Raw genomic sequence first — 64,132 nt, 5'->3', positions numbered from 1 at the left:
CCTATTTAGAGCAGTCACTTCCTCGTCAACATCCTGCTCTGTGGCAAAATTCTCCATCTCATTCCGTTCGGTCTCATTATTGGGGCAGGTTGTCAAGTTGGGTCAGAGAACAGGAGTGACTGAGGATCAGCAGCTCCCTCCCCTTCCACTGCTCTCCTCCTCCTCCTCTCCACCTCTCCTGGGGAGTTATTTGCTTATGCTCGATGCTGAGGAGGAGCCGTGTTAGTGGGCGGGGGATGGGGGTCGCAGAGGCAGAGAATATCGGTGTACAGTTTTAATGAGTGCTGGGACAGAACAGTCATCTACTTATCTGTCACTCAAGTTGCTTTAATCACTCCCCTCCCCCAATGAGTGATGGCGAGATGAGAGGCGGCGTAAGGCCTGGGAGGAGACGAAAGGTTGCAAAGCTGCATTTGTGTGTCTGTGTAAATCTAAAGAATGACATTAGATCTGTTGCAGATATAAAATATAGTTTCTTTGATTCATTTCTGTTTCTTTTTGTGCACACGTTTTTAAATATCTTGAGTTTTTTTTTTTTGTCCAAATCCATAAAGCTGATGGCCTAGCTTCATTGTTAAACTGGGAGAAAAGCAGGCGGGGCCTCGGTTTAGTTGCAGTGTACAATCTGACATTTATTGTGAGTTTGTGGGCTAATTAGCATTCCCCATGTGCACGCCTTCTGTGAATGCGTTATTAATAAAACATACAGCAAAATCTTCAAGCGCGGGCTGAGCCATTATTAAAATTGATTTATCACTCTGTATTCATATATACCTGTGCCAAACTCATTTGCATGAACTCAAATGTTTATTTTATTTATTTATTTACCTTTTCATGATATGACAATGTTGCTCACAAAAGAACTGACGCAAAAAGAAAGAAAAGCTAATGGGTGGACAACAAGTTTGTGAATGTTAGGACTGTGGTTTGATTAGCTTTGTGTGAACTGTGTGCTGTTCTTTTTGTGCTGGAGCATCATCATCATCATCATCATCAGCTGCAGACTGTGGCTCAGTGCTGGGTGTGCTCTGAGGTTACGTGTAGGGATAAAAGCTGTTGAACTGACAGCTGTGTTCTGTTATGGCAGGTGTGTTGGAGATGTACATGCATGAGCGCCTGCAGCCGCAGCAGCAGCACAAGTCTGTAGGTCAGGATGTGTGTGTTAAAGAGTGCTTAGCAGCTGCTCTATGTGTGCTTTCGCCTGTTAAAGTTAAGGTGAGTTTCAGTGTGTAGGTTCATTTTCCATCATGTGCATTGGATGTGATCATTAGACATGATCGCACTGCTGCATTTGCCAAAATATCCAATCGTGAAAGATGTTCTATAAACAATTGTTATAGGGGAAAAGCTCAAGGGTTGCAAAAAAAGTAAAAATTACAAACTAGATTCAGTTGTTGATATCTCAGTCTTGCCAAACCCATAAAGTAATTGGAACTCCAAAATGTTTGCAGGGGTTCAGCTTTTCGTCATAAACTCCCTATTCTATAAGCCTGCAGTTTTTCATTAGCAATTCCTTAAAAGTGCCTTTAATGACACAAAAATTGGTAACAAAATGAAGACATTTTGAAGTGGGAACCCCTTAAAGCAGACACGGGCAACATGTGTCCCTCGATCTAATGAACCAAAGCATAAGCATTAAAAATACAAAGCCGGAAAATACAGTAAAAGACAAAAAAAAAAAAAAACACAGAAAATACTCCAATAACACACAAAACTACTACAAACATGAACTAAACAGTAATACACAAAATTACTACAAATAACACAAAACAACAACAAAAATGCTCAAAATGACTCAACAAAATGTATACAATTACAAAAAATAACAAAAGTACAAAGAAATACAAGAAAGACATAAAAGATAACCCACAGTACTAACAAACAAGCAAAACGACAACAGAAATACACAAACATTTGTCCAAAAAAAACATACATTTTAAAGAAAAAGACAGAGCAGAAATGCACAAAATGCAATGATAACAACCAAGACAATAACAAACAAACACAAAATGAGAAAAACATGCAAAATTACTATAAAAACTCTTTGTTCTTCCCTGTGTTAATGCTCTGATTGGTCATTATTCTGAATGCTGACATGAATGTTAATAATGTGGCCCTTCAGTCAAAACAAACAGATTTTTGTGGCCCCTGCTCTGATAGAAGCTGCCCATATCTGTTGTAAGATCCATGTTATTTTTGTCTTGGATATTGCTGGTACCTTACAAACCGTTTAAATATCACCAATTATATGTGGAAGTGCAAACTAGGGCACAATAATGTTGAAATTTCTCTTTTTTTCCCCCCCACTAGAAATATGTAGCCCACTTGAGATCAAACTGCTTTGTCATTTGCCCCTAATAAAAAATGAGTTTGACACCCCTGCCTTCAGGCTGTGTACTCCAATTTCCTCCTTCAATCAGGAAACATGATGGTGTTAGGAGCATGGTGTGTGTTTGTGACTCTAAATCTGTGTGTTAACCCAGCGATGGACTCGGGGTCTGCAACCTCAATCAGGATCAGCAGATTTAGAAGATGGGAGATGATGATGATGATGTGTTCTCATAGAAACAAACATACACATACGGAGCAGTCTGCAGCCGCTTTGAACCTAACCTAGTTTCTTTAATCTTCAAAAACATGAATGGTTTGTGATCCCAAAGCTGTTGTAGAAAAATCATAGCTTTAAAGAGGAACTAAAGCCTGAGGTTTTGCCTGAGGATGTGCGTCTCGGCTGGAAATTCCCCCCCAACAAAATCCTTGATTATGGGTGAAGCTCCTGGAGCAGATAAGACACATCCAGTCTATACTATAAAATCTACGTTATGCTAACGACCTACTCAATATTCACTATACGTCTACACTCACAATTTTCTCAATCCAACCGACTCACCACAGATTGCAGGGTCCACATGTGCTAGTCTTCATAGGAGGGGCGGGGCCAACAGTGGTGGTTTGTGATGTAAGAAGCCACCATTCTCAGCCAATAGGAAAATGTGACTACGATAGCAGTGTTTTAACCCATAGAGAACCGTCACTTTTACATTTTTACAACAAATTACACCAATACGCCCTAATACCATTGGTTTAAGCAGAAAAACAAGGGGTTTGGGGGTTTAGTTACTCTTTAAAGATTACTTTCCATTTCATCAACACTTCGCGTGGGGGAAATAAACTGATACTGTAAAAATATACACAGCTTTATGCATTGCTGGTAAAGTCTAATCTGTAATCAATTTCTTATCCTCACAGATGTTTACAGCAAACAAGATACCACTGTTGCTGCAGAGGGTCTAAATTGTGTTAAAATTATTTCACTTTTAGTGAATTGTAAATATACAGGTAACAGAGTCAAATTGCAGAACAAATGTACAAATTTAAGATGATCTTACAACACCATGAAACAAAGCAATTATGAAGTATTTGGCAGCCCTTTTCAATGCTGGAAATAAGAGGGTTTGTAATATTTAGAATTGTCATTACATTTGCACAACTTTACAGACCAATAGTGAATATTAAAGTTAGCTGACAAGAAAACTTAGAGATAAAAACAACACATGACTGAAGTTAAAATATGATTCTAACTGGTAGAGAGTCTACTGCAGTGTAGAAGCAGCACAGATATATTTGACCAAATGGCTTTCTTCGTTGAGGCCGTCATTATCGGTGACAAAGTTATAGTCCAAGATAGAGTGGGTGACACATATGTGCATACAATAACACCTCAAAGACAAAGATGAAATATGAGTGCATATTGATCATCAGGGCTAGAGAGGACAAAGTGTCATCCGCACAATGAATGTAAGAGGAACAACAACACTTCATGGAGAAATGGTTACGTTTGATTGTGGCAGACATCAAATCATGGAGGATTTTATGTGCTCCTCTATGGAGCACGTTATGGAAGGTAATAAAAGGGAGTGAGTTGTTGCCATAGTAACTTTGGCCTACACAAGAGTTGATGCTTCAAGTGACTCAGGTGAAAATAGAAAGCCACTCTCAATCCTTACTGCTGCATTTTTAACCACACTTTACTTTCCTCTCATACTGTATATAACACAAGCTCCTTACTGCTCAAAGAAATAAAGGGAACACTCAATGTAACTCTGAGTCACACATAACCCTGGTTGGGAATCACTGGTATAAAATACTCAAAGGCTTTTTGGTTATTAGTGTCTGAAGCCTGTGGGAAATCTGGTGATCGTCATTTTCCTTGAGCATGAATTATTTATCTAATGCATTTCAAAGATGCTTTTGCCTACATTTTGTTAGTTTTTTGTGAATTATTATCATGCATCTTTCATATGCATATGAAACAGGATATGTCGTGGACGCACGAGGGAGAAGCCAGATGCTCTGTCTCTCCCAGCTGAAAGTGGAGGATGTGGAGGACATCTATTTGCTAGGAGTCATGATCTTTGGCCTGCTGATGATGGGGGTATGTGTCTGTGCATGTGCCTTTCTGATGGATCGTAAGCTGAGGCGACTCTCAGAGGATACGAAGGTTCTCAGAGAGAAGAAGAACTTCACGTTTGGAGAGTTGGAGGAACGTAAACAACGACTAGAAAAGAAAGCTCGTGGAAACACGGGGGAAAAAGACTGTGATGAGGAGTAACAACAGGAACAATGACTGCAGACAAGAACACATCACAAAAAAAAAAAAAAAAAAAAAAAAAAAAAGGGAAGAAACGAGGTTGGATGTAAAATTATCTGTGTTCAAATTAGGGGACGGATCTAGATAAGCATAATGCTTTTTTCCGTCGCCCTTTCCGGCATGAAAAAAAAAAAAAAAAAAAAAAAAAAAAACAATGATGTGAATTTGCTCTGAATGTCAAATGAATTTCTGTGAATGCAACCATGTCGGAAATGAACTGAATAAATAAATAAAAATAAAAATAAAATATTTTGAAATTAGGCTAGGAAAAAGCATATTGTGCATTTTTTTTTTTATTATAATGAATAAAATGTATATTTACAAGCTTTCTTTCTTTAAGAAATGTAGGATTTTTTTAATTTAATATTAAAATTTAAAAAAAAAATTTTTTTTTAACTTAGGTAATTGTTTTTTGTAGAATTGCCTTTTTATATCACAAGAATTCATGTGGAGAGAATAAAAATAATAACAACAACAACAACAACAACAACAATAATAATAATAATAATAATAATAATAATAATAATAATAATAATAATAATAATAATAATAATAATAATAAATCACCTTAACATGTATTCATATTGCATCTAAACTGATTGAAAATTTGCGGATTTTTTTTTGTTTTTGTTTTGTTTTATAAATAAAATGGAAACTTTTTGGTTTTGTTTTTGTTGTTTTTAGAAAATCTATTAAAAAGATTTCTGTTTTAATTTTTTTTAAATTATTTATCACAGGCTGCTGACATTAAACACCATCATTTCCTGGTTAAGATTCACTCCAATTCACCTTATTTAGCTTCATTGTTTGAATTGTATATTTCTAAACCCTTACATATTCATGTCTAAAAAAAAAAAAATGTATTTTAAATTAAAAATACGTTTTTTCTATCATATTTAGAAATGTTTTTTTCCCCCCCAAACAGTACTATTCTTTCAATACTTAGACTGTTGGTTATAAATAACAATTACGTGGCTTCCGGCTTTGTTTAGCTAATCAAAACAAATAAAAGAGACAGAGGCGCATAGTGATGACGTGTGTTTGACTTTAGTCGCGGGTGTAAGTCGTCAGAGGGCCGTTGGTCTACAGAAGGCTCAGAACAAACATCTTTAACATCTACAAGCCTTCTTAAATATGTTAGCTTTACACGACGACGAGTCCTCAGAGGAAGGAGTGGCCGCTCAGTCCAAACTGGAAAGCTTCTTGTTCAGTAAGAATCATTTTAAGGCTTTTTTTTTTTTTTTTTTTTTAATTCTCGCTGCTGCGCGGGGCTCGACACACGTGGGTCGGCACGAGCTGTTCACCACAGCGCGGGAATAAAACTGCTGCCTTTGGATTTTATGAAATGTGTAATTGTGTGTTTGTTGTCTCCTTGTCCAGGTTGTGAGCTTTCCTCCAAAGTTCCTTTCTTCACTTTCCAGGGTGATGAAGAGGAAGAGTTGGAGCACTTCCTGGAGCTCAGAACAGTATGTACTATTAGAGCAGAAGGTTTTAGTAGAATATCAGCTCTGGTCCAAAAAAAGAGGACACCTGGGCATACTCAATAAGTACTTAGCATTTTCTTAAATATTCCTTGTAGCGGCAAAATACAATATAGTAGAACATTTAGTCAGTTAGTTTAGTGTGAATATATGTATATATTCTCTTTTTCTTGCCACATGTCTTCCCTCTTTCTCTCTGTATTGTGTACATGCCCATGTGTGTATATATCTTCTATTTGTTATTATGCTGTTTAATTTTATATATCTTGCTGAAACTGTTCAAAATTCCCCGTTGTGGGATTAATAAAGGTTATCTCTATAAGTAAGTTGATATCCTCTGTAAGGTTTGAAACTAATAACTCGTCATGCACATTTTTTATGCTTAAAATTATTTGTCCTTGGGAAAAAATCTCTCAATTATTGAAACAGTTTTAGAAATATTGCCTCCAAAAAAACTCAAACTTATAAAACATTAAACAATCACCAATATATTTATGGCCGTGGCTATTCATACTCAGTGCCAATCATTGGCCAGTTTAGGTGAAAAGATAGGTACACCACGTGACTTAAAGTATCGTCAGATTTCTTTTAGCTCATATTTTTTTTTAGCTACCCCGCTAACCCTTTTATTTTAGCCCTAACCCAGGGAATACTGTAAAAATTTTATTTTTGTCGTATATGTATTTTTAAAGGGGGAATTTGCCATGTTTAATATGTTAAAATGAAAAAATATATATGACAAAAGTGGGATTTGAACCCACGTTTTAAGCCACTCGGCCATCCTGGCACGGTGAAAAAACCCAGACACATTATGCTTATGTAGAAAAGGTCCGGAAAACGTTTCCGTAACAATAGCCACTTCGTATATTTATACGTCAGTGAGTACCGGTGATATATAATCATCAAAATATACACAGTTTGTTGTGCCATCATCCTATCTTGGCTCTCTGCTTTATTCTGTCCATTGCCTGTGGAGACTGGCAGGTGTTAAGTTAACCAGTTCATAGTTTGTTCAAGTGAGGGGTGTGTCCACTCGCCATGTATATAAACAATAAGAAATAAAAGCAAATGGCATTTTGTAGCATGTTTCATTTATTTATTTATTTCAATCATTGTGTCAGCAAACGGCGTCAACATAAACATGCCAGAGTTGTTACAGTAGATAAAAGGACAAACTGAAAATAATAGATGAACATTTTCAAGTGGTGTCACACACACACACACAGTATGGTGTATACACTGCACAAACATAAAAGGCAGTGGCTATCCGTACGGTTGTCGTATCAATATATCGACATTCTTACCGTACGCAGCGCCCCTCCCTCATTGGTCAGTTTAGGTCACTTGACTAAAGCTAAACCTAACAGTAAAAATTGTTACGATATAGGGTTAAAGCCTAACCCTAAGACGCTACGTACGTGTAGTTTGGTAAACGTACCAATAGCACTGGGGGTTGTCCATACGGCAACCGTATGAATGGACACTTTTAACACAAAAATATACTTACCAACCAAGCATGTTTACCTTCCTATATGTTTCTTCTGCCATTGCTCCTTCATTGTCATATCCCTCTGAACATCAAAGGAGGTGTTGTTATCCAGAAGAGACTTCCTGTTTACTTTTTAAAAAAAAATAAAATCCATCGAATAAAGCAGTATTTCTAATGGCTTCTGTCACGTGTGTGTAAAAGTAACGTCTTCTCTGTGACACGTTCAGGGTCAATGTCAACCTTGACATTTCCATGAATTTTTTAAAAAAATATGAAAAATGTTCATTATTTTAATGATGTCATTCCTGACCTTTTTCTGCACCTCCTGCAGGTTTGTCTCGGTGAAGGAGCCAAAGAGGAGAACAATGTTGTGGAGGTGACGGCCATGAACCACCAAGGAAAGACTGTTTCAGTTCCCATTGCCAACCTACACATCAGCTGTCTGCCTATGGTAGGTTTATTTTTACACACATGAGCACTGTAGCTGGAGTGAAGCGTTTTCTCTGTCAATAACTTTGCTTTAACGTATCAATAACTCAGGTGAGTTTGGGAGAGTTTGAACTGAAAGCCCCAGTGACCATTCGTCTCAAGGCTGGGAGCGGCCCAGTAACTGTCAGCGGGCTGCACCTCGTTGGTAAGACTTCATCTTCACTTTGGCGCATCTATTAAAATGTGTATTTTCATGTAAGAATGTAGGTTTGTTGAATTAAAAAAAAAAAAAGTGTCCCTAGCTAAAAAGTATAAACCATTATTTCAGTCTATATTCGTTAACTTTCTTTCACGATGACTTTTTTTACACATTCTTCTGTAATTTTCTGGCTGAATTCTGACGATGCAGAGTAGGGCAGCACAATTAATCACATTTTTATTGTTAGCCTTTGGTACATTTTAAATTCTTGGGTTATTTTTTTACAATTATGTTTTTAGTAGAATTGTTATTTAAAGCTTATATTTTGCACTGTAAACTGTACACATATTGTTTGTTTAAAAGTGGTGTAATGAAACAGATTTAAACATGATGAATAGTTGTGATTACAATATTGATCAAAATAATCGTGAATATCATTTTGGCCATAATCATGCAGCACTAATGCAGAGTAGGGGTGTGCAATGCCATGAATCTGATGATAGGATAAGATTCACGATTTGCATGTCACGGTGCGATATGTTCCAATACTAAAAAATGTGATATGCATTGTGATATCAATGATTACAAATTTCACCTTTACAAGTACAAAATGGTATGAAATGCACATTTTTTTTTAAACTTGCGAGATAGATAGATTAAAGGGATTGTGTGGGAAGAATGATCACTTCTGTGTAACTCACATGTGAAATTCAAGGCCTGGGGACCAAATCTAGAAGAAAGTTAAAAAGACGGGGGAAAAAACAAATTACTGTCTAAATTACCAAATATTTCAGTTGTAGATATCTAAATTAATTGAAACTCCACAATATTTTGAGGATAACAATTTTTCACATGACTAATCATTTTAAATCTCAAATTGTTCAAAGAACTCAAATAAATAAAAATTGGTTTCAAAATCAATGAAATTTCAAAGAAAAAATCTGTCACTTATTGCCAGAATATCGTTGGTGCCTTACGTACTTTATGTATTATTTATACAGTGTGTAAAGTGCAAACCTGGGCACATTAATGATGAAGTTTGCTTATTTTCCCCAACTATAATCTGTGGCCCTCTTAAAATCAAAATACACTTCAATCTGTGTGTGTGGTTGACTCAGAAAATGGTTTTATATTTACCTTTTAGGTCAAGGGGAACTATAGTCTTGTTAATATTTCCACATTTGATTTATGACTACTTTATTATATTTACAGCCTCAGAGGTTGAGGACTCTGATCTGTCTGATGACGATGAGGAAGAGGAGGAGGAAGAAGATGAAGACATTTCTGCCATCAAACCAGCCAAGAAGAAGCAGACGCAGTAGACTGATGGGATGGGAAAGTGTTTTTGATGCTACATTCACTGACGTGTTTTCTATCTGATGGACATGTTCTCTCATTTTCTACAAGAACACTTGAAGGCAGCGTTTGGCAGCAGCTAAAACAAGTCTTTGAAGAGACTGATGTTCTCACTACTTCAGTTTCAAGTTCAACACAGTATCTTGTAAAAAAAAAAAAAAAAAAGTGCCATGAGTGCTGCCAAAAGTGTTTTTTTATCCCAGGTTATGAACTTTCAGAGCAACACACTTGTTGTAACATATGAATAACAGTGATTCACACTGAGTGTAACAAAGTGATAAATGTTCATGAAAACAAGTTATTAAATGCAGTGTTTCAGACATTAAAGTCATTATTCCCTGTGCATGCATTAATAAAACAATCATTAATTCTAATTGATCCTGTTAAAATTAATAGCAGTAAATATGTTAATTCAAGTGTTCAATATTTGTCAAAAAAATGATCAAGTTCCACAGTGTTAGAAAAATACAATATATTTTTTCCATTCATATTATATGAAGTTTTTCAGTACCATGTGCTGAAAAACAGCCCCACACCAGGGGCGGGGCTGGGAGGGCGGTCCGGTGTCACAGTCTGAGTTTACCTCCGTGCTGAGATTTTAATCCAATAAACAAAAAGCGTTTATTGAAAATAAATTTTTTTTTTTTAGCAAAAAATAATTTTTCAGTAGTGCACATGCGCATATACAATCTTCATACGATGTGAACTCATTATGTGACACCTGTCCCAGAGGGGCCCGGTGTGACGGTTTGAGTTTACCTCCATACTGAGATTATAACCCTAACCATAACATAATCCAACAAATAAAACACATTTCTGTTCACTTTGAAAACAAAAATTATTTTTTTAGCAAAAATTCATTTTTCGGTAGTGCGCAATCTCAATACGATGTAAACTCAGACCATGACACTAGATAGGAGTGGGGCAGAAATACACGAAAACCTTCATTAACAGGAGTACAGCAGCCCGCCTACCTGCCTATATCAACTCTAAACATCTAGAGACTGAATGCTTTTAGAGTTTATTTTTGTATATACACTAGTTTTTTTCTATTAGATATGTATAAATGTCGGGCCAGGAGCACACATCTGATAAACACTCATTTTCGGTAATGCTGCATGGGGCCCACAATCATTCACCTGTATTTTGAGTGAGTTTCCTTAAATAAGCAGCTGCGTGTGACAAGCTTTCTACATACTACCAACTATTTATGAGCGATTTACAGCAGTTCATTCATTGGCATTTTTCAAGCATCACACATGTAAACAACATGGTTTCTGCACCGAGTATGCGCGAGCACGTCAGTCACGTGTCTCGTTTGTCCACAAATGAGTGTCCACAGAGAATGACAGAGCAATAATGGACATACAGAGCATCGTGGACGAGTTCACGGAGCGCAAGTGAGTAGGTCTATAGTATTTCATATTCACATAGTGTTTGTGAACGTGTCAGTTTTACTGAACTTTATAGCTTCTGACACAGGCTCTGAGTTGAAATTAAAGTGGGTTTCAAAATGGCCGCGGTCACTATTTGTGGCGCTGAACTGCCTTGAATTTGTGTTGTTTTATTATTAGTGACCATGGAGCCTAATAATGTTGTTGTTCTCTTGTTCTGTTATACTTCATGTGTCCGTTTGATGGACTTCAGAATGACATAGTCGCTCTCTGTGCTGTTGCGGGCATGTGTATGTTGTAAAATGCTGTTATCGTGAGCTTTATTATTTGGGTTTAAAGGGCCCGGTCATTGGCCCCGCCCCCAGCCCGGCTCTGACGTTCCCACCTCCGAACTTCACTGTTGCCATGGTGTTTATTGAGCGACACGGTGTATAATTATGGCATCCAAAGAGTTATATTTTGGCCTCATGTGATCAGACTACATTCTCCCAGTGTTTCACAGGCTTGTCCGAATGTTTTAAAACTTTAAATGAGCTTGAACTTGGGTTTTTCTTCAGCCATGGATAGCCTGTTCTAGGCCATCAGTTTTGGACTGAACCAGCTGATATGAATTAGCAGCACTGATGAGGGGCAGGACTGCTTTCTAATTACTGGGTGATTTCACCTGGTGTCTTGTCTTTCCATGTTTTGATTGCACCTCCCTTTCTTCATTCCCCGTGTCATTTCATATTATATAGGTTTTTACCAACATCTTTTTGTGTCAATAGCACCTCTAGAAACATATTTACTGAGAAAAATAGTGATGTTTTCCAATACTTATTTTATCTGCAGTATATTAGTCTTGAAATGATGAAAGTGCATATCAGTTTAACACCCAAATGACAAAGGATTGTTCAGTTTAGATGGTAGAGGTTTATTCCCTATGTGTGGAGTTTTGGCCACTATAAGCAGAACTTTAGAAATAGAATACTACTCCTCTAGAAGCAGAAAGACAACCTCCTGCATCATGTAGCACACCTTCACTCATTTATTTACATTCTGCTGCGATACCTTGATACTTGTTTTTCTATTTTATTTATAAAGGGGATTAACAGGGTACTAGGAGTGTGACAATATCTCAATACGGCAATATATGGCAATATTTGCGCGCACTAGGTATCGATTTAAAAAATAATTTTTTTTTGATTTAAGATTTATTTCATTAGTTACAAAACCTTTCCTGCTTTTTCACTAAAATGCGCAGGTAGGTCTTCACAGAAATTTTGTCACTGTTTGTTGAAGGAACCAAAATATTGTTTACTGGAATATTGCACTATACTGGTGTCACTGGTTAGAAATAACTATTGGAGATACTTGTTTGTTTACATTGGTATGTTGACACTTATTTACGGAAATGTTGCACTAAAATAGTGTCACTGTTCAAAGGACACTTTTTCAATTTATTGTCTTTCAGAAATCTAAAATGAAAACTGTATTTTTTTTCACTTAATCCTTTTTTTGCTATGTCATAGATTATCATAGATTGATTTTTGACTAATATATTGATAATCACAGTATTGTCATATCGTGAGATAATCATTATTGTGAGCTTTGTATCGCGTATCGTGAGGTACCCACCTCTACTGGGTACCTAACTTCATTTTGTACCTGTTCACATGAGCACAAATTACTATTAAAAATCCTTGAATCGTAACTGCAAAAATGTTGTTTAAAAAATAAAATAAAAAATTCTCAAAACAATTGAATTCGAATATTAAATATATTTTATGCCATTAAAAAAAAAAGAAGAAATTCAACTTTTGAATATACCAGGCTTTTATGGTTAGCAGTGGCATAGCAAAAACTTTGTAATATACTTTTCTTAGTCAGTTTAGCTTTACCTAAAAATACTAAAGATTTATAATTAAATACAACAAAGAATGAACTAAACTTTAAAAAAAACTATTAAAACATAGGTAAAAGCAGCTTTGAAAGTCACTAGATATATATAAATGCAAATGTCTTATGGAATAAAAACACCATGCATGATTAATAAAAAACCCCACAATCCATCACAGGCTTCAGACATTAATAAACCAAATGAGTTCTGGTATTGTGATTATGTTGGATTGAATCAGACAGAAATCTAACAGTGAACTACAAAAAACACATTTATCTAAATATAAAACATTTTCCATGACAAGGCACTGAATCAGTTATAAATAAGTTATTGCTGCCTTTATTGTATTACTTACTGAAGGTTGGCCATCGCTGCACTTTGTCCCATCAATCAATAAGTGAATAAATCATAAACCTGAACTTGTAATAATGCTCAGCCACACTGTAAAAAAATAAATGCAAACAAATAGAGAAGAAAAACAAGTACAAAGCAGTGTGATTTAATACGATTTATTAATTTTCATTTGTCTTACATACAAATATTACAATGGTCAACTCACTAGAACAACTTTTACCAACCCAAAAACTGATAATGTACAATAGAAGCCCTTTTCATTACAGGCCAATTCCTATTCAAAAAGCTGATTATAGCTTCCAAACAAACCTTATTAAACAAGGCTGCTACTATTGGAGCAGAGAAACTATCAGCATAATCAAACACATACAAAAGAGTAACACTTGAGTGACAGCACTAAACACACTGTTCAAATACAACAGTATTATGCTGCTCATAGTGGTGCGATGCATGCTTATCCCTCTATGTAACATTAGATGAGATTTTTCTAACGCTCAATACAGCAAATCAAAAAACACCAAATGCACATCATGAATGTACACGCTTTAAAAAATAAAAATAAAATAAAAGTCACATTGGCCGGTAGCTACTGAGGACAAACTGATGATCCTCATGTAACCAATAAACACTCATATCTACAGTCAAAGTGCTATTCTGTTTTACATCAACTAGAAATAAAAAAATACAGAAAAAAAAAAAAAATGGGGAAATGCTATGGAATGTTCAACATTCCATGGTTCTCTGCTCCCATGTGTCATCACAACAGCGTGAACACCAAAGCTGCTTGGGAGACATTTGGTGACCTCGGCTGAGGCTACATTCATTGTATGAGGTGATGTAACACTGAGGGGTGAAAACAGGTGATCCAGGCTTAGGTTGGAGGTTAATGCTTCTCAATATTTCTTCAAATAATAATAAAAAAAAACCCAACACTAGAAATGTTCAGCAGAAGAAAATGTTTTGGTCCCATGTGTTGTTGCTATTAGTGCTCATTTCTGTCTATGTCAAGAACTGTGAATAACAACAAAAACTTCAGCAGCAAAACTTATACTTTTAACATCATAAGAAGACTCGTTTTTGCAACTTAAATGTTCTTTAGGAAAGGCTTATGTTTATGTGCCACAACTTAGACTTCAATTTAATGAGCAACTACACGATCACAACCTCTCACCGTGTTGTGTTGACTAACTCGTTTGAAAAACAGGATGTGTCTAAATTAAGCTCAGGATTGGAAGGCAATGAACCAAAAGGCATTCATTACAAAGCAAATAAAGAAAAGGCAGAAAATCATTGTTGTAAACCTTTAGTTTTTCTAGTGCCTCAACATTAAATGATAGATCTCCCACTATAGGCGTAGTTACGGGCTGGTAGCCATGCTGTACCAAGGGCCTCACAGACCTCTAAATCAGCCGAAATGTGTAAACTCAGCAGTGGTGATTGAAACACACCACTAAGGAAGGCCTCAAACTCTCAAGTCTGCAAAAAAAAAAAAACTAGTTTTGAAGAAAAATCTTGACGATGATGATGAAAGGCAAACTCATTGTAGCAGATGTGTCTCATTCATGTCCAAACCTGAGAAATGGACCACCCCTCCTTTCACACACAGACGCACTGCATCAGAGCAGCCTTTGATGAATTATTATGTAATAATAGCTACGAGATTAAATTAGAATGTAGTGCGTGAACTTCCTTTGAGACGTATTTGTGCAGCAGGAGCCTGAGATGGATGCTGGAATGCACCGTGGACTACAGCTCCCTGCTTCCATGGGACTGCACGTGGACTTTGTACAATACTGTGCTTCTCAACACAACTGCTTGAAAAAATGGATTCTGGGGCGAGCCCCGACGTGTGTGGCAGTATAAAATCTCGTAACAAATACGCTAAAGTTGTGACGACTCACTCCATAGGATGAATATTCACAAGCTGCGTCCCATTATAACAACATTTTTGGGGAAACCGTCCATTGTGGCCACTTCGAAGCATCCCAGCTTACCGTAGAAATCCAACATTCGCTTATCGGTTTGACGGACCTTACAGAAAGCTCCGTGGGAGCCTGCAGAAAAAAACAAAACCAAGTTAAACTAAATAACTCTTAGAACACATGTCAAACTCAAGGCCCGCGGGCCAAATCTGGGCCTTTAGAGCATCCAGTTTGGGCTGCAGAAGTGTAAATTGCCAAATAATTCAGTTGTAGATATCTCAAATTCACCAATTTAATGAAACTCTACAATATTTAGGAGCTTGCGTTCCCCCCCTTTATTCATATCACATGAATGCAGTCATTTTTGTAGTGATCTTGTGTATTTTTCTCTCATTTTGTTGTTGTTTATCTGTTCTTTTTATTAATCAGTATATTTTTCTCGTATTTTTGGTGTGTTTGTTGTTGTTTTGTGAGTTACTAGTAATATTTAGTGTGATTATCATGTTTAACTAAAAATAAACCTCCATATTTTTAATGCTTTCAGTTGTTAACTTTCCTCTCATAAGTAAACCCCTGTAGTAACGTACCCCCATTTTAGAAACACTGTTGACTAAATGAAGATTTAAGGCTTAAAAAGGTTACTAACCGTTGGCTTTCAGGGAAGACAATAAACATCCCATCATGCTTTTTGCCACACTGGGATCAGTGACCTTTGCATGGATGTCGACCTTGATGAGAGATGGGAAGTTGGAGAGAAAAGAGTCTGGGAGACCCTCTTCCTCTTCGTGAAAACTCAGCATCATCTTCTACACAAAAAAAACCAGAAGTTTTACAAAACATGGCACAAAAACAAGACCCATTGAGGTAGTGGAGTGTTGGGATGATACCTCGGCCTCTGTGAGGTCCTTGTCACAGTCAGGTTTGTTATATTTCTCCTGCATGAAGGGAATCCAGCTCAGCTCACATTTCTTGATGAAAGGTTTAACGTCCACGGTTCCGACGGCGTAACCACAGATCCCTTCATCATCCTCCAGCACGAAACCATAGTCTGAACTCAAGGAGAGCAGACCTCCCACTAACCTGGAAACCAACAAAAGGCTCACATCAGCCATGAGGACTTTCAGTGGGAAGAATACATACTGTGCGGTGCATATATGTGTATATATATATATATATATATACACACACACACACACACACACGCAAGCACAGTTTGTGTTTTACCGGTCTCCTATGAGGTCTGGATCATCTTCAGGGAATGGTGCGTCCTCCATTCCTTCACAGTACATTTCTTTGCAGATTTTATAAACTGAAGCCTACAAAACAAACCAATACAGATGTTTATTGTAACAAGTGACCGCTAATGCGTCAGTGGCTCTGAAAACCAGCAATTTGTCATTAAAATACTGCATTTGACATGAAAAACTTAAAGCACTAGGGATCAAAGCCACAATTTCAAACTCAAAAAGAAGAATTATATATATGTACTGTATTGACTAGACTTAAAACTCAACTCAAGTCTTATTTCTCTTCACATTAAAACTGAAATAAGATCAATATTAATAATCTTACCTCATCTTTGGCAAAGTACGGCCTTATTGTATAGATTTTGGACGTTGGCATTGAAGGTGGAGGTTGGTAGAATAGATCGTTTGCCCCATCGATTGGCAACAATCTCTGTGGGCATCAAAACAAACAGGTTCAGGCTCACTGGGAGCAGGAGGTGGTTTTTTTTTTTTCCAGCTTTGGCTGACGGCCTCACTGCACATTTGCCGAGTGGAACCACTGTCAGACCAAAAGGAACCGCCACAAAACCATTTGACGTACACAATGGACAAATGCATTTCTAAACAGGAGTTCCTTGTTAATCTGACAATGGACAACAAGAGCAAAGAGAGTGTTTTTTCTTTTTTTTTTTGCTTTTGCCAAAGAAACCAACAATCTCATACATGAATCCTTTTTTTTATTTTTTTTTTTTTTAAAGATACGATACATCCAGGGTTGGGCTTTGGTCTGACTGAGGCTTTACTGGCTGAAGGAGATGCTTCTTTCCCTTCTGTGAGGCATCGCAAGATTTCGCTGCGCAGGACCCTCCTGTTGAGAAAAATAATGATGCTGGCGCAGAAAGACAAGAGAGAACTCCAGGAGAAAAAAAAGCCCAATGAGACTAATTTAATTTCAGCTGCTTGGGTGACTCAACAGCATTTCACTTGCTGCTGTGAGTCTCTTTCACAAACAATGTTATAGGTAACATGGGCGCATTTTATCATGGAGTTTTCCCCAATGATGAGTCGCGTGCGTGCGTTCTCGCTTGCGCTGCGATGCTTATGCGTGCGCTTGCAAAGGGCTGGCTTGGGTAATTTGTGCTTTTCCTGCAAAGAAATGAGATGTTTAAGAAAATAAAACCTAGCCATGCTCGCTTGCGCCGCGTGCGCCGGGGAAAGCAGCATCTCCTTTGGCCGTTGCTGAAAGAAATTAAAATGAATCAATCAAAAAAGGCAGCAACCTCAGATTCAGTGGTCTTCCAATCCCCCCACATAAAGACCAGGTTTTTAGAGTAAAAACTAAAAACTGTTAACTATTTGGCATCTGTATGTGATGCAGTCAATCAGCTCACCTTTGACAGACCAAAAACCCTTTATACCATCACAAATATTACGCACATATCCTCGTCTCTCACAGAACGTTTTTTTTTCTCCATTTGATCAGTGCATTAGATACCTGGAACTCTCCTGCTAGACCTCCCCTAAAGGCCCAGGGCTCTTGGTCTCCTCTAAGGAATTGTGCTGAGGACTGACTACGACACCCTGTTAGGAGCAGAGCCAAGCGGACATTGTTACCACAAGTTGGGGCTCTCGGACACAGATGAAGGGAATGGGGAGGGGGAGGGATGGAAATAAAAGAGGGTCATATGTATCTAATACCATTAATTTAATTAATTTAGTTTTAATCATTAGAAAATAATATAAAATGGTCCTCTTTTAGAATGGATACATTATGATCAGAGGACATCTTTCGCAGCAAAATGGGGCTCAAGCACCTAAAGCTTAAATATTAGAAGCAATCAGGTGCAACAATAGAAAACTAAAGAATCGGTGTCAATACGTGCTATACCTCTTTTAAAAAATTTTTTTTTTTTAGCTTTATTTGGTGGTTTTTAGTAAGCGTATACCTGTGTGGAACGCTGACTGCCTTATTATTGCAATGACCATCAGAACCGACACCCACGGCATCCATGGACAAAAGTACGGTAAGCTTTAGCTGCTGTCACCCCACTGATCTCAGCAGCCCCGTGTGAAGTCACATTCTCAACATATCTGCCGTGTCACATGACGAGAGAGCACGAGTCAATGGAAACCAGGTGGACAGAGATACTGGAAACACATCTCTGAGTAGAAAGCCATTCAGCTTTGCCTTTAGCCACAATCAAAACAAAAGCAACGAGGAACTGCTGCACAACAGTGATGACGCAGGGGCTAGGGTCTACATTGGAGTGTTTGCTGCAAAATAAAGGCTAACCTGGGTTGAGATGCAGCCCCTGTCATGTGACCAGACAAATGCAGCGCGCGTGCAGGTCAGCAAAAACTGCCTGACATTAAAAAGTCATTGTGAAGTTTTAAAACCAGTCTTTGAAGAGTTGACGCAAAACAGCACACAAATGCACCCACGGGGAGGAACTCTTAACCTGACCTTTTTCAAAGGTTTCCTTTTCATTTCTAAGATCAACTTACGTTTTTATACATTTTCAAAAAATTACACAAACACTACAGCCAATGTGGATGCGAGTACACTGATGGCAAGTAGGAAAAGTCACATGTAGTTACACTTTGAGTTAAGGACAAGGGTGGAGTCCCTTAAGTAGGTGCATCAGGCTGCTCTGAGTCATTTCTATGGGCCTACTGATGGAAACAAAAAACAAGTTAGAGGGGACGCTGCCAAAGAGAAATTTGGAAGTTAACACTTAATTCAAATCGCTGCGCAAAATGTGACTTCATCCGTATGGCGCCTTCCATTCCACTAAATACATTTCTCTATTTATTAATTTGGTTCCAGAGAAAAAAATAAAATGATTGTAAACTCTTTTGAAACATGAACAAAGGGGAAAGGACAACGCCTGCACTGAGCATACATCGGCCACTGTCGATCCAAAAGCAGTAGAAACTTGTACTGTGGATTCTTCCATCTGTACATAGTGAAGGGAGAAAACAGTAGAAAATAGTTATTAGTAAGTGCTCTCAGTTCAATAACTGGGGAGCTGGTGACTAATTGCCGACTGCACAGCTTTAAGGGAAGAATAAAACTAAATTCGGGGACTGTTGCCAGAAAATTCCCAAAGAGCATCAGCCAAAGTTGAGACATTTCTTGGATGGAATCAGATTAACTTTGTTTAGCGCTGCTGCTGCAGCTGCTTTTCGGTGGCTCTAATATCCTGTGGATTTATTGATGTGGTTTTTCCAGTGTGGGTTTGCTGCCTGCTGTGTTCTGTGGGCCCAAAGCCTGGGCTTTACCATGTAGGCCAGACAGGACAGAAACCTGTGAATGAAACTGGGTTACAGGGAGTAACCTCCAGGCCATGCTGGTGCTTAAGACTTTTTTTTTCAATTTTTTTAAAGAACACAATCCAAAACAAGATGGATGTGTTATTACAAAGGGAATCAAACCGTGTCACAGCACTGAATAGATGAAAGTTGAAGCAGAAGAAGAAGTAGAGAGAGCATGAGACAAAGAGACAGATAGAAGATCGCACTGTGATACAGATTGAGCAAATGATACTGAGGTTAAAATCCCCAACTGCCTCATTTCAGAGAAACTTCACTGAGGCAACAACACTGCATTATAATGATGTTCCGCATGCGTCACATTCTTTGTTTGTCATTATTGCACCAGAATGGCCTTCAACAATGAATCAGTCAACTTGTTCTCCAAGTTCGCGTGCGCGCTAGGGCATGGAGGAAGAGGAGGAGGAGGGGTAGGGGGGATGAGGACTTCCATGGTGCTCATCCCCACAAACTGAGAAATGGAAGCAAGAGTGTGTGGGTGTGTGTGTGGGTGCGCAGCAGTGAGGGTTACTGGATACACAGCAAGCAGCAGGAACCCTGCTGGGGTGTTGTCCACGCAGGCGCAGTTTAGACAAACACCATCAAATGCACCACTTTCACATTACAGATGATAATGGTGTTGAGCTCGCAGTGCAAGTGGCATTCAGTCAGTCCCAGCTCCAAAAGAAATAAAAAAACAAAAACAAGCCAACATGTGTGTGGCGAAAGCAAAGATCAAATATATAGATCTGTGCTCAGTTTATAACACTACACTGGTAAGTGTTTGGGATTTAGCTCATGACTTCCAGTTTACAAGAAGATGCAACAATGATCCAGACAGCATTAAATGTCTGGTAAGGTTCCATCATCATTTTTGTTAGGCAGGGTTTAAAATGTGTAAAACTAATTACTTTGGCCCGATTGGACAAAATCCATGCATCCTAATTATCTCTTTAAATAATCCTGGTCTTTGTTTTGTGATTTGGCGCTTGATTATTGTGCTGCTTCTCTATCTGGACAAGCTCCGATGGTGCTCCTCATACATACCTAGCCACTGGACAAAGGACTTGACCATAGACATGATGCTCTTGATGTCCCAGATGTAGGGGTAGAGGTCGTAGAGGATGGTGCGGTTTGCTGTATTGGAGAGCCGTGTGAACATCTGGATGACTGAGCAGCACATCTCCTCGAACTTCTCTGCCCTCAGCTGCCATTCAGCCACCTGCAGAAAACACGGAACACAGGAGGCAAAATGACTGATGACCTCAGGGATAGTAAAACAGTCGTATTTCCTGGAATTAGTCCACGAAAGTCAAGAAAACATCAAAGCGATCAGCAGATGCCTCTAACGAAGACTGGCAGTTACAGTTGAAACATATCAGGAATTCAAAGTGGATTTGCTGGGGAACAGTTGTCAGAATAAATGAAACCTTAACACATTATTTAAAAAAAAAAAAAGTCTTGCTGACATTATAACGTGGAAGTCAAAGAAACATCAAAGCAATCAGCAGACGCCTCTGATGAAGACTGGCAATTGACAATCAAAACATGTCAGGAGATCAAAGTGGATTTCCTGAGGAACAGTCGTCTGACTAAATAACATTATCTTGCTGGAATTAGCCAACTTCAGTGTTTTTAAAAGATCATTAGCTTTATTATTACTCGATAACCTTTCAGTCAGATTATCCTTTAACACAAAGGTTATTAATTTACTCAACATGGTACTGTCCTCTCCATTTGCTATGGAAAGTGCCCCACCCAATGGTCAGAGCATGTATTGCATATCCACCATTTTGTTTTAGCAGCCTGAGAATTGCATAGAATCTAAATTTAAAACAACCAACCTTTTCATTCTCCTTCCTCTTGCAGTTGACACTAACGACGCTGCTGTTGGCCCTGAGCCAGTTGAATTCCTTGAGCATTTGCACGGCTTTGGACCCGTGTTCATAAGGCAGGTAGAAGAGCTCTGCTAACAGGATCAGGTCTTCAATAGTCAGAGCCTCTGCAGTAAACAATGGCTTCTCATCGGGCCCAGGCACAAACACATCAGGCTGTAACCGAAGCATAAAAAAAAAGGTGATGTTAAAGAGAAGTTGGCTTTTTCATACGGATCGAAGGAAAAATTGGGAGAAGAACCTGTTTGAGTTGATCGTCTGTCTGCATGGGGGCGATGTCGCTCCCAGAATCCTCTTGGATTGACTCCTCTGGGGATTTGGACTCTGTTGGACTTTCCTTGTCTGTGTCCATTGGCTTCAGGTCTTCTGCCAGTTTGTCGGCTAAGACCGGACCAACGTCCTTCTCCTCTGGGTCAGCTTCAGGTTCTGCCTCGTCCGGCTTCTCAACCACCATCTCCATAGGTTCCTCATCGGAATCCTTCTTTTCCACATCCACCTATCAACATATAAACAAACAAAATAAAAGTAGTAGGCTTGACTCCTGGATGAAGCACACCGTGCTGTTCATTATTCGAAGATAGGGAGATTGACCTCACCTCTTCAACATCCTGGGGTGTTTTTTCCATCGGGTGTGAGAGTGGGTCCAAGCAGAGGCGAGGCAGGGCTGGAGACATGATGGGCTGCTGGAACACAGTCGTGACCATTGTGGAGGAGCAAAGAGAAGGAGCGGCCATTGACGATACGTTGAGAACTGTGCTTTTGGCTCCGCTCTGAGGCACCTGTCGGCCTGAATAGACAACATCTCACTGCATTGTGTACTTAAAATAAAAACATTTCAGCTTAGATGATTGGCCTTACTGTTGTATTGATGAGGCACTCCAAACTCTCCAAGCCATTCAGTCAAAGCGAGTTTGAGAGCAAGCTGTGGACTGTAGAGCATGTCTGTTTCAAGCTCCTCATCACTGCCTTCATTCTCCAACTTGATTTGAATTGAAACTGTGCTGTCTTCACCATCAGCTGATTGGAAAAAACAAAACAAAATCAGATGAACACCAGGAAATATTACTAATTTTACTCATTAAATATATACTATAGAATTCAGACATATTGACTTACTCATGACCACATCTTTCCGCACCCCATTCATGTTAGACTTATACCAGGTGGCCAGAGTGTGGATGGCTACAAAGTTGGACTCGAACTCGCAGTTGGGATTGGTGAGTACTCCTTTCAGTCTTGGGATGAGCTCTGTGGAGCGGCCTTTGTACGGACCCAGGAAAAGTCTCTTCTGGTCATAATCGTTAGCGTGAATGTTGTCCCAGATGACGGGAGACCTTCGAAGAATCTTTGTCACCTCCTCAATAGACTCCACTGTGATGTCTTTAGACACCACTTTAGGACCTACAGTGGTAGTAACAGAACATTAGCTTAGCACTGGTTACACTGAAAGGAGGGAGTGGGTAACTAAAGGTAGGTGGAAGAAAAACTTGCCTGTCCAAAGTGCATCAATGCCAGGTAGTAGCTTTTCTCCAACTATGTGCAGGTACGGGGACTGGGAGACGTTTGGGTAACAAAATGTCCCGCAGTACTCTAAGGAGTAGAATAAATACAGTGTACAATAAACTTTGAATATTGAAGGTAAAAGACAAATAATCCAAACACATTTTCATATCTAATAGGGGTGTTGAAAAAAATCAATTCGCCAATATATCGCGATATTACGTCGTGCAATTCCCGGGTCAATTCAAAATGCATCCATATTGATTGTTTATTTACCTTTATTTAACCAAGAAAGTCTTTTCCACTGCAGGAGACATTGTAAATGCACAAAGAAGCGCTGAAACCTGGTCATGTTGACCAACTTGTGTTTTTTCAATAAAATCTAAAAAGAAAGTACTAACTTTCTGCATTTATTTGTTGTTCTAGGCATATACCTCAGTTAAGTTGCACTAAAGTCAAAGTTGGTTTAAAAGCCACAGGCAGATTGTATGTTACTTTTTTCATTTTAAGTTGTTGGCACATGGCATGTTAAAGCCAATGTTTTGAGTGAAAACTATGCCAATAAAATATATTTCATACATAATGTTCTCATGAAGGTGTACACATTTACAGATTAGTTGTTTAAGTAATATATATACATATATATATATTTTTTATTTTATTTATTTTTTAAATTGCAATAATCGCCTTACACTTTAATACTGGTATATATCGTATCGTATCATGACCCAGGCAATACACACCCCTACTATTTAATGACATACCTGTAGGACAGAAGAGAAAGGTTTCAGGCTCGCCCAGATACTGGAAGATTTCATTCGTAATAGAAACCTGAGCGTGGGCAAAAGAGCTGAAAACTTCTTTATCAGCAGGGCACATGTTGTGGTCGATATCGTCAAAAAGTAAGGCAAAGGATTTACAGCCAAAGTGAGAAACCTGAGAGTGAAATAAGCAAGAAGAGAAGCTTGGGTCACTGTGTCTCATCGCATTGTTCATGTTGCTGTTAATATAATAATGTAGAAATTATGCTGTACCTGGTCAAGTTTCCTCTTCAGAGCAGTAACTTCTTTCTGATTGGAAAAGGTGATGTCCAAACCAGGGGAGATCGCATAAATAAACTCTATCCCATGCTCTTTAGCAGCACTGACTAAAGTCATAAGTTGCTCTGAGAAAGAAAAACAAAAGGTTGACACAAAATACATAAACAGTAGGACAGAATATTGAAGGTTGTGCGTTCATTCTGAGCGTTATCTTTAAGACTTCTAATATTATATGTACTTTACGAGTATCAAAACCAAATACCTGCTTCTTCGACTGAATACAGCTCTCTCCAGAACATTCTGTGTTTGTAGTCGTCTTTAGGTGCATAAAGGTATGTATTCAGTCCCCATTTCTGCTGCCTGTGGAAAGTAGTTAAACAAACAACTCAGCATTATGGTCTGACCTAAACAAACCCAGGAGATAAATGTTACAACTTGCCTTCTGAACAATTCTTTCCTTTGCTCCATTGTCCATGGACGACCGTAAAATCCTGCATAAGGATAAAAACAAAACACTCTTTTTTTCCATGTCAAACCACTCTGAAAATTTGGAAAAAATATGATTATTCCTTTTCTTTGAAATCAAGTAAGTAGGAATTGATTTTTTTTTTTTTTTTAAGCTACAGATGATCTTACAAAAGACCATTTTATAAAGAGATGTCACGGTCAGTGAAAACATATTTTTGTTAGGATTGTAATGATGAACTTTATAAAACACCAATATAAACAAAAAAGAAAAGAAAAAAGAATCAAATAAATAAAACATTTCCATATATGAAGTAACATATTGATACTGAAACATATCAATAGCCCCCGAAACTATTGATACAGAAACGTATGTTTTCCGGATCTTTTCTACATAAGCGTAATGTGCAAACAAAACATTTTTTACCACTATAGTTGTTTTCAGACTTTTTCGCGTTCCGTCCTTGTGGGTTACCGTAGCGCAATGTGAGCCAGCCCCCTCTTTGTTTACCCTTTGAGTAGGTTATGTGTGTGCCACAGGCATGCTTAATTTAAGTGCATTGAAAAAAATATATATATATATTTCATTTTAAAATATTTAACACGGCAAAATCCAACTTTAAAAATACATATGAGGGAAAAAATATCTTTCCTGGGTTAGGGTTAAAATAAAATGGTTAGCGGGGTAAAATAAATATGAACTAAAATAAAAACCGACTTTAAGTCACGTGGTGCACCAATCACGTCACCTAAACTGGCCAATGAGGGGCGCTGCGTATGACATACGTTTCTGTATGAATAGCCACGGCCTTCCATACACTGCGTTTTTCTACTTAAAAACCCTTAATTTAATGAGACGAAGCTATGCAAAGACACTGAAGCTTCAATGTAACAGTGAACAGGAGGTGGGGTACACCATGGCCAGGCCTCCAATCCAGGACAGGGTTTAACACACACTGACTGGATTAGTATAAATACTAATTAATTATTAACTACTATAAATAAGGATTTCTTGCCTTCATCTGGATTTTCATGTACAAAAAGTAACTAACATTAAAAATAATCCTGCATCAAACAATCAATTACTTGTTACTTAAGCGCAATAGATTTTTATTTTTGCATGTGTACATACAGATTATGCACAATAAACAAGATTAAATAAACACATTCTAACAAGCCGCATTGCAGCAGATTTTCGTCACCTTGTCTGGTTAGACACGGATAACCATTGAATATGTTATAGCAAACATACATAGATGTATGTGGGTGCACAACAATACCTTCAACAACACCACTGATGAATTTTCTTAACCCCGTGGTTTCGACTCCAATCCCGGACTCTTCCACCAGGCCCGGGGCCTCGACACAAGCCTCCCCGGAGACCGGGCTGGGGCTCGGTTCGCCCTCCACAAGCGGGGTCTCCAGCGTCTTATCTTTCTGAACCATTGTGAGAAGATTCCGACCTGTTCTGTGACAGACCAGCGACGATGCAAAGAAAGAATAAATACGTGTTTGGATCCACTGAGCAGCGTCCGGCAAGAATATAGAGTCACCGCCTGTTCGGTTTCCGCTACTTAATAAACGAATCCGTGCAATTCTAATGAACCAAACTGTCTAGTTATCAAAGAGAAAACAGAACCCGTCAGGTATCTAAGATCATCGTTTGTCTTGATTGGAAAAGACGAAAATCTGTCGTTTCGGGTTGATCATTTCCCTTCTCCGTTTTAACCCAGTTATAGTTGTTTCTTCCTGTTTACACTCAGTGCGCATGCTCAGAGGACCAGCTCAAACCGGTTTAGACCGGATTTACGTGACAAAGCATGGCGGGGACGTCAACGAGTTTATTTATTATGGTGCAGTACTAAAAAAAAAAAAAAAAAAAAAAAAAAAAAAAATCAACTTTTAAACGTGACACGAACTGAAGAGTGATACTTTAAAACATGTACAGCAAATGAAACATTGAGTTAAAAAAGATTGTGTCTATTCCACATCTGATGGTCATATTAAAGCTGCACTATGTAATTTTCTTGGGTCAAAAATCCATAATCATCTTATGTTGTATTGCATATTGTAATCCAAAGTGTTCTGAGTGGACAGTGAATCTCTGCTTCTTCCACTAGCCCTGTAAATTATCTTTAAATACAGGAACGTGACGCTGGACTTTAGCCAATCAGAGATCTTTCTACCAACAGGGCGATCCCATGAGCTGTTTTAAGCATTATTATTGGCTGGTTGAGCTGCTTGTCAAAAGTCTATGCATGGACAGTCCCATGGCACTATATTGAAGCTGAAGTCTCTAACGCGGCTTTTAACACGACATTTTAGAATTGATGAAGCAATCACTGTGGATTGAGCCTTTGATCACGCAGAACAGTTGGCTGGGTTAGAGGCAGCCTGTGGACACACCAGAGCCAATCATTCTGTGGGCAGCAGGGTCGCCCAGGGGCAGCCTGTCCCGGGTGAAGGCACCGTCCACGTGTGTGTGTGTCGGCAGAGCGCAAACACTCCTCTGGAGTGGCTTCAGTTTTTGCTTGCTTTGAGTAAACCGTGTGTGTGTTACATTCAGAAATAAATTTGCATTATGCATTAAGTGTTTACAATTTTAGTTTAAAGAGGATTTAACTTTTATTCTGAATGAAAGAGGAATTAAAGCTCCCATATAAACCTCCCACTTTTTTATATCAAGACATACTTCCTATAGGCACTGCACTAGTCTACATACATTTCATTGGAACGGCACCAAACAAAATTTTCAGCATCATCGCCTTGCCCAAATTTGCAGATTTGCGATTCATCACTGAATATGACTTTCATCTTGTCATCGATTGCTTTTCCTTAGCCCATTGTAACCTTGTTCTTTTCTGTTTAGGTGTTAATGATGGCTTCCGTTTAGCTTTTCTGTATGTGACTCCCAATACCTTAGGTTTCTTACAGTTCAGTCACAGACGTTGACTCCAGTTTCCACCCATTTGTTTGGCTGTGCATTTTTTGTTTTCAAAACCTATTGCTTTAAGTTTTCTGTCTTAACGCTTTGATGTTTTCCTTGGTCTACCAGTACGCTTGCCTTTTACAACCTTATGTTGTTTGTACTTGGTCCAGATTTTAGACACATCTGACTGTGAACAACATCTTTTGCAACATTCCGTGATGATTTACCTTCTTTAAGAAGTTTGATAATCCTCTCCTTTGTTTCAACTAACATCTCTTGTGTTGAGCCATGATTCATGTCAATCTGCTTTGTGCAACAGCTCTCCAAGGTGTGAGCACTCCTTAAGTGCAGATTGACAAACAGATTTAATCTGATGCAGGTGTTAGTTTTGGAAATGGAAATTTATTGGGTGATTCCATATTGTTTTCCCTATTCATGATCTAAGAAAGCAATTGTTGGCCACTATTTTCTTTTTTCTTGATTTCCTTCAGTGTTTCTTAAAACCAGAACTTTGCCATTTTAAATGACTTTAGTTTTGTGACATGTCTGCAATCTACTGAATGAACATCCTCAGACTGGTGATTCCATCATTTTTTGCAAGGTTTTCAGATATTTTCACGCAGCAGGTTGAGTATGTGTGAAAGAGAATGAAAGGTAGGGTACAGGTCAGGATGACATCTCTAAGAGTGATAATTACACATGACAAATACTCGACTCCTACACTATGGTCTGAAGATATTACTTCAACCTGGCACAGTAAAGCAGGAGCTGAGGTTTCCCGAGATGTGAAAATAATGGGAGAGAATGTAAAATAAGATATCAGTGGAACAGCTGGAAGACAGGGAACCTACTGAGAGGATTTAAAGATGAGCAGGCAAGTGATGGTAAAAGTAATGGGTAACTGTTCCTGCAAGACTAAGAGGTTAAAAAGTTGGTGTTTCTACCGTTTCTGGTGCAAACTGGAAGAAAGTTTGTAGAACTACTGCAAACACTCCCAACTAGGCAAGTTCATACAGCCTCTTTACATTTACTGGAAATAGACACTACATGGGAATTATAAGTCCTTGGGAAGAAAGAAAAAAAAAAAAAAACACCTGATTTTACTTAAATATTTTTAATTAGTTTTAAATCCAGAATGGTAGACTTGTTTGTGGCTTTACTGCGTGTTAAAATGACCAAGAAACATGTGAATGGCTTTAAGCAGATTTACACACTCCATCCAGCATGAGTTTACCCTTTTTATTTGTAAAACATGTGTATTTTACATGCAATAATAACATTGCAATAATTAGGTAATTTCACACATTTAAAAAAATCCTTTTCATACAATTCAGATCATTTTACATTTAAATATATATTTTTTAAAAACAAAACATTTCATTCCTGTAGTCCATTTGTAAACCTTAATTATAAATCTTCACTTCAACAAAAAGTGTTAGCATGGACCAAAATTCATGCAACAACCAAATGTAGACAATGTTGCAGGTCAGGAGCCTTATATTGGCTCTGAGGTAAACATCAGTCGCTTCCTCCTGCAGGCATTCGGCTACCTCTTCAGATTCTGCTGGGCCTGCTTCAGTAAAGTGTCAAAGTCTAGTGAATTAATCTTGGGTTTTGCTGAAAATGGATCATATTCTCTATTTGAATCTGAAAAAAAGAGAAAGGACAGTTGAAGATGCAATCAAATAAGGCTATTATGTGCGTGTCATTCTGGCACAATGTTTAAAATTAGAAAAACCCCATCTTATAACAAAACAAAAAAAAAAAAAAACAAACACGATGAGCAAAGCTTCGAGTTGCTGTATTGTCAATACATTCTAAATCAAACAGCCCAAGGGTCTGTACAACTTTAAATGCACTTGTTAAGTCATCCGTACCTAAGTCAGCATAGCTGGTCTGACAAAACTGTCGCCTTCCCCCAAAACAGAGATCAAATGGCAGCTCATCAGGGTTCCGCAGCTTGGATCCATTCTCAATGGCGTTGAAGGCATCATTTGTGTTGTAGTAGGTTACAAAGCCATAATTGTCCCTGTGACAGACAGCACAATATCCTGAGGTTATATTTTGTTCTGAAGATAAAGGGAAGCTTTGTCATTCCTTATATTTTAGATGTAACTTGTATTTAAAAAAGCAATCTGGGAGTGTCGCCAGGAGGCTCCAGTTATGAACAAGTTTGAATTTGATCTAGCACTGTAGCTTGGCCTTGAAGGTCATGGATGAGACCAATGAGGTTCAAATACAGTGCATCACTCAATTTGTACAATAAAAATTTTATATTTTGGTGTTACCCATGATTTCGAAAGTGCAGGGTGCACTCTTCAATCTCGCCAAAAAAAGAGAAGCGCTCCCCAAGTTCTTTTTGGGTCATCGTTCCCCGAATTCGACCAACGTAAACAATTCGGCGCTCCTCCTGAAAAAGTGCAGAAGAATCAGACTGATTGTTTCTCTAAACGGTGTTTTCTCACATGTGGTCTTACTTACAATTGCTTTCTCTTTCCGTCTTTTTGCCTCCTCCATACTGGGCTTCTTACTTTGACTATAACATGGCCTATACGTAGGACTGAATAGAAGACAAACATTTAGTTTTGGCAACGACTGGTTGAAGTGGTTCAAATGCAAAATGAATGTTTTAGGCAGTACCTGTACAACCCTCTGCTTCTATTCCACTGAGCTGATCTCTGAGGGGATCCAGATGGCGACCTGGAGCGACTCCAGGAGCCAGAACGAGAGGAGGAATAGGAGTACTTTCTTCTCCTCGGTGGAGAGGGCGACATAGAGTGGGAAGACCAGGAGGAAGAACGGGACGAAGAGCTGGACCTACTTTCTGAGTGACGAGAGCGATATCTATAGATAGAAAGCAGTGTTAGAAATTTTGAAACCAAGTTTATTGTAATCAAGCAGCTAATCAGACTGACACAAACCTCTTCTTTCTTGGAGAAATGGATCTTGACCGAGACCTAGAAGAACACCAGTCTGAATCTGAACATGAAGACGCTGTGCTGGGACTGTGATGCGGTCTCTTTCTTGAGCGGCCTCTATTTGGTGAAGGAGAACGAGATTGAGAAGAATCCCGTTGACGGTATGTCCTTCCAGAATGAATTTTCATTGAGTATTTAGTAGATTCAATCTCCTTGTGGATAGGTGATGCATCTGGGGTATCTAGAAGGATTTTCTCTTCTTCATTGATCCTGGGCTGTAGGGGTTCCATAAATGGAACAACTTTAGTTGTAGCTGAAACCACTGGATTTGTGCTGGGCTGCACAGAAGACACTGGACCAGCAGCATGGGTCCTTGTATTGGTTTCAGTTTGTTGCATGATGGGTTTTATAGTAATGGAAGAGTTCCGTTTTACATTCCACCGTTGATACAGCTCAGCACTTTTGTTTGGTAAACAGTAGTCATGATCCCTGCATGCCAAGCTGGGGTCTACAGGTGCAGCTGCAGCAGGTTTACTACAGGGCCAGGATGAGGGCAGGGGTCGGGCTTCTATCGGAATAACTTTTGAGGTGTTGCACTTTGAGGTCCCAATGGCTTTGCTTTTGCCAAGAGGCACAGGTTTCCACAACTGCTGTGGAGGAGTGGCCGGAGGAGTCAAAGCTGAAAAGAAAGTGCATCAAAATTACAAAATGTTTTAAGGCTTTCTGGTCATTGGTAAAAATGTGGCATCAAAATATTTTCCTTAATTCAAACAGTGTTTATTACCTGGAGTACTACAGAGGTCAGCAGCTCGAAGGCGTTCCACCACAGTTTTCTCTGGAACCAATTCAACACTGCACAGCACATGAAAAGGTGTTACATTGATAGTGGTATTCGTTTTATCCCAGTCCGACAAAGACTAACCCAAACAGTAGAATTTGCGGTAGGTCTTGGCAATTGGGTGGATTTTAATCACCACACACGTCTATTTTTCAAGATACTATTAATCACTCCAGAGCAGCTTTGGGGGCTGTAGGGTAACTCACCTTGAGTTTCCTACAGCAGCTGCTCTACCAGAGACCTCCGACACACATTGCTCCACTTTAGCTGAAGGAAAAACAGTGAAAAGGCGTCAGCATATGGGCCAACAGAACAACCACAGATCTTATGACTGGATAAAATATATCTCTTAAGCACAATAATCTATCAAATAAATAACATTTGTTCAAGCCCCATACAGTTAGTACACAGTATGATAGTGTAGCAGTGGCTGATTGTTTAAATAGTGCACAAATTGTAATCCTTGTTAGGTTATGCGCTTTGCTTATTATGCTCCAACAATAACAGGAGGATGAGAGTTGAATAGATCTGTGGACAGGGCAGAATTCCAGCAGCTGCTATGACAAAAGAACAAAACACTTTGTCTGCATCAGTTCCCTTTAAGAGGAAAATCCTATTCACAAACACGTTGAAGACTCTCAGGTTACTCCATCCAGAATAACCAGATAAGCTTTAAGTTTAAATCAATTATTGTTTCTGAAAGTCTTTAGGATGCCACATTATTTTAAAGAAGATCCAGCTAAAAAAAAAAAAAAAAAAAAAAAAAAAAAAAAAGATTAGGAGCCCAATATCTCAGCTAAAACAAGTTCTATACAGTGTCACTTTAGGTCTACCAGCGCATGTGTGAAATATTATGCTGTTATGTTTTGCTTTGTTACATGCCAAAAACCTAAAATGATAAAGTTCTAAAATCAGCTACTTGAATGCTCCTGCTTCACTGAGCTACTGCCCTGCACATCTATACAACCAAAACAAGAGTACACTATAGGGACTACAGAGACACATATCGATTGGTTATTACCTTGGGTCTCTTCAAACTGTTCCAGTAAGCTCGTCAGATCAGCAGCTTCAATTCCTTTGGAAAAAGATGTGACGAGTGAGGAAAAAAATACTCATAATAGAGCGCTAATAGTTTTACTATTTTAGTATCAAGTCTTCCCTTAAATAAAAGAAAAAAAAGTGGCAAACATCGGGTTTTTCTTTGAACAAGCCAATATTTAAAAATAAAAAAATTGTAGTAAAATCTAATCTAGCAATGTTATGAACTTCAAGGACATGCTTCTTCAAATGAGGCTCAGTCAACATTACAATTGCAAACACTGAATGCAGCAAATTAAGTGTTATTGATGGTTCAAATAAAAACATTTCGCATTAAAACGATGCTGACAATCAGATAATTCATGAAATTGAGTGAAATGTGATGCATTCAAAACTCACCAATTTCACTAGTGAACGATTCGATCAGCACCTGAGTGGGACTCTTTACTTTTTGGGGTCCCACTACTGTAGCTGGTTCCTTTGTGGTTTTTTCTTCTGTCTTCTGAGAGTTCACCAGATCAGCAGCCGTAGATGTTAACATTGGGGTAACACTATTGCTTGGTTGAAAGGACTTGCTGTCAGTTGTGACATTGGTATGTGTCAAGTTGACAGCAGTGACCTTTGGCACCATAAGTGGAACATCAGTGATGTTTTTAGGGGAACACACAGAAGATACCATCCTGCTTTTTGTGCACTCTGAGGATGCAGGTTTAGAGACTTTATCCTTCACTTTTTCTTGTACAAGCCGAAGACTGTGCGTCTCATCTGCAGATGATGAAATTTTAGAGGTTGATTTTAAACAACCTACAGATGGCGCTAACTGCTGGGCATTAGTGTTCAATGGTGCGTCTGAATTCTTCACTGCAGTAGACCGAGTTTCAGGTGTCTGTTCAGGTACGCTGGTAAGGGATTTCTTGGATTGGGTAACAGCTGAAACCCTGCTGGAGGACGCGACCATGTAGGCTGGTGGTGCCAGCAGAGCCTCGGGGGTGGGCGGAGCTCCCGGACCCCTCGGTTGCCAGGCGGGCTTTACCTCGTCCACCTCCTTTGCTGCCTGGGGACTGATGCGTCGGGGATCCCTTGGCATGGGGTTTGGCAGACAGGGGATTTGGGGGAGTTCCTTGGGCAGCTCTGGAAGGCTTGGCCATTTGGTACTTGAGGTGGCTTGTTTCTCCAGAGGAGCAGGTTTCTTCTGCTGTCGAAGTCTCCTGTATTCCGCCAGACTGAGTGATTTGGGTTTAGATTCTGTGATTACAGGGGCAGCAGTAGGGAGGGGGACATCACCTACAGGTGTTTCATGTGTGCTGACCAAATCCATGTCCCCAGGTTGGTATTTAGAAATTGGTGTGGCAGCAAAAACCGTGGAAACAGTTGGTGCCTTAGTTTGGACTTTCTGAGAACAAACTTCTGAGGGTAAAATATTTGTACTCTGGACTGCTTCCTGTGTTAACTGAACAGTGGCAACTGGTTTCTTTATTGCAGGCAACTGTGTAGTAGTCATTTCTACAGGAGTTTGAAATAAACAATGGGTATCTTTCTTTGGCTTCACACTTGACGGCAATACTTCTTTTGTCTTGGTGACTTTATTCTTAATTTTGAGGAGCATGTTATCAGTCCTTTCATATGGTTTTTGTGCCATTTTTCTTGCACTCCTGAGGACTCTCTTCTCCACAATCTCAGATTGGGGTTCAATTTTGCATTTCTTCTTCTTCTTCTTCTTCTTCTTTTTCCTCCGAGAGGGGCTTTTACTTCTGATCTCTTCCTTTTGTTTATTCATTTCATCTTTCAAATCCTGACATTGACTTTGTGTCACTGTGCCATTAGTTTTAGCTGGAGCCTTGTTCAGTAATTCATCATCATCGTCAACAATAATATGGTCAGATGTATCACAATCATCGTTAGGAGAATCTTTTTCCATGTGTGGAACTAATGACACATCAAAATCTGAGATGGCAAGAATAGGCTCTTCGTTCTCTCCTTTATCAACAACTTCAAGTACTATTCCTCCTTCAGGTAGCACCTGCTCCCCTTCCTCATTCTCCACATGTATGGTCATACAGTAGGAGTGCATGTGTCTGACAAGGTCCCCTAGGCTAACAGAAAGACCGCCATCTCCCTCCTGCTCAAATGAAATGGGCAGTGGCAGCGCAAGACCATCCCAGTCCAGTGGCTCAGTGTCAGGAAATGAATCACACCCAGTTGGGCTCAGACTGAGGTGGCCTTCCTCTTCTTCCTCCCCATCACTCCTCTGTAGAGCATTAACCTGTGTCTTGGGGAGGCTCTAGGTGTAGAAAAAGACAATCCCAATAACATTTTTGAAACATGCCAACAGATTTAATACTGTGCAACACTGAGAACAAACAACCTACCTTTCCAGATGAGAGCGGTTTCGTTCTGCTGATTGCTTGTTTTTCTGGAGGTGAGCGTGACAGGCACAAGAGTCTTCTCAGCTGAAAGGGAAGCACAATGATATTCACACTTTATCATAAAGAGACATAATGAGAATCTCAGGTCAGCAGTGCCGCCTTTTACTCTCTGCACAATACTGCAAGTCCAAAAGGGGGACGTCAAGAGCAAGCTGTGAAACAAGAGTTATGTATGACAGCTGGGCACTAACCGGAGAGTGTTCCCTGCCTTTCTGACCTGAGAGCAAGTCTGAGTCAGGCAGCGTGTCAAACGGGGACAAATTCTCATCATCTGTATTATCGAGGATCTCTGTCAGGGCGGTTAGCAGTGTGGATTCACTGTACTCAAGTCCTTTAGACTATTTAAAGATAAAAGAATATATATAAACAAAACATTAGAAATTGGGTCAGGAAACAAGCATGGTAGTGACTTAGTAGTCAGCAATATATGGCAGTGGATCAGGCCAAGATCTGCTTTTGTTGACCAATGACAACACCACCACCATACCAAAGCAAAAAGGTTTAAATTGGTTATTTCATTATATAAAGCTAAAAGACAATCAGTCTTACCTCTATTGCTGGGGTATCCTCAAAGAAGGAAAGGATTGAAGGGTCTAAGCAGTTTTGAAGGGCTTCCAAAGTGTCTTCAGTGCTCTCCCTAGTGTTCTAAAGAAAGCACACATCAAACTTGTTTTTGGAGATGTCGGCACATGTAACTCAGAGTACCTGAAATGCAAAACCTTAATGGACTGGTAGTGGTTAACATTAAAACCTAATCTTAAAGAGTAACAAAAACCCAAAACTACCTTTTTTTCTGTTGAATGCATAGATTGGTATTAAGTCGATTGATCCTAGCCACACTCTTAACATAAGTATTTTAATTTGGTGTTTTTAGTTGTAAAATTTAGGCATGACTGCCCTCTATAGGTTGAACCCTGGCTATTACAATTGAATTTTGCTACAAGCTGAGAACAAGACTCTTTGACTTCATGACCATTAAGTGAACAAGCTAGCACTGTTGGCTCCTCCCCTCCTATAAAAGCTGGTAGGATGAATTTGCTCTCAGCATTCAGTGAGCATTGACTGACAGCTCCATGTGAACTGTACTAAGATGCTGTAATTCTATAAAGAGCAGATTATGGTCTAATCAGAGGGTTAATCAAGTTCTGTGTGTATATACAGCCACATTGTGTGTGAACATGCATGTACTTCTTGTTGCTGTGTGTTTGTAAATTGGTTTTCTGGGGCTCATGGCTGAGAGCAGGGACTGTTTGTCTGTGCATGTTAAATGTCAGGTTAGGTTATGTGTGTGCGTAGTGACTTGCTGTGAGCTGCTGTGCCTGGGTGTGTCTTAACTGCTTCATGGAGCAACACCCATAAGACATTTTTGAATTTCCTCTCTTAGTGAAAGTTCAGCCAAATCTTCATTTTTTGAGTTTTAGCAGATTTTATACACTGGAAATCCAAATGAGCAAACTGATATCTGACCAGAACAACTGTTTGATTACAAGAGAAAAGTGCAACATTAAGATGAACTACCACACCTTTCAGATTTGTGAGACAAAACAACTTAATCAGCACTAAGAAGCTACTTTTAATGACAGCCAAGTTAGAAAAACTACCAAGATTGTTTTGTTCACCATAATATCCTGTTTTGACCAATCAAAATCCTGCTTTTCATCCAGCTTGTTTGTAGCGTCCTTAAATTATAATTTTTCACCAGGGCATATGCTAAAGATTACTTAAAAAATAAAGCAATATTTTTCTAATTTCAAAGCTAAGATTAGAAATATATGTATAAAACAACAACTCAATAGCAGATTGAAACTTTCAATTAATAGTCTGATTAAACAGTATATTCCTTAAAGACTAGACTGACAAAATAAAAATAAAAAGTAAAGACCATTAATTGCAGAAAATGACATGATCCCTCAGTGCATATCTAACTAAAGGTGTTAGCACCACTGTTAGCGACAACGTGGTGCACTTTGGTCTGAAAATGCTGCTGCAGCCTCTTACATTAACCCACGTGTTCTCATACAGTGCGCAGACATGTTTGGTCCTCACCTCACCCCGTCCACAGGGAGGCCACCACAGCCACGTGTGGCACTACAACAAACCTAAATACGACTAAATTCAAAGGACACATTTAATTTTAATTTTACTTGCTCGTTTCAAAAACTAAAAAAAAAGACATTTTACCACAATATTTCACTGTGTGTAAATATATATATAACAGTCCTTGTTTCTATGAGAACTCTGGACAGCTTTAGCCTCCATTGATAACGGTAGCTTCCAATGCGCATGTGTACAGGAGGCAACATGTGATTCATCATGGCTAAATCACACGTGGGTAGATATACGGGTATTATTTAAAAAAAAAAAAAGTAAAGTCGGTTTAACAAAACACTGCAATAACACCAATGTAGGGAAAAAGGCAACAGTGTGCTTGTTGTGATAACACTTCATTATTGTGAATCACCAACCAAACAAATACGTAATATACTGTATCGTGCTGGCGCAAATAATGTACATCATACCAACTAGTGATCAATATAATACAATCTATAACCCGGGTATCATGACGCAGGCTGACTGTGTTATGCATTTTGATTAACCACTGGATTGTGCAGCATTAGGTGGTCAGTACACAGAGTACTTCCACCAATAAAACACAAAAAGCATTTCTTACAATACAAAAAAGTCAATAGACATCCATAGCAGGACTACTACTAAGAATGCACACAGTTGTCACTACCGGTAACAATGGTTGTTTAAATTTCACATGGCACAGCCTGCTTCATTCATTTCAGCCGGCCGGAAAATGCTGTTTCCGAAGTAGGAAAACATGCATTAAGACTTAAAAAGGAAAACATAATAAATCCTCGTGTGTACAACACTTGGAAGGAAGCAACACTTGAATTAAACTCAGTTGTAAAGCGAAAAGCGTTTTCCACGTGTCACTTTTTCATGCGCAGTTGGTGCGCACATTGTACACCACCGAACACTTAAAAACGAAACACATGGGCTGTACGTGAAGCGGGACGAAATAAAACACACATTACTCACTCCTTCTAGTGTATCCATTGTGAAAAAGTCCATGTTACAAGCAGTTAAAGTGGCCTCGCCTGCGCCCCACTGCGCCGCCATCTTGCTCGTCTGCTTTCGGACTCAAACTGATGATGATTCGCAGCTGAAGAAGAAAAAAAGGCATGCCGGTTAGGACACGTGGTCTCTCATTCCCGGCAAAATGACGCAGCAGGTCAAAGGTTACGTTGCTACGTCGGCGTGGTCACCTACACGAGGTTTGATACAAACATTTTTTTATTAATATATACTTTAGTGTTGTTCATGAGTTCTAAGGATCACCTTCAGTTCATTGTGATTTAAAAAGTTACTCGGCTAAACTTTTCCCCCCAATTTTTACGACCAAGCCCTAAACTTACGTGTTAAAACTTGCTTTTACACCTTTTTTAATTAGTCTACCTTCATTGACTACTGTGTTTTATTTTGAATACATATTGAAAGTAATACAATACATTAAACAAAATGTATTTAAATACAATACAAAACATAGGAATTGTTTTCAAAAAGGCAAACTCATAATATATATATATATATATATATATATATAGTGAACATTTAAACTTTTTGTATGTTTCCTGACATCTATGTGAACTTATTTGTTTTTGCTGCGTTGTTTTTCCTCTATTGCCTTTGTTTAATTCCATAACACAGTTGCTTAGCATATTTATGAGTTACTGACATGTAGATTTTTCATATTCTTACTAGAGCTGGGAATGATTCAGATTTTTCCAAATCGAGTCGATTCCATTCACAATGGTCCGATTTGATTCGTTTCTATTTTCGATTTGCCTAATGATATTTCAGTCACAGTACCAATTTTACTTAGATTCTCAGAGATTTATTTCTGTAAATAGTGGAAAGTAATTCTAACTTGGTACTGTATTAAAAGTACTAGTGCAGTGCCCATACGAAGTATGTCTTGCTATAGAAAAGTTTGAGGTTAAGTAGTTTTTTCATAGATGGTTTACATGGGAGTGTTAATTCCTCTTTAATTCAGAATAAAAGTTAAATCATCTTTAAACTGACCATGTAAACACTGAATTCTTAATGCAAATTAAATTCTGAATTACACACGCACACATTATTATTATTATTATTTTTATTATTATTATTACTCACCTTAGTTACAAACGTTGCTCACAGAGGACACCTGCTGCTCAATATTTACGGGGAGTTTTTTTTAATAAAGATATTAGACCCACTTTAGTCATTTTTAAAAGCTCTTTGTGCAGTCACTCCTGTACATTCTACACAGCTGTCAACATTGAGCTGCTCTGCAAAAATTATATTCACAATAAATTGCCTTTTTGCATTCATTCTTAATTTATTTATTTTGTTACCATGTCTGCATATAATGTCATGTATTGGGGTGACCGTGGCTCAGTGGTAGAGTGGGTCGTCCAGTAACCGAAGGGTTGGGGGTTTGAATCCTGCTCTGTCCGAGTCATTGTCGTTGTGTCTTCTATGAATGGGTATGACTTGTGCATGAATGTTGGTGGGGGTCAGAGGGGCCGTTGGCACGAAATGGCAGCCACGTTTCTGTCAGTCTGCCCCAGGGCAGCTGTGGCTACATTGTAGCTTACCACCACCAGTATGACTGTGTGAGTGATTGGTGTGAACGAATGATGGTTTCTGTAACGCGCTTTGAGTCTATATGAATCCAAGCCATTATTATTATATGTGCCCTTTTTAGTGTTGCAATGTGTAAAACACTCATTCATTCCTTTATTAATTCATTATAGATGTACTGTATGTATGCCTGGAAAATGTTTCTCTCCTTTGGCAGTTAGTAAAGGATTTTTTTTTTTTTTTGCATTTATCCTTAAAATTTGAAATCTCCAGCTTCAAAACACAAACTTGGAAAAATAGCTCAAAGGTTGAGTTGGAAGTTTAATAATTGTTATTGTCTACAAGGCGGTCATTAGTTTTAAAAGCAGTCATAAAAATATTCAGATAAGTCCTTGAACTCATATTACCTAATCATTCAATCATTGCAGAAACCAATAACTCTGACAAGAAACAACGTAAGGAACCTCCGTTACTTTTCACAGAAGATAAAGAGATTTAGCAGATAGGAAAAGAAAAGGGTGTGGTCACAAAAGATGTGGGAGGACCTATAGTTTCTGCTGAACAAGTTAAATAAAAGTGAAACACAATTTCTCGCTAATATAACTGCAGGGTAAGGTTGTGGTTTTAAGCGATTTGTTGCTTTGCTGGGCAATGTTTATTTTCTGACTAGAAATGTAAATCTGTGTGGCTTCAAGCCCCATTGGGAGCCCCCCTAGCTGGTCTGTGTCTTTGTGTTGGCTCTGGGATAGGCGGGGGTCCCTTCCAGGGTTTTTTTCTCTCCTTAGTCAGCAGGGATTAGCACCAGCAACCGGGTGGTTTCCCCTTTGTGTGAGGGGAGAATGCTCTCAAATTAATTCTATCTTATATTTAATCAACTCAAGCTCATGCATGCAGCATGGATGACATTCTTTTAGCAACTGACACGCCAGACTGCAGTTGTGCAAATGGCATGCTGACAGACTGTTTGCTTTCTGGCACATGTCCATAATCCCTAAGGCAGCAATTACAAGTCTCACTGGTTTTCCAAGTACAATACTATTTGACGGTGTTCCAAAGCTTGTAACACACATTCTCTGTTAATTTGTTTACATAACCCAGAAGAAGTTTGGGCTCCTCCCTTCTACATGTGAATCTCACTCACAATGTTTTTTAAAAAATTTAAAAAATTTAAAAAACACATTAATATTTAACAAAATCTAAATGCTTCTCTCCACTGACTTGTCATAGTATACAGTAGAAACAAGCTAAATGGAAAAATATCAGTCAGCATTTATAAACTGCAATGCGTAAGCCTCTTAGCAACCATTTTATGATTAAATCTACCTAAATGTTTCAAATGGCAGTATATAGAAAACCCATTGATGATGATGATGATGAGAGAAATTTTTGGTTCCAATTAAACATAGTGAGAGTATTTCAGAATCTGTTCATCTGCTGCACAAGTGTCAAACTCAGGGCCCGGGGGCCAAATCCGTCCCTTTGGGGGCATCCAATTTGACCCACAGGATAAAGGGAAAATGACTGAGTAAACATGAATCATTGTGTAAATGAAACTCATTAATATTTACAGGGGCTCACAAGTTATCCCCGTGCTTATATCACATTATTGTAGTCATTTTTAATGTTAAAAATTTGAAAAAACTCAAAATTCTTGTAAAATCCTTCATTTTTCCTCAAATTATGACTTAATATTTCCCTTAATTAAATAAAAATTGGTCACAAAATCTAGGAAATTTAAGGTGATTATCCTGTTTGGACTGATGTCCGTTACTTATTGCTTAAATATAGTAGGTTTCTTACATATTTTGTAATTTCTAAATAGGTAGAAGTGCAAACTAGGGAACAATAATGTTGAAATTATTTGTTTTCCTGCATCAAACTGCTCCGCATTTGGCCCCTGAACTCAAATTATTTGACACCCGTGATTTACTGTTTTTTTAATGTGCAAATAACTCTAGCGTTTATAGAGCTTGGTCTTAAAAAGTGAAAATGGACTACAATTACTATGGTTTGGAGGTCACTGGCCAGACTTGTCTCAGATGATCAAAGGTCAACACAAAAACCACTTGTTACTACCACTAAGGTATGCAGAATACAGCTTATAAAACCTAGTGGCACATTTGGTTCACCAGCAGGTCAAACTGGGGTAGGAAAAGATGATTACCATTGTGCCCTATGGGAAAGATAGTCCTCCACCTTGTGCCCTAAATATTTTTTTTACATTTACAGAAATATGTTTGTCCTATTTGGTCATATTATTTGGACAGAATGGTGCCTGCTGCCTCTGACCATCCTACACATCATTGAGCCTCTGATTCCACTCCATCATTAGACACTGCGTGTTGTTACATCTGTGCAAACTGGAAGATTTATGTCCATGTTTGTGTGTCAGAAACAAACGCCAATGTGTCCGTGCACGCACTCTCTAACTGCTATCTACTGCTTCTCTGCCGTTGCCATGGATACCCCCCCACACACACACACACTCCTTTTCTCATCACACTCTGGGCGAGCAAGGGATGGAGCTGAAGAGGAGAGGTATCTCTGCGTCATATTCATACCACTGAAGTCCCAGCTCATTTCTCTCCGCCTCTTCAATCCTTCCTCCTTCCTTCCTTCTCATCATTCAATTTGCTCACTGCTTTGCCTCCCTCCCTCTGTTTGTTAATGTCTCCCACCCTCATCTGCTCATCAGTCTTTCTCTTTCTCCCCTGATCCAGCTCCGTTTTCGCGGCGTGCCTGAACTGAGCACACTTACTTCAGTGAGTGCGGAGAGAGAAAACAAGGCAAGACAAAGGTAAGCTTTGATATAAAAAAAAAAAATCTATACAAGGATTATGAAGTGTAAACATAGAAGAAAAGGATGCAGGGAGAGGGAGATTTCCAAGGCACCTGCAAGACAAAAGAGTGATGGCATGAACTTGATCGAGAACCCGATAAGAAAAATCTCTAGAATCAGTGCATTTTTTGTGATTGTGTGCTGCTGCTGCGCAGGACATGAATCTCAGTCTGTCAGCATGTCTGTGTGCAAACGCTTTGCTGTCTGTCAGACACTGTTCTCCCAGTGGAGAGACAAGGGGCAAACAGAGGGGCACTTCATTCCTCTCTCTGAGAGCTTTTTAAGTGACATGTGGAAGGGTTGCCAGAGCGGGAATCTTTGTATGTGCAAAGGGAAAGGAAAGTGAGAGCAATGAGCATTGAAGTGCTCAGCTTCAAAGGCTAATCAACAGAAGCCATTTCCCAAATCACATCCACACATCTCTCCTCTGTTTTGTCCCTTGTTATATTATCTCCTTTACTCTTGCATAGGAATAGACATTTTTTTTCCTGAATCTCTATACATTCCCTTTTTATGGAGAGAAGATCTTCTAAACTTGTATACCAAGTAGATTGGTAAATGGTAAAAAGGTTACAGAATGAAAGATGCAACCCAAACAGTAAGGGAAGACAGAGGTGTGTACGAGGTGAAATCCTGTATGCCTGCAGGGTATCTCATTGTGTTTAGTCGCTTGGAGCAGTGTCTGACATGGTGTATGACATTTACCATGTGGTTCCTCTGCCAGTACTCCAGTGTGCGGTGAATGTACCTGTCAGCCTTCATTTAACTGCAGACGATTGTTCATCTTTTTGTTTGTATGTTGGCTGTGAGTGACAGGGAGCAGTGATGTGAGCTTGGTTAAATGGAGCCTTAACTCGCCAGGGGCGTCTGGGTACGATGCAGGAGCTACACAGAGAGGATGGGCTGGTGGGTTGTAGCATCCTTTCACAGCCTTGTTAAAGCAAAGAAGCTTTTGTTTGGCATAAATTGACATGGTCTCTGCTTCTAGCACACATGAGACAAATTCAAGGCTTGTGGGCCAAATGCGGCCTGCAGTAAAAATGACAGGGTAAGCTATGATCATATTAGTTCTAGTTAACACTGTTAGTTATCAAAAACCTGACAAGTATATTATTTGACGTGATTTTTTTTTTTTTTCCTTTTTAAACAAACAAAATTAAATTGATTAACTTTGCTAATATGGTTTGGAAGATGATTCTGCCAATTTGGTCTGAGGACAGCAAATAGAGATGTACAGTATGTTACCACTGCACCTGAATTAATACAAGCTTCATTGAAACAAAAAAAACAACAAATAATGCAATTTAACAAAAAACAAAACAAAATGTTTGGAATAATTTTAGATTTCAAATTGAAAACTTTCAGGCTTAAAGAAAATTCTAATGCACCTTATAACACAATCTTTTACCCATTTAGACATATTTAGCTGTCATGCAAAAACAATCAAGCAACTTAAACACTATAATACTGCTACTACTATAGTACTTCCTAAAACACTGAACAAGTATGGTCCTTTGTGTTTATTTGCATACATTTTTGTGTAATTGTTTTTGTATTTAACAACTTATTAGCAGTGTTACAGGATTTTCTATTGTAGAGACACCTGACCAGTGTTATGCAAACTCACAGTAGTGCATGAACACATTGCAGGGGCTACACGGGCATAATTAATCATTTATTTTAACACAATATAATCAATGTTGCCAGTCTTTCTTTAATTCGTAGTCCATTAGTTTCATGTGTTCACCCTGTACTTAGTGCCGTTTGACTGATTGTGCAATAATACAGTAGGTCAAATCAAAATGTTAGAAAAACATGAATAAATAGTGTAAGAATAAATGTCTAGTTAACCTTGTTTGCTACACATGAGAGCTCAGATAGTCGGGCTTATACTGGTCAAAAACCATCACAAAAAATATATAGTAAGACTTGGAGGTTAAAAGAGTCAATCACTGCTCTATTACTGTATATGATATACTGTACATACATCAATTGCATGATGGAATGGATGGGAAAGAGGAAACGATCAAGAGAATGATCGGAAAAGGAATTGAGCCCTAGAGACTAGGTTGAAGTCAGAACATAGTGGGTATATTAAATTGACAGAATAAAATAAGAATAAGAAAACAAAAAGAGCAGGGTTAGAGCATGATCTGCAGCTACCCTCAGTCTGTTTACATGGTGCTTTTGTGCATGTGTGCGCATGCTTCCTACCTCCCATGGGTCTCCGAATGTTCCTGCGCTCCAGGTGGGCTTTGCATTTTTAATTGATACTGTCTGTAGTGATTAACACCATTGTTCTCTTTACAGCAGCAAAACAATTGGATGGAGGGGGACTCAGTGAGAGAGAGACGGAGATGGAAAGCAGGAGAATAAAGATCTCTCATGCATGAGGCAGTGGTGTGTGTTGGCGTGTGTGTCGTTGCATACGTGTGTGTTTGACAGTAATGACCCTCTGCCTCTGGGTTCCTACTGAGTGTGTTTATCTCCCACAGCAGCATTGGGCAAAAATAGACCATGCATCACACGCACACATCGAAGTCTCTACTCTCTTTTTTTTTCCCTTACTTGTGTTGCAATATGCCTAATAATGATGCAGCTGGAGCACCACTGCCAACTTCCTGTCTCCGACTGAGCTAGAGAGAGAGAGAAAGTGTAGTTGTGGTGTGCATGCCCTGTTTTGTACCACTCCCTCTCATATCTCCTCCCCTCCGTCTGTGTTGTTTTCCTCAGAGTTGCGAGCAGCAGCCTGTGGACTGAGTGCAGCTGTTTTGTTCTGAGAAGAGCCCAACATGTGAGAAGATGTCTGTAGGAGGTTGCGCTTGTCCCGGTAAGTGTCTCTCTTCTCTTCTCCCCCTCAGTATCTGTACTACTCCATGGCTCCTGTCAGAAAGATGAGTTACGTAAAAAGCCTCTCTGCGCCAACGTCAAGCTGTGTTAGAATGAGTGTTTGTGTGTGCGTATGTACTGTATGTGCATGTATGTTTTGTTGAAACACAAGGCTGTACAAACTAAAGGTAATACAACCCAGACCTCGTCTGTCACACTAAGTTGCTGCTCAGCTCTTTGAGTTCCTCTCTAGTCAGAGACACTGTGATATTGATAGTCTTTTCAGGTTTGATGTACTAAGCGGTTGAATTATTTTCAGATTATACTGAATTTTATAACCACAATAACTTTAGTAAGTGTTTTAATCATATGTTATTTATCAATAATGAGGGCTTTTCGTGTTTTAACTAACAGCTAAATCTGTAGGAGTAAATGCCAACTCTCTGTTTTGCAACTTTTATTTATCTATTTATTTATTTCAAGCAATTTAATACAAACAGAAAAGCTTTCGTAGTATGTGTACCTGCATTTTTCCATTTGTAGCCTACATGGCTAATATACATGATATGTATTAACATAAATACTGTAGATAAACATGAATACACTGCTCGAAACTTTGCCTTGTGCACACCAATGTTTTTGCTTCATTTGGCGTTTATTATCTACTTGATTTCAAATCTTTTGGCAAGTGCACCGTAAACAAATAATTGCTATTGGGCCTTTTTATTATGGCACGTTGTTCTTGGAGCACTTGCGAGTATTTTACTGTGAAAAGAAAGAACTGGGAAGCAAAGAGTTTAGTAAAAAAAAATGTATCAACTTAGTGTCTACTTTTTGATTGAAAGTATTTTAAATGTTTGCACTGCTGAAACCAGACTGGCTGCATTCACGGTAGCATTCTGCTTTGTGAAATCCTCTGGGTGCCAGAGGACAGAATTTTTGCGGAGAGTATCAGACAGAAATTTAATCGCAGCAGCTGCTCCGGGGATCTCTGAAAATGCAGATTGAATTAGAGTCTGTATTATTTTAATAGGGTTGCTTTGATTCATCGGCAATCGGCTATCAGATGGGATGATGGTGAGTGTGTGTGTGGTTGACGTTTGAGCAGAGAAGCAGATATGTTGCCTCTGTAGTCCACTGTACCTCCGTGTGCTTCCCTCTAACTGACTCTCTCTAATAACATCCACATGTTTTTGTAGCATGTGTAAAAAACAAGGTCCCTCAGAGAGCCCTGCTGCCATGCAGCAACTGTGTGCACATACAGTCGCAGCTTGTTGGTGAGACATGTTTAAGCCTGTGGATCTCACTGATAACTACAGCATTGATGAACACCTAGTTTTAGGTCCCCCCCCCCACTCTCTCTCACTCTCTCTCTCACTCTCACTCTCTCTCTCCCTCCCTCCCTAAGTGCGTGCTGTAAATCATTATGTTTGAAGGGTGGTTTGTTTACATTCCTGTATGACAGTGGCCGGGCCATCATTCCCTTTCATTTGTGTGTAGATCAACTTTGTAAAAACAAAGCCTCGCTCGCTCAAAGCTTCACTTTTCCTTTTCATTGGTTGTGGGTGGTCTCACTTTGATTACCAGGTCAAAATATTGAAAAGCCACCACACGGTTTCACGTGATTCCATGTGGCAGAAGATAAGTTGTAATGAAGAACAGACGTATTGCGTCTGTGTTGTACCCAGACAGCTCTGTGACATTCCTGTGTAGTCGTGGCTTTGCTGTGGATCAGCCTTTTTAAGGCTTTGTTCCTCACATGAAGGTGATTCGCCCCAACACAGCAGAGCCAATCACATCCTTTGTTCTAGCTAAATGGTAAAAATAGATTGCCTCTGAGCTGAAGATCACCCGCCCACCCCCCTACCCCTCCATTCTCCCATGCACCCACTCAAGCATGCACTCCTTTTTGCTCACCACTCTCTCTCTCTCTCTCTCTCTGTCCCTCACCCATCTCACTCCTGCCACATTCTGTCCACCTCGTCTCACTCGCTCCTTCCTTTCCCCTCCCTCCTCATCACTCCTTCATCCCTCATTTACTGCAGTTTGCAGTAACAGTGGTGTTACCTCATGCAGAAAGTCACATGGTTCCTTATTGGAGGAGAAAAAAAAGTGACTTTAAGCAGAGCTAAGATGGCAGCCAAACAGCGAGTTTTTTTTTTTTTTTTTTTTGGATTAGTGTTACACAACATTACGACTGCCTCGGCTTTATCGCTCTTCACAGAAAGGCTGCATCTGTGTATCTTTTCCTGCTTAGTTTTTCCCCCCTTTTGCTATTTGCCTCAGTCAGTCTCTCAGATCTTCTTTTTTTTTTTTTTTTTGCTGGATCAAAATGGCTGTTTGTGCAGATGCAAGAAGAAAGAAGGAATGCGTGGGAGAAAGAGATGCTGGGGAGTCAGAGAAATGAGGGGGGGGGGGGTGCAGAGAGGAGAAGAGCCGTAGTGATGTCACATCTGCTGCAGGCTGACAGGATGGTAAAAAGAAAGCTGGTGTGTGCCACACAGTTGAGACAAAGGTGGTGGGGGGGAGACACTAAATGCCTGTGAAGGAAAGGATTTTCTATCAAAGCCTGCACGGATTTATGAGAGACGAACAAGCTGTGAAGTGGTTAAAAAACATGTAGGCAGGTTTGATACTGAGATAAAAGGTGATGCTGTTGGAATACACTTACCTTGATGCTATTGGTTAGGAACTGATCTGTGCCATTTGTGTTGAATCAAGCCTATATTTAGAGCTGAGGATTGATATGTTTTTGCTTTTTAAGAAATAAACAGGTTGTTTTTAAAATAGAACGTTATCCTTATGCTGGGGCTCATTTTAGAAATAATAATATGGGAGGTTCCTGCCAAGTTTAAATTGTGTCGTGTAAATGTATTGTGTGGTTGTATTCAACCTGCCAGCTGGGTTAGATTCCAGTAACATTGTTACCTGCGTCAGGGTTTCATTATTTATAGATCGGTGCAGAGCAGAACACATCGTCATCACTACAGCCTGTGTTCTCTGCTGTTCAGCGTTACACTCACAATCAGCGCCTGTAGCAGCACAAATCAAACGTGTTTTTGTGCTTTTCTGACGTAGAGGTGTGAGATATTTTTAGGATCCCAGATTGGTAGAAAGGATGATATATTAATGAGGTCTGTTTGCTGAGATATGTTAAATGTTACAAAAGAAGGATCTGCCTTTAGTCTGGGTTTTAACAAAAGTTGCTTTTACCTTGCCTTGATTTTCCATTATGTGGTTATTTCATACACAGCGTGCTTGTTGTTTAAAACAGCAGCTGCAGCGTCTGGGTGGAGGTTTTCTGATGTCTTGTTTTTATAGAATTCAGGTTAAACAAAACCAGCATGAGCTTTAAAAACTCCGAAGATATTTGAGAGGCAAAAATGTAGAATTGCAATTTTTAAATGGTTTTTAGGAAGGTCAGCTTCCTCTAAAACAGGGGTTCTCAACCTTGCGGTCAGGACCCCATTTGGGGTCGTGAGACACCGTGATGGGGTCACCAGATGCCTTAAAGAAACTAAGAATATTTTTTGAACTATTTTTTGCTTATTTTTTTACCCTTTTTCTGCACCCACACCAAACTTGCCATGTTTTAACATTTTTTAATCACTTTTTCTTGCCATATTTTTGCTCTTTTTAATGCATTTTTGCTCCATTACTCTGCCACTTCTCCTTTAAATTTCAAAGCCTTTTCTGCATATTTTTTACACTTTCAAGACATTTTCTGCACTTATAAACCCTTTCCACCACTTTGCCCACCTAATGTTGCATATGTAATCCCATTATTGTCACTTTTAACCTCTTTTCACCATATTTTATATTTATTTTTGCCAATTTAACCACATTCACGATTTGTCATGCCTAATATTTGCCAGTTGAAACTAATTGTTCCAACTTTTTTCTGCCACTTTTAAGCCAATATTAACACTTTGAACCCTTTTCACCACTTTTTCTGTTGTTTTTAGCCACTCTAATATGCAGCTTTTAACCAATGTCTGTGGTTTTTAAAATCCCATTTCACCACTTTTTCCACCATTTTTGATCACTTTTACCTCATTTTATTTTTGATTAAAACAAGGATTTACATCTTTAAGATGACTACACTATGGAACAGATCAAAATAAACTTCATGGATAATAGTGGATATTATTCAGATAAATAATTAAATGTGGTTATGACAGATTCACAGAACAATGGACCATCATTTTGCTGACTTTATGGATGGGCCTCAAAAAACTCTCCCCTTTATTCCCCCTTATAGATGGACCTGTCTCCACATGACTGTTCTTCAATGTTCATGTTTGTGTTCAACCACCTTCAGGTATAGTGGGGGGTCCCTGGTCTCTGGCACCTTTATTTTGGGGGTTATGGGCTGAAAAGGTTGCGAACCACTGCTCTAAATCATGCATTTTACCATATCAGTACTTGAGTAAGGAGCCATGAAAGTCTGGTCTACTAATGTGTTATGTTTTGGCATTTGGAAAATCCCTTTATAATACAATGCATCTAAAGCTTCTAATATACAGTATTTACTAGAGAGTGAATCTGATCAAGAGCAGGGCTACTGTTATGATAAGTACCCCGTTGCAGTTAAAGCACAAGATCTTACACAACGTTTGGGTGTACTATTCTATATCATGTATCAGATCATCAATGATTACATGAAAATGGATTAAAATATAAAAACCATCGCACCAGAGAGCTTTGAAAGGGGCTGGGAACACATGACATAATGCCAATCTTCAGAAGGAAAGTGAAAATGTCTACAACATGTTTTTAAAAATTAGCTACAGTTTTAGCTTTTCTTGGGAGTTGTAGGCCAATAGGTGAATATAAGTTATTGTAGAACTTCCAACAAGACATTTGAACATTTCTTCCACAGACGAGGACTTTGGTGTCTATCAAGTATTTTTCCCAGTAATTTAAGTTATTGTCATTCAGAAATATTTTATAGAGTTACATTGAATGCTTATGCTTTAAAAACAATTCATTTTTAATTTTACTTTAGGATTCACTGTAAATATTGTCCCTCAGATAAGATCACATCAATTACAAAACAGCTACAATGAGCAGCTTCTTATTGAAAACATCAATTTTAAATCTGACTGTTTTCTATATTCAGTGTGAATTTTGTTTTTGACAGTTCCATCAGACGTGTGTATGCGTTTGTGCTTTATAAGTGTTGATTTTTATTTTATTTTGTATTTTATGTTATTTGCTGCATTTATTTTTTGTATTGTGAATATTAGATCATAATACTCATTTATTGATAATAAAGTCATAAACATAAGCACTATGATAGATTGTATTTTTATTGTTTATGATACTGTTTTTAATTAGAAAGAAATTTAAACCAATTGCCTTTTTGATCTGAGCCCTTTGAGTGTATTTGTATGATAATTTAAAGTGTGATTCTGCATTTGATTTACATATATTGTGTTGAGTTCAGTATTTTATATTAAACCAGTCCCATTACAACATAGAAATAATTTGTATCCCCTAATAACTTAGGAAGGAAGAGAGAAAACGTATTCAAATCAGCTGATGTTATTAATAATGATCTGATACATGATATAAAAATAAAATGAAACTCCTAATGGTTGTGTAACGCTTACTGTACTTTAACTCTACACTACCCATGTGAATTTTCTTTAGAAAATGTCAGCCTGTGCCACCAGAGGGAGATGCTGTTTCTAATCTCTCTTTTACAGCAGAAACAATGCATTAAACAAAGAAGATGTCAGTGATGCACTAAAGAGGAAAAAACATTCTGATGTTGATTTAAAAAAAAAAAAAAAAAAAAAAAAAAACATTATTACTAGAAAACGTTAGTTCACTTTACATGACATTTTTTTTTTCTATTTTCTCTATTTTTGAATATGCTTTTTCCAATTAATTACAACACAACTTAGGAGTTTCTTTATGTGCTGCAATAACACATCAGACACAACAATTGAATCTCTTTCTTTGGTTGTATACTTTTGATTTGTGCTTTTTTTTTTTATTGCATGTAACAAAACCAGGAGCCGTTCAGGTTTTGGGTTTTTTGCAAACGTTTAAGCTTTTCAGAACAAAAACACTATTTTTGTATATTTTATTTTTAATTCCCCCTTGATAGCCTTGTGTTGTTTACTCTAATATCATTACAGCTGGTACATATTTTTACATCTAACTGTGGAGGTAGATGTTGTGGGTCTGATGTGTTTACCAATGCAATGAAATGCATTGCTCTATACTCCCTTCAGCTGTGATAATGGCTCCTATTAACTGTACCGAACAGATCAGCAGCTTAAGTGAAAGCCTTCACAAATGAGCTTTAACTGCACTCTGAGACCACGAAAGGTTATCAGGCCTTCAGATATATTGCTTGTAAACATTGGAGCGGTTATTGATTAAAAGTGAGGCTGCAGATGACATGCCTGCAGATGATAGGAGCTCACTACAGACTAGAGATAATGAGTCAGCGGCCAAATCGATATTTTTTAATTAGCTCTGACAAAGTTGGTTACAGTTAAAATTGCACAAGGCTCGTCTAATTCTGTGCCGAGGATTTATTAGAGCACATCATTTCTTCTTCCTCATCATTTTTCGTCTTTCTTTACAGATGTTACGTAAAAGTAATTATAATATAAATTAACTATATTTGATTGCAGGTTACACCTCTGCATATAGAGATGTTTCTTCTCTATGAAGGCAGAAAACCAATTTTTGTGTGAATTTCTGGCCTAAACTGGAAATCACTCATTATAGATGTATTAAAGTGTGTGGGATTTAAAGACCCATCCATTTTTAAATTTAAATTTATTATCACTGTATTGCCTATATTATATTCACAAGACCTTTGAATTTTTTTTTTTTAAAGTGATGTAAAAAAAAAAAATCCAAAATGCCATGAAATATGTATATATGGTGTATTTTTTATAAGTTGATAACATTTTACTCCAATAAAGCCTTTTAAATCCAAGACTACATGAAGAGGTTAATGAATGTGGAACACTGCACGGTGTATATAGAATAGAATAGAATAAAATGACTGCTAGAGGAAATATTTATATATATATATATATATATATATATGCAATAATTTATCCAGTCATTTGTTAAAATCTGAGCAATAGGAGAGAATAACAGCACTGTCTAGTCATCTACCGGTGTACCTAAATGATAAAAACTCAGTATTGGACAGAGGACCGAACAAAATGATGATTGAAATGCAAATTCAACCAAATTCATACATGGGATGTAATAGTTTAAATTTAATAATAGATAGATCCATAATGTAAAAGTCAACAGATTGTGTTGAACCTTGAGCATTTTTTTTTTTACATGATTATCCTTTAACTGATTGGCCTGATGTGGACATACACATTTGAAACAAAGCTAAATAATAGGTCCAGTTTTACATGAATTATATTGGGCAAATTTCACATCCACAGTATGTAATGAGCAGAAAGTAAATTCAAGTTTTTTTTGGTTTCCAAATGAAACGCACCCTATTGTACTTAAATACTGTTAAAAACACCAATGGAACGATAGCTGTGAGGTCTTTTTCTATTTTTGGAATGGTTGAACATAAACCCTACTAGGGATGGGTACACAAGTCAGTACTTTTATTTGTACCAACCGCATTCTGTCAGTGCTACCAGGTACCGATTCACGTGAAATCAAACTGTACCATGTTTTGGTTCCCAAACGCATCCTGATGACTGTGAGAAAGTGGAAGAATAGGTGAATTTCCATGCTTGACATGAACACAGCATTGCACGCACAAGTGAGTAATGATGTCAGTAGCTTTGGGTTCAATCAACACAGGGAGCATGACTGATGGAAAGCTGTCTAAGGTATCGCTCCGTTTCTCAAAATGTGATGCAGATTACACTCGCTGCAATCTTTGTGAGGCGAAGTGCAACGCCAATGGTGGGAATACTTGTAATCTGAGGAAGCACCGGGTTAAACACGCACGATTTTTTAGGCTGAAAGTGTTCAAGCCTCTTCCACTCGTTCACCTTAAATAAAATGCATGAATATTTATTATTATTATTATTTGTTATTAACTGTAATTCAATTTTATTTTATTTATATAGCACTTAATACAGCAAAAGCCATCTCAAAGTTCTATCAAAATATAAAATTCTAAAACTGCCATGTTTAATGTTGTTTTGATATTATAGTGAGGATGACACAGTGAAGTAAGGAGTGCAGAAGCTTTGTCAGAAGTCACTTTTAATAACAGGATGCAGAGCAGCAGGACAATGGAACACAGTGCTGTCACAAGCATCCACAACCACAACCGTCAGAACACAAACTAACTCTTGTTCTACTCCCGCCAACCATGAACTAAGTGATGACACAGCTTATTGTTAAATTGAACATTTTTTTTTTTAGATTTCATATTTACATAAATTAACATTACCACATGAACACACAAAAGTACCAAAAATTGGTACCGTTGAGTACCGATACTGGTTCCCAGGTACCACATATCGATACCGTATCAGTTCAAATGCAAAAGGTACCCATGAACCCATCCCTAGTCATCATACAGATATAAACCATATAAATTAAGGGGTGTTGAAAAAAATCAATTCAGCGATATATCGCGATATTACGTCGCGCGATTCTCGGATCGATTCCAAATGCATCCATATTGATTTTTTTGTTTAACCTTCATTGTAACTTGCAACTGCACAAAGAAGTGCGCTGAAACCTGGGCATGTTGACCAGCTTGTGTTTTTACAAAAAAAATCTAAAAAGAGAGTATTAACTTTCTGCATTTATTTATTGTTCTAGGCATATACCTCAGTTAAGTTATACTAAAGTCAAAGTTGGTTTAAAAGCCACTGTCAGATTGTATGTTATTTTTTTATTTTAAGTTGTTGGCACATGGCATGTTAAAGCCAATGTTTTGAGTGTAAAATATGCCAATAAAATATTTCATTAATAATGTTCTCATGAAGGTGTACACATTTACAGATAAGTTGTTTCTTAAGTCATATATTTTTAAAAAAAATCGCAATAATCACCTTATACTTTATTATCAGGATGTATCGTATCGGGGGTACGAATCGTATTGCCAGATACCAGACAATACACAACCCTAATATAAACCTCTTGAAATTACGTTTTTTTTTTTTTTTTAAATGCATTTTGTATATTACATGTAACTGTTTTTGTGGTGTGTTTACTTGTTAATTGTAAAAAAAATACGAATATTATTATTTTTTTATAATATTTTTAAAAGGTATTAAGTCCACTTAGAAAATCCAGGCGTGTTTGCTGGTCCTAGTGCTAACCACCGTTTTTACCAAACTAAATCGCTAACTTATAATGTCGTGCATCACCCTTTGTGTTTGTTTGTCCCGCACGGACGACCTGTTTTGTCCCGGGACGGGCGGTGGAGGCTCACGGAGGCGGGGCCTTTGTCTCCTTGTCTCGGCTGCAGGAACAAAGGGTCCGGGCGAGAAGCGCTGAAGCCGCATCGTCCTCCGACCAAATGATACAGAATATGCAACACACATGCCTCCAGCTTGAAGGGAACTGGGACAATTAGCCGCACTGTTTTACGGACCGTCGCTTTGTGTCATTATTTGGGCTCTTTGAGGTGAATTATCAGCGTTATCGGTCCGTCCAGTGGCTGTGGCTAGCAGCGGGCTAGCTTGCTAGAAACACCGAGCTAAGGTGTTGAGGCTCGCTGCTCTTCGCTTCACATTTCTCTGCAGGTAAACAAACGGCCATGGGCATTTGTACATAATATAAAGTAATGTTGCTTAGGCACATGGAAATTTGGGAGCGCACTCCACCACTTTAGCAAGTAGGTGAACAGTTTGGCAGTGCAATTATGCTTTTTTGCGAGATGTAAAGGAGTGGTGCTATGGGTGAATTGGGGACCGTTTCAAGTGGTTACTACTTCCGGTTGCGTCACTGGTGTTAAAAGTGTTGGCAAAATGTATGGCATCTGGGGCTGGCATTTGTCAACAGAGTTTTACTAACTATCTAAATTTGTAGTTATAAAATGTTTTGTGTTCTATTTTATACTATATTCACCCCGGACTGAAGCGTATTAAACTGTCCCAGAGGGGAAAGTAGCTCATAATTACGGATGTAAATGTATTGATGCGTCATTTACACTTTAATCGCCATTTATTATAAACTGTTTTCATGTTTATTAACATAAAAATTGAAGTAATACATAAAAAAAAAATCATTTTACTTTAACATGGCGTTAAAACAGATTATGTTGTCGGAAGTTGGTCATTAATTAAAGGGGTCACTAGTTGTACCTGAACACCGGCCCTGTGTCACAGTTTGCGCCTCGTCCCCGCTGCTTTTTAGAGGCTCAGGTATTTTTAATGAACATTCCAATGGGCCACACACGAAGCTGAAAGGTTACAGTAGGAAAAGGTGAACGTCTGCGCACACCTTTGTACCTGCAAACCTAATTGTTTGCGTCGAAGAATTTGGACACACCGTCTTATTTTAAAGAGTAAACATTGGTGCCTTTAGTTGTAACTTTGATCTTGGTAAATTGGTCTTGGACACTATAAAGCTGTAGTCACTCATTGATCCGACTTTCAGTCAGAGTGGATGACCATTATGGTTCTTTTCATTGTGTAGCCTACATGCATCAGCCAGACATGCTTTAATGATTGGCTCCTCTTTGTGGGTTGTTTTTTATGATGCATGGGCCTGATACTTTTTCAAGGTAAGAATAAACTCTCATCATGTTTCTGCTGCACTGCTTTGTCTCTTGCTTTGCAGACACTATATATTTTGTTTTGGAATAATAATAATACAAAAAATATCTGTTACACTAAATATTGTGAATAAATTGGTTTTCATTATGGTTTAACTTTGTATCGCATAGATTTGTTATTTAACAAAAAGTTATTTAAGGCTGAAAGCCATCAAAGGCCATTGGCTGGCAGGTTTGAGGTGTTTGGGGTAGAGGTCAGAGCTAAGGCATCAACAAGTATTCTTGGGTTTCTCAGAACTGGGCGACTTTCACAGTTAATGGGAGGTGAAAATGATCAGCCCTCACTCTAGTTTGTAAGTTGATATTGGAAGAGTTGTTCAAGATAGTAACAGGTTTTATGAGGACATTGGTTGCTCCCTATTTCTGTGACATTTGGTGAAGTTTTTGTTCCTGTAAGGTTCCTATTTATCCACTTCAGGTATTGTAAAAAAAAAATACATATATATATATATATATATATATATATATATATATAAACTAGCTATTCGTGTCCCACGGTCCATGTTTCTCCCCCTGCTGGTTTTAATTAATCATGTTTCCCTTTAATTTGACTGTGGCTAAGTGATTATTTTAATAAAAATCTGATTAAAACCATTCCCTGGTGCTGTCCGAATGCTTCATTTACAAGCAGAAAAATCACACATACGAACACAAGCATGTTGCATATTTGTTCAGTCATTGCTGCAGTAATTTCTTAATTTTATTACCTATACATCATCTTCATCTTCACCTCCACTGAGGGTACATTTCTGCCGGTCTATGACCAACACAGAGGCAGCTGTAGTGCATGTTAGACATGCCAGTCATGAGCTGATTTGCAGGGGTTATTTTTTCATTCTAACCTCCCAGACCTTGACCACCTGCTTGTGTTGAAAATATAGTCAAAACAAGATTCAGTTACTTCATCTTGTGAACGGATGCAGAGGATGTTTTCCCAGCACCCTAAATTGTTTGAGCATGAATGCTTTTATCTGGGCAGAGGGGTGTTAACAACAGCTTGGGTATGGAGAGGGGGATGGGCAGAAAAGGCACTGGTAGTATGGTTAGGAACTCAATGGGTTGTATCAATTAAAGAGGATTTCCAAATAATACAAAAAAAAAAAAAATCAACCTTGCATTCGCTAATTTCACTGATTGTTTTTACATTTCTCTGTGGGTCGATAAATATCCAAGCATCGACCTTCCCCCCATCATGGTTTGTGTTGTTGTTCTTTTAGCAGATTGAGGATGCATTAGATAATTAAAGCAACAGTACCATGGTTTAACAGCCTGCAATTTATTTCAGTGAAATCAGCCCTTGGATGATGCAGTGATTTGGATGAGCTAAATCCCAAGTAATCTCAATCTTCTTTAATTCTCTGCTCTTTTTTCTCTTCTTATGTCTTTGCTTTACAGGCTGTTCGTCAAAGTCATTCAAGCTGTACTCTCCTAAGGAGCCCCCCAACGGCGGCAGCTTCCCCCCATTCCACCCGGGCGCCATGCTGGACAGAGATGTGGGGTGTGTGTTTTGTTTAGATGACAGGGATGTTTAAATTCAGGATGTTTTTTACTTGTATGTTTGTCTTTTGTCACACATGATTCTCATGAGCATTCAGGCCTTTAGATTTTTATTTTACTGTAGCTTTTTGTGTATTCTCATTCTCTTATTCTCTGTTCTGCTACAACAGTGATGTCATTTATTTTAGCTTTTAGTGTTAAATATTTGGACATCAATTAGGTGCAGTTTTTTTTTCCTGGCAAAAAAAAAGGTCTGCATCACAGTAGTAGGTTTTTATTCTAATGGTGCTTTTCCTCCGGTACCTGTAGTGAATTAACTATTAATCATTAGACAGCCCTTCCAGATAATAGCAACTACCCTTCATGTGGCAACATCTAAATTTACAATATAAACCTACAGTAGAGATTTAGTTTGAAATTAAAGGCTTGTGTTATTGCTTTTTTATTATGATTATTTTGTAGATTTTTGTAAATGGTTCTTATTCAGATTCAAATTTAAACAAAATCAATCGATTTTTTTATGTTTTGCATAAAAAACACTGAAATAGTGAAAGTAGAAAAACCTGTGAACTAATTCTTATTAAGGAAGGTGAACGAGATCAAATTAAAATAGTAAAAAAAATATATAGCGAATGATTAAAGTTCACTAATCTTGATGTTTTTTTCCCCCCGCCTAGGCCTACACCCATGTACCCACCATCATACATGGAGCCTGGAATGGGGTGAGTATCCACTAAGCTGTTTATTTGGGGTCAGAAGTTGTTTTTTTCTAATAGAGTTCAGCTCTTTATTTGGGCATAAATGACTTTGTAATCCACTCAAACACGTTGAATCTCGTTCTCTGCTTTAGGAGACCCACACCGTACGGGAACCAGACTGATTACAGGATATATGAGCTGAACAAAAGATTACAGAACTGGACAGAAGTAAGTGTCATATCTTCATTCACACAAGAGTTTGTCCAACTATGATAATGGGAAAAACAGTTTATGTTGAAGTTGTTGGAGCTGATTGTGCTGTTTCAAAGCAAAGAGTGCTATTGGAAACTATTTATTTGTTCCTGTAAATATTTTTGTATGTGTCTATCCTTCCATGTACAGTTGACAAGTGTCCCTATTGGAAAGGCATCATCATTATTCTATAATGATGCACATTTGAGAAAATTCAATATTTAGCTAATGTGTTTAATGTTTTTCACTCAGGACTGTGACAACCTCTGGTGGGATGCTTTCACCACTGAGTTTTTTGAAGATGATGCCATGCTCACCATCACCTTCTGCCTTGAAGATGGTCCCAAACGATACAGTAAGCAAAAACAGGGGTTTGAATTCATCTTTGAATTACAAATGTTGGGTACGGTACATTTGTTCCTTTTCTCTGATGTATTTTCCTTGCATCTCCTCCTTGCAGCCATTGGCAGAACATTGATTCCTCGATACTTCCGAAGTATTTTTGAAGGGGGCGCCACTGAGTTGTTCTACGTTTTAAAGCATCCGAAGGAGTCATTCCACAGTAATTTTGTTTCTCTTGACTGTGACCAGTGCACCATGGTGACTCAGAACGGAAAGCCCATGTTCACACAGGTACAGAACTGTGTTCCTAACCTTAATATAAGGAGATTGTTTCTTCTCTCCTTCAACTTAAATCTTCTGATCCTCAGGTTTGTGTCGAGGGCCGTTTGTACTTAGAGTTCATGTTTGATGACATGATGAGAATCAAGACATGGCATTTCAGCATCAGACAACACAGGGAAGTTCTACCCAGGAGCATTTTGGCCATGCATGTGAGTTTTACATTATACATGCTAAATGCACACACAATGTTCATATCATACACTCACTGATCACATGCTTTGTTTTTGTTTTAAACGCTGTAAACCAGGACCCCCAGATGCTTGATCAGCTGGCTAAAAATATTACAAGATGCGGGCTCTCCAACTCCACACTCAACTACCTCCGTGTAAGTAAATAACGTAATGTACTTTTTGTAGTTCTCTAGTGTTTCCCACACAGGAGCTGCTAACACAATTATTTCCTGATTTCTGAAGTTATGTGTGATATTGGAGCCCATGCAAGAGTTGATGTCCAGGCACAAGACATACAGCTTGACCCCCAGAGACTGCCTGAAGACCTGCCTCTTTCAGAAGTGGCAAAGAATGGTGGCACCTCCAGGTATTGCCTGTAAACCTGTTTTGTCCTGTTTTAGGTTCTCTGAGATCTAGCCACATGGCAGTTTGATGGAGGAAATTGTAGTTGTTTTTTTAAATACTGGATGATATCCTCTGGCTTCCTCATTTTTCTTTTTGTAGCTGAGCCAGCCAGACAAGCACCGAACAAGAGACGAAAAAGGAAGGTGTCCGGTGGAAGCACCGTGAGTTCTGGCGGTGGCAACAATAACAACAGCAACAGCAAAAAGAAGAGTCCAGCCAACAGTTTTTCACTCTCCAGCCAGGTACCTGTAAGCATTACTTCTTCATGACCTTTATGTGCAGCTCTCATGTTCAATTTCACTATAGAGACAGTTTGAAGGGATTAAGAGAAAAGAAGTTATCTGTGGGTGTGGAGGGTGGGACTCGTAGAACCTTAAGAATCTAGTGACACAGGAATCTCAAGGAGGTCCCTGGAAAAAAGTTGGGGGGTAGCTGTGTAGTGTTAGGACAGCAAACCCCCTCTGGTGAACCAGTGATGGGCAGTCCCTGGTCCTCTAGAGCCACAGGTTAATGATAGTCTTTGAGTAGTGCCTTTGTGTGTTTTGGGGCCTTGAGGTGGGGTTACTTAGCTTTGATTTATGGTGAGACATTCAGGTTTTTCTCTGTAAAGCTGTCGTGTTCCTTGACTTTAGAGCTACCACTGATTTTGTCATAGCACACAGTTTACACAGCACTGGTGTTTCTGTTTATTTGGTTGCTTGATTGAGTGAAAGAGACCCGAGGTGGAATGAACATCCCTGAAATGCAGCACTCAAGGATCAGGGACGCCCACTGCTGGCCAGTAGAGGGGGCCCTACGACCCTGGTTGTTGGAACAGGGGCAGGCAATCAGTTCTACAAGGACCACTGAACAGCTGATGATACTTTCTCCTCTGGCGACTTAGTTAAGATTTGAGAGAAAACGACCCCTAAAGGGTTTGAGGTTCTACAGTAAATATTTCATCTTTCTTAAAGAAAGATACATCTGTAGGTCAAGATTTGAAGCGACATAAACTGCACTCAACCAACGAAAATATACAGTCCATCTGTGCAGTGAATCATTCCGCGTAGCCCCTGCATTATGGGGATAATATGTACCGGCCCTTGCTGTCCCCTTTAGGATGTGATGATGGTGGGAGAGCCCACTCTGATGGGAGGGGAGTTTGGTGACGAAGACGAGCGTCTGATCACGCGTCTGGAGAACACGCAGTTCGATGGGGCGAATGGCCTGGAGGATGAGGACAGTTTCAACAGCTCGCCTGCTCTTGGGGCAAACTCGCCCTGGAACAACAAGGCTCCCTCCAGTCAGGAGAGCAAGAATGACAACTCCCAGTCATCCCAGTAGAGCTCTGAGTCCCAGACAGATTGTGATTTTTTTTTTTGTTCTTTTTACATTTTTTATGAATGCATTGAAACCAATAGTGATCTTAACACACTGAAAAAGAACAGTAAGGCAGGAGGTCTGAAGCATTGGTGTTGAAACCTTTGTTTCTTGTTTCTGTTCTCTTGTGTTGTGGTGAAGGGAAAGTTCACTGATGAACTGATGAAGTAACAGCGCTCATATATAAAGGGCTGTTCTCCCTCACACTGTCGCACATGATCAGTGGCCCATGACTGCTCAGTGAAAGCTAGTCCTCTCAGAAATGTGGCGACACTGGTGGGGTTGGTGGTCTATATGTTAATATATGCATGTTTACCCCCCATCATGGCTCACCAAATGGTCTCAGCCCAAGAGGGCGTGTCCCAGTGTCCGAGTGCCGTGTCAGTGGGTTCTTGTTCCAACCTCGGGTCTCTCAGGTGTGCGTTCTACCTTTACGACGCACCTTTGTTGGTCTCTGTTGTGCACTTGTCACAGGGAAGAACTGCTTATCTTCTCTTTTAACTTATTTTTTTGCAGGCTGCAGAGAACTGTGTGTACTCTACTACTCATAGGATCAAAATTACATATCCGGTTTTTAAAAACTCAATTATTTGTTTTTGTAGGACCTGGTTGGAACAAAAACCTGTACAGTGCCGGAGCTTGAGGACCGGAGTTGAGAACCACTTCGCAAACTCTTTTACAGACATACACACATACACACACACACATACATACACACACACACACACACACACGCATGTTTTCACACACCCAGATCAGTGTGCAAACGCACCACAACACTCACTGCCATCTACGCCCATTGATATCAAACATTAAGGTACTGGAGAGAAGTGGTAAGCAGCAAGTCTGGAGAGGAGCACCAGGCGCTACAGAAGTGTGTTGTTCCATGTTTTCAACCTGTTTTGTTCCCTTTTATTTTTTTCTTTCTTTATTTTTTTTGTATGTAAACTATTTTTTTAAAACAGAAAAGCAAGCAAACACCCCATAAGTCTTTGCACTGTTTTCCCACTATTAACAGTGATCTATTTTTCTTATAAATTGACAGTGTATTTTCTTTTTTTTCATTCTGCTAATGTACGAACTGTAAAACGACATAAATCCTGCAGTATATTATTGATGTTCTAAGTATTGCTGTCAAATCATTCTCATTGTGATAGTAATAACTTTTCTGTCAGTCGACAATTAAGTCATGTTTCTGCATCAGGTGTCACCCTGTCATCAGGCCTATTGCTTTCAGTGCAAAAAAAAAAAAAAGAGAACCAGAAGAAACGAGGGCTTGTGTTAAAAGCTACTTTTCATGTTTAAAGCGGCACACTGGAAACCAGTTTCCCCACAATAATTCCATTAACCAAACCTGGTTTAAATGTATTGTCTTATCGCAGAAGTGTTTTCTTCGTGTTGACGGGGAGGGTCCTTTACTTCAGAGAGTATAATTGCAATTCTCAAATTTGCTACTCAAAACTATTTTAAAAAAAAAAAAACAAGTTTTGACAGGATTGTAAAATAAGAAAAACAACTTTTTGTATTAACTTAAACGTGTGAGGAAAGTTTTTAATTACAAATAAGAAAGCTGCAGACCAAGGAGCTACATGTAAAGATTCTTATACTGACAACACAGCGCTGTTTTACGTTTTTATGGTAAATCCTTTTGTTGGCTTTACCCATGTTTGTGTGTGTGCTTGTATATTTTAGGTAGTATTTCTGTAAAAGTTATTCTATGTATTCCTGCTTAGAACTATGAGAAACTCAATCTTATTGTAAAGAGATAATTGCCTGTTCTTTTTTCGTTTGTTTGTTTGTTTTTTTTTTTTAATGTGATTATTAATGGTACAATCACTGATTTAAAAGTCTCATTTTAGCAAACTGTATTTATTTTTGTATTTTCAGTCCTTCAGTCAAAGCTTAACCCCCTGTACCGTTTTTCATGCAATACTTTGTTGGACTGCTGAGTTAGTTTTTGCAACCAGATGCATCTGTGTTTTTTTTCTCCTTATATTTTCAATTGGAAGCTGTCCAAGTGCTTTTTCAGTGTTTATTATTAACCAAAACCAGTAAAAACTAAATCATCAATATGTCTCTTTTTTCCTTCTTGTGGTGCTTTAAAAACGCTGATTCAACCAATAGGAACTTTTAAACAAATTTATACATGAATAATTTCTCCAGTGATTAAACATTATTGGGCTCCTTATATCTTGTCCTAGATAAATTGACTCAAAGGCATATTTTTCATCAAGTTATTGGGATGTTTCTTTTATTAGGGTAATAAAGCTGGTAATTGGCAGTCTTCTCCAGTACGGAGCTTTTGTAACTAGTCTACACTCGAATAGCAACTCCTTACTGCTCTTGATCAATTTGGCCTTTTTATTACTAATGCCATGCGCAGTCCCTTATTTTACTTGGGTAAATATATATATATATATATAGTTTTGGCTTTGCCTATTATGGATATTACAGTGGTCACCTGGATGAAACCAATTGTGTGGTGCACATATTCTCACCCTGCAAGATGACTGGAAGATTAAAAAATCTAGAAATAAAATTAAAAATGTAACATCCTTTTGAGACAGGCATACCCATGGTTAAGAATATCACTGAATTGGAAGTCATAAGAGTTATCTGCTTTGCATAATGCCTTTATTTTTCCCTTAGTGTATCAGCTCAGCAAGCAGAGCCAGTCTTAAAGTGCAAAGGTATCTAAACTCCTGACTCAAAGCTAAAGTTGGTTAATGTTAATGAGAGAAAGGAAAATAAAGACAAAGCATCCATAGCTGGTTTCAGTAGCACCTCTCCAGCAGAGATGGTTTTATATCAATGTTTTTGCCAGATTTCTGTCATCGATAATTCATGTATTGTATCAATAAAGACGCATTTTCACTGAAATAGTGAGTTGCATGTTTTTGTTATTAAAATAAATGAACAAAATTACTGGGATGAAATATGGTGATGTATTTGTCTTTTTCAAACACAGTTAATGATATTATTAATTTGTAAGTTAACATCACATGTGCATTAAAGTAATATCACCTGCTTCATTAGGAAAGCTTTACCATAAAATGAACACTGAGAGGCTGAGATAATGGATTGCAAGTAATGAAGAAAATTGTTTATTTTTAACTTACACAGTTTTAAATAATCTTTTTGCAAGCAAGTTTTCTCTAAGAATCACTGTCATCTTACCCTCTAGTCGCCAATTTACTGCAGCAAAAAAATGTCCTCACAGCATGATGCTGCCACCGCCATGCTTGAGCAGTGCCTCCTCTTCTCCCGATG

At 38.5% G+C, this 64,132-nt stretch overlaps 4 protein-coding genes and 1 non-coding gene across 11 annotated transcripts; 2 read left to right on the top strand and 3 right to left on the bottom strand.

The window, feature by feature from the left end:
• The first annotated feature begins 5,692 nt into the window (after positions 1–5,692).
• Positions 5,693–9,925, top strand: npm3 (nucleophosmin/nucleoplasmin, 3). Its single transcript, XM_028469155.1, has 5 exons — positions 5,693–5,861; positions 6,032–6,117; positions 7,953–8,072; positions 8,162–8,255; positions 9,462–9,925. Exons 1-5 carry the CDS (start codon positions 5,786–5,788, stop codon positions 9,569–9,571), a joined length of 486 nt encoding a protein of 161 aa, XP_028324956.1. The 5' UTR covers positions 5,693–5,785; the 3' UTR covers positions 9,572–9,925.
• A 3,446-nt stretch (positions 9,926–13,371) lies between these two features.
• Positions 13,372–26,371, bottom strand: oga (O-GlcNAcase). 2 transcript variants are annotated; one of them, XM_028469196.1, is made up of 19 exons: positions 25,873–26,371; positions 24,567–24,618; positions 24,390–24,487; positions 24,122–24,252; positions 23,852–24,023; positions 23,079–23,177; positions 22,704–22,988; positions 22,446–22,604; positions 22,184–22,374; positions 21,829–22,083; positions 21,537–21,743; positions 20,740–20,914; positions 19,284–19,337; positions 17,876–17,961; positions 16,727–16,831; positions 16,379–16,470; positions 16,042–16,234; positions 15,801–15,960; positions 13,372–15,286 (listed from the first exon to the last, which is right to left on the bottom strand). In XM_028469196.1, the coding sequence occupies exons 1-19, from the start codon at positions 26,036–26,038 to the stop codon at positions 15,150–15,152; spliced, it is 2,817 nt and encodes a 938-aa protein (XP_028324997.1). In that variant the 5' UTR covers positions 26,039–26,371; the 3' UTR covers positions 13,372–15,149. The 2 variants fall into 2 exon arrangements, with proteins under 2 accessions (XP_028324997.1, XP_028324998.1); XM_028469197.1 differs by lacking the exon at positions 19,284–19,337 and having other exon boundaries at positions 15,150–15,286.
• A 2,511-nt stretch (positions 26,372–28,882) lies between these two features.
• On the bottom strand, positions 28,883–37,910 carry pprc1 (PPARG related coactivator 1). Of its 2 annotated transcripts, XM_028469194.1 has the most exons (14): positions 37,790–37,910; positions 35,291–35,386; positions 34,933–35,079; positions 34,685–34,765; positions 32,715–34,596; positions 32,299–32,352; positions 31,484–31,544; positions 31,224–31,291; positions 30,443–31,118; positions 30,162–30,365; positions 30,003–30,081; positions 29,810–29,931; positions 29,399–29,550; positions 28,883–29,168 (listed from the first exon to the last, which is right to left on the bottom strand). In XM_028469194.1, the coding sequence occupies exons 1-14, from the start codon at positions 37,868–37,870 to the stop codon at positions 29,068–29,070; spliced, it is 3,804 nt and encodes a 1,267-aa protein (XP_028324995.1). In that variant the 5' UTR covers positions 37,871–37,910; the 3' UTR covers positions 28,883–29,067. The 2 variants fall into 2 exon arrangements, with proteins under 2 accessions (XP_028324995.1, XP_028324996.1); XM_028469195.1 differs by lacking the exon at positions 34,933–35,079.
• LOC114477352 (small nucleolar RNA SNORA50) lies at positions 29,629–29,768 on the bottom strand. Its single transcript, XR_003675696.1, has one exon. It is a non-coding gene; the product is annotated as a small nucleolar RNA SNORA50 (small nucleolar RNA).
• A 3,962-nt stretch (positions 37,911–41,872) lies between the features above and the next one.
• Positions 41,873–62,932, top strand: ldb1a (LIM domain binding 1a). Of its 5 annotated transcripts, XM_028469201.1 has the most exons (13): positions 41,873–41,914; positions 42,097–42,173; positions 44,949–45,045; positions 57,193–57,295; positions 57,972–58,016; positions 58,145–58,220; positions 58,497–58,599; positions 58,705–58,877; positions 58,955–59,077; positions 59,176–59,253; positions 59,342–59,465; positions 59,603–59,751; positions 60,602–60,855. In XM_028469201.1, exons 3-13 carry the CDS (start codon positions 45,018–45,020, stop codon positions 60,824–60,826), a joined length of 1,227 nt encoding a protein of 408 aa, XP_028325002.1. In that variant the 5' UTR covers positions 41,873–41,914; positions 42,097–42,173; positions 44,949–45,017; the 3' UTR covers positions 60,827–60,855. The 5 variants fall into 5 exon arrangements, with proteins under 5 accessions (XP_028325002.1, XP_028325001.1, XP_028325004.1 ...); XM_028469200.1 differs by lacking the exon at positions 41,873–41,914 and having other exon boundaries at positions 41,952–42,173; XM_028469203.1 differs by lacking the exons at positions 41,873–41,914; positions 60,602–60,855 and adding an exon at positions 61,465–62,932 and having other exon boundaries at positions 41,956–42,173.
• Positions 62,933–64,132: the final 1,200 nt, after the last annotated feature.

This window comes from Gouania willdenowi, chromosome 15, assembly GCF_900634775.1.
Source record: "Gouania willdenowi chromosome 15, fGouWil2.1, whole genome shotgun sequence".
Classification (NCBI taxonomy): domain Eukaryota; kingdom Metazoa; phylum Chordata; class Actinopteri; order Blenniiformes; family Gobiesocidae; genus Gouania; species Gouania willdenowi.
Note: the sequence above shows the minus strand (reverse complement) of the source record. Positions and strands in the feature narration are given on the sequence as shown.

Coding starts and splice junctions, on each gene's coding strand:
- npm3 (XM_028469155.1), top strand. CDS start 5,786: ATGTTAGCTTTACACGACGACGAGTCCTCAGAGGAAGGAGTGGCCGCT. Junction 6,118..7,952: donor ACTTCCTGGAGCTCAGAACA/GTATGTACTATT, acceptor CACCTCCTGCAG/GTTTGTCTCGGTGAAGGAGC. Junction 8,256..9,461: donor CAGCGGGCTGCACCTCGTTG/GTAAGACTTCAT, acceptor TTATATTTACAG/CCTCAGAGGTTGAGGACTCT.
- oga (XM_028469196.1), bottom strand. CDS start 26,038: ATGGTTCAGAAAGATAAGACGCTGGAGACCCCGCTTGTGGAGGGCGAA. Junction 24,024..24,121: donor TGAAGAGGAAACTTGACCAG/GTACAGCATAAT, acceptor TTTCACTCTCAG/GTTTCTCACTTTGGCTGTAA. Junction 22,375..22,445: donor AGTGCCTCATCAATACAACA/GTAAGGCCAATC, acceptor TTGTCTATTCAG/GCCGACAGGTGCCTCAGAGC.
- pprc1 (XM_028469194.1), bottom strand. CDS start 37,870: ATGGCGGCGCAGTGGGGCGCAGGCGAGGCCACTTTAACTGCTTGTAAC. Junction 34,766..34,932: donor AAGGCAGGGAACACTCTCCG/GTTAGTGCCCAG, acceptor CTTCCCTTTCAG/CTGAGAAGACTCTTGTGCCT. Junction 31,292..31,483: donor GCTGCTGTAGGAAACTCAAG/GTGAGTTACCCT, acceptor TGTGCTGTGCAG/TGTTGAATTGGTTCCAGAGA.
- ldb1a (XM_028469201.1), top strand. CDS start 45,018: ATGTCTGTAGGAGGTTGCGCTTGTCCCG. Junction 45,046..57,192: donor AGGAGGTTGCGCTTGTCCCG/GTAAGTGTCTCT, acceptor TTTGCTTTACAG/GCTGTTCGTCAAAGTCATTC. Junction 58,878..58,954: donor GAAAGCCCATGTTCACACAG/GTACAGAACTGT, acceptor TCTGATCCTCAG/GTTTGTGTCGAGGGCCGTTT.